Raw genomic sequence first — 71399 nt, 5'->3', positions numbered from 1 at the left:
TTGCATACCATCTCCATGTACATACCAATTTCTTTTGTTGTATCTTATAATTGTTTGTCTTCATCTTCCCTTGCCTTTCTTACATCCCTAGATACTATTTTCATCCCTAAACCTGTTCGAAAGGCATTAGCTCATCCCAGATGGTGTACAACTATTGTTGAGGAGATGACTGCTCTACATGACAATAGTACGTAGACTTTGGTAAATTTGCCCACATGTAAACAAGTTATTGGGTGCAAATAGGTGTTTACTCTTAAATTCAATACTGACGGATCTATTAATCGATTGAAAGTTAGACTTGTTGCCAAAGGATTTGCTCATACCTATGGAGTGGATTATCATGATACATTCTCCTGTTGCTAAACTGGCCTCGGTTAGATTATTTATTTCTCTTGCAGCCATTTTTTATTGGCCTTTGCATCAGTTGGATATCAAGAATGCCTTTCTTCATTGGAGATCTTTAGGAGGAGCAACCACCTGGTTTTGTTGCTCAGGGGGAGTATGGGAAGGTATGTTGTCTAAAGAAATCTCTATATGACTTGAAACGAAGTCCTCGAGCTTGGTTTGAGAAATTTAGTGAGTCTATTACGAAGTTCAGGATGCAGAAAAGAAAGTTAGATCATTTTGTTTTCTTTAGAAAGATTGATAAAGGCATTATCCTATTAGTGATTTATGTGGACGATATCGTTATCACTGAAAGTGATTTATGTGGACGATATCGTTATCACTGAAAGTGATTCTAGTGGAATCCCATCTCTGAAGTCCTTCCTCCACACTCAGTTCCACACCAAAGATTTGGGGATGTTAAAGTATTTCTTGGGAGTTGAGGTGAACAGGAGTAAAAGAAGAATCTTTCTATCTCAAAGAAAGTATGTGCTTGATTTATTATCGAAATCGGTAAGTATTGGAAAATCGAACTATCTTATAGTAACGCGTACTGATATTGCGAATCCGGTAAGTGTTCTGAGCCAGTATATGTCATCTCTAACTATTGATCATTGGAAAGCAGTAGAACAAGTTTTGCACTATCTAAAAAATGCTCCTAGACACGAAATTTTATATAGCAATCATGGTCACACTAGGATCGAATGTTCTTCAAATTCGGATTGAGCAAGGAAGATAGAAGATCTACCTCGGGATACTGTGTGTTTGTTGCCTCCAACTTGGTTTCACGAAAGAGTACGAAACAAAATGTGGTCTCACGATTTGGAGCTGAAGTGGGATATAGAGCAATGGCCAAGTCCGTATGTGAAATTATATGGGTATATCAGCTCCGCAATGAAGGTGGAATTAAAGTCCCAGAACCGGAAAAACTCTAGTGTGAAAATCAAGCTATGTTTCATATTGCTTTAAACCCCGTCTTCCATGAACGAACGAAACACATTGAAATTGATTGTCATTTCATTCGCAAGAAGATACAACAAGGTTTGATCACTACTCGATATGTGAAGACCCGAGAACAAATAAGAGATATCTTCACAAAGTCTATCCATGTAACAAGTTGGGCATGATTAATATCTATGATCCAACTTGAGAGGGAGTGTTACAGATTATTAGGCTAACTTCTAAACTAATATATATTTTATTAAATGTAATATATTTGTTACCTAGTTTAGCTATATTAGTTAGGTAGATATGTAACCCTTTCGAGTGATGAATAATATACACAAATTTCTTTCCCCACTGTCTCTACCGTTTCAACAATTACAATTATCAATTACCCACTATCTCTATCGTTTCAACAATTACAAATATCAATTGCAGGAAGCAAATTAAGTAGACGAATATTTAACATACCACAATTTCTTCAAGCTCCTCCTTGACCTCATCGACACCAGCCACATCAGCAAAAGTTATTGTTTCACCTTGTTCAGGAACTTTTGAATCCCTAGAACCTCTTGACTTACGATTCCTAATTTGACCAGCTGTATGCTGCATACATGCATGATTCAGATCAGAACGAAAATGTCACATAGGAAAAATTATTTTATGAATCCTTTCCACCATGTCTTCTGTGGTCCCTGCCAATGAAAACCACCCACTTCACTCTTTTGCCTCCTTGTCATCATTTTTTTAATGATGAATCTTCACTTTTTCTCCATGTCAACATTGTTATGTGTTGTTACATGGAATTTAAATGTCGGTGAATTAATGATATGTAAAAAAAGGGTGGAGTGGGTGGTTTTCATTGGTAGCGACCATGTATGACATTCATAAAATAATTTCTCACCACATAGACATCTTAGTATTGAGAACGTACAACCAAATCCAAACCTGAGAAAAATTCCCAGGGAACCAATGTAGAAGTCCAGCAAGAACAGCAACATAGAACAAAGCTATCTGCAAAAGAGAGCAAGTCAAAAAGATAAAAGCCCGCCAAAGATGTATACGTAAACATGACATAAAAATAACCAAGTGAATGGGTGTAACTGAAGATATTCTTATCCCAAATTGTAATCAATCTCAATCCCACCAAAAACAACCTTTTACATTCCTGTCACTTCAAAAGGATATAGATTCCCAATAATAGATTCCCATATTGTAACCAATCTCAGTCCCACCAACTACGAGAAGGCAGCTTAGCACAAAAAACTACTACATCAACATAACCATGACAATTCAAACAAGTTACAGTAACTCACTTAATAATACCTAAAAAAAAGCTTCAAAAAAGTAATTAAACTAGTTTCACTCGGATCATATCAACGTACAAAATAACACCACAACCTACCAATGCAGAGTTCAAGAAGCCACCAGATCGTTTATCGGGAGAACCAAACTCCACATCATTTTCCAGCATCTTCTCATATGGAGTCTTAATATCACTAGACCGAGTTGTTGTATATACAATTCTCCTCGTAGGCGCCACACTCCTCAACAAAGACTCCGACTCCTGAAACTTACCAATATCACTCTCTTGAAAACTCACTTCATTCTTCAATTTGAACATTATATGAACCCCATCAACCTCAACCTTTTGGACTTGATTAGCACTAATCTTATTCAAAAAGTCACTGTAAGGAACACTGACAAAGGTCGAGGGAGTCCTAGGCTCGGACCCAGGTAACGGAATCCCGGGGCGGAGCAATCGCATAACCAACATAACAATACCCAACTGTAAAAGAAAAACGCCAATTTCTTGAGCTTGAACTATCGGTTGCCACTGCCACTTCTTCCCTTTGGACCACCAAAGCCCGCTTCTTCCGTTCTTTTCTCCTCTCTGATTGGTCGAACCGCCCGAGTTTGTCGGATTCTGTCTCTGCCTCACTCCCTGCCCTCCTTCGCTTTCATTTGTCTCGCCGGAACTTGACTTCGAATCGTTGTTATCTGTACAATTAGCCAAATTTTTGCTCTCTTTGAACCTTAATTTACCCCTTCCGTAAAGATTTAACCTCTCGCGGTTTCCCGAAACGGCTGCGTTCTTTAGGGTGGAGGTGATAAAATTGGAGAAGAAGTTCGGTTTTTGTTGCAAAACACTAAACCGATTGCTGTTGAAGTTTAATCCATGCAGGTAAAGAAGATTAGAGTAAGAATTTGTGCTGAATTTCCCTTGGATTGTTATCGTCGTCGGTCGTAGAAATTCAATCGATGACATTGCTGGAACCCTAGAAATTTTTTTTTTAAAAATAGGCTAATTTATATGTTACTTATGTTGATTAGTCTCGTTTTTTATCTGCAGAAATTCGTAGAGATAGAAACCAAAACAGAGCCATTGCGAAAGAGAATACTTGGGAGAAACTGAGCCGTTGGATTAAAAAGGAAAAACTGTCACGTTTCAGAGTTGACATTATCAAGAAGAAAGGGGCAAAGATTTCGTGTTTAGAGATTACATAGGGTTTTGTGGAACTTAACACGTGGAATGAGTGGGTTGGACTTTGACCAAGATTGTGCGCAGACCACATGTTTTGTGCTGATTGGTAACCACACGCTTGGCTAAGGTGGGGCATTACCTTGGGATATTTTAGGGTTTTTTTTTCCTCAATACTCAAGCGAGTCATTTATTTATAGCACGTTTAGTTCAAATTGTAAAATTATCTTTAAAAATAAGATTATTATAATGTAATATTATTTAGAAAATATTGTATTATACTATTTGATTTATTTAATAAAAATATAAAATTACAGTATTTTTAAAAAATATATAAAATTACCCTGTTGCATTTTTCTTTTCAGTACTCGTTTATACCGCAATCAAAAGCCTGGAGCCAGCCCTCTCACGCGCCTCTGTCAGGTGGTGGTGGCGTCCTTCAGGAAATTCCGAGTGTGCATCCCTGCTGATAAGTCACTTTTGTATGAAACTGCTGATGCTGAATCAAATATCAGGGGAAACCGTAAGGTCGAGGACACACAAGATCTCAGGTTAGTGCCCAAACATCGATCTCAAACGTCCAATTGGTTATATTCATGTCTAATAAACAGGAAGATATTGTTCATATACCTAAATATTACCTACAAACCTCAAATTAGTTTCAACTTGAGAATTCCAGCATGTATGTAGAATCAGATGTATACTTTACTGCAAAGTGCTTGTTTTCCTCTTGGTTTCCATGTTCATGCTCTAAGGCGGCTACTGTAATCTTTCAGTTTCTTTGACAAAGCAGCTGTGGAAATTGAATCAGACCACATAAATGGTATAGTAAACCCATGGAGATTTTGTACAGTAACTCAAGTGGAGGAGCTAAAAGCTGTCATTCGCTTGCTTCCCCATATGGGCTACCGGGAACATCTTTGCTGTTGTCTACAGTCAGATGAGCAATTTATTTGCGTTGCAATGTGAAAGAATGATAACTCGGCAATTCTACTTTCAAGATCCCACCAGCATCGCTGTCGATATTTGACACCCTCAGTGTGATCTTTGGGGTGCCAATCTATGACAGAATTATCGTCTCGGTGACTAGAAAATGCACTGGTCACAAGAATGGCCTAACTCAGCTTCAGCGGATGGGCATTGGTTTCTTCATATCAATATACGCCATGGTAGTGGCAGCAATTCTGGAACTCAAAAGACTCCGACAAATGAGGAGGCACAATTACTATGAGGTTAAGGAAATGCCGATGACAATCTTTTGGCAAGTTCCACAATATTCTCTCATAGGATGTGCAGGTTTTCACGCTGATTGGACAGTTGGAATTTTTCTACGAGCAAGCACCCGATACCATGAGGAGTTTCTGCTCGGCTCTACAACTCACTACCTTTGCACTCGGTAACTACTTGAGCTCTTTGCTCGTTACTATTGTTACCAGTTTAACTGCAAGGAACGGAAAGCTCGGTTGGATACCAGACAACTTAAATTATGGCCATATTACTTTTTCTGGCTTTTAGCAATGCTGAGTGTGCTGAACTTAGGAGCATGTCTGTTGATTGCGAAATGGTACACATATAAAAAGCCTGTGGGGACTCTTTGTTGATTTTGTACCCATTTTACCTGCTGAAGCAACTGTAAACAATTGTATATATAGCATATAGGTCCCCCACTCCCTTTCCAATTCTCTAAACTTGTTCAAAAAATGCCAGAAGAAAAATAATAAAATCTTTAAGTTATATTGTAATCCTAGTCCCTAGATAACACATTGCATCTATTGAAATTCATATATCTTCTATATTCTCACTCATTAAACCGGCACAAAGTTCGTATGCAGATTTGACTGAAAACATTCTATTCTTATCCCATTTCCAGTCCGGTATATCTTCAATGCCCATATAAATTGGGGGCTTAGTACCCACAATGCTTAATAAAGCAGTGCCATGAAGAAAATGCTGAAAGTTTTCCCACATCCACTCTCCATTAGTTCTAACCATTGATCGAACTGGGGGCACCTTGAGACCCTCATTTTCAGCTGCTCCAATTCTAAGGTTCGTTAAAGGTCCCAAATCCCTTTCCTTGGTCGAAAGCAGCCCTTGCAAAGAATATTATATCAAGACTAAAATTACTAACTACTGGTTGGTCTAACGTGATGAGACGTTAGATTCGTTAAACAACGTCGAACTCAATCTTCAAATAAGATTCACAGATATAAATCCAACACAGTTAACAACCTGAATGCAATAGCAGAAAATCACTAACTCTCATACCCTTTCTCATGAAGCTCCAAAACAACATCATTTCTCATCCTTGGCCACATCTTCATTGCATCCAGCCTGAACTTCTCGTTTTACATCTCCGGTTAATTAACCAAAACTTTATCCGTTTCAAAGATCCCTTTTGGAATGATAGTAACTCTCATCATGCCTCCCTCAGCAACAAAGTCTTCCATTGCATCACCAGGATTCAGTAACTTTTTACCCTCATATAAATGGACTAGCTCTCCTTCTTCCTTTGGTCTAGGCTTCAACGTCCACCACCCCAGTGGGAATGTCTCGTTGTAAAGCCACACCACCCTGAAGAGCGTGTACGTTGACCCTTCACCTTTTGGAAATTAGGTTATTTAAAGTAACCGTCGTCATTTGATGTCATCTAGAGTCCCATTCATATTCTGAGTTCTAACACGAAATAGGCTAGATAATGAAATACATATTACTAGAGAATCTTCGTAAAGTCAGAAATCACATAATATGCTTCCAAGAAAGCAGTTCTTAAAATAGTACAAGTAAAACATCCACCAGTTCCTAGTATTTTCTTACAGAAATTTGGAATGGAACTAGAGCTTGCTAGATTGTTCACCAAACAAGGAATGCCGATCTTCATAAAGTCAGAAATCACATAATATGCTTCCAAGAAAGCAGTTCTTAAAATAGTACAAGTAAAACATCCACCAGTTCCTAGTATTTTCTTACAGAAATTTGGAATGGAACTAGAGCTTGCTAGATTGTTCACCAAACAAGGAATGCCGACCTTCAGCAATTAACTCCCCTGTTGCTTTGTTTCTAATATGAGCAATTGTTCCAGAATAATTTCCTCTTTGTCCTAAAGCCCTTGAGGTAATCTCCAACTCGTCCTGCATATGGCCTCTCAGGGATTAGGATCGTATTAAAAGCAGAATAACCAAGTTCTCTTACAGACAGTAGCTAACGTGAAAGAAAAAAGACCAGAGGGATTATGATCTGCAATGGATCATAATCTTGGAGTGAACCTAACTGAACCGATTATAAAAGTCCAGTAGGATCATAGAGAGATATGCTATCAATTCTCTTTTCAGCTTCAAAACAAGAGGCATGAGATAAATCTAGACCTGCAGATCCTGGCTCAAAACCAGAAAACTCATAAACTCGAATCCAAATCTGACTGAACTTGATTTGACCATGAAAAGCAACAATCTGAAGATGCTTAACCCGAATACAGAAAAGATTTGAAACTCAAGATGATTCAACCCGGAAAACCTAATTGGCAAACCCAATGACCCAAACAGAAAACTGATTAAAGCTGAATTTACCCAATCCAAAATCAACACAATCAGCACAGTTTACAGGCGTATATTGATCCAATCTCACGTTTTCTTTTACAACTTTCAACTAGCATACATTCATATTGATCCAAATTCAGAGAGTGAAAAAATCAATTGACTTAAATTCATATGATCGAATCGGCTGACAGATACAAGCCGAAAAAAAGATCAAGAAATAAGTAACAGCGTTGGATCACATGCTGAAAACATTCAATGCATCCTAAAAAATGATTAGTACTAAATTCAAACCAACTCACTACACTAAAGGAGCTAGAAATGCTTAATGGAACTCATGAAAGAGGCTGGCTTACATCGACCTTAGCGGTTCCCAGAAACGAAATGGACATATCGACCGAAACTTTCATAGGAAGATTTATATCAAAGACCGCTGCCCCACCAACTTCATCGACAATATTCACAATGGCGCCCGTTGCTAAATTCCCATTTTTATCCTACCAAGGTTAATTATTCAACAAAAAAACAAGAAATTAAGCCAGATCTCATATCATTCAAATCCAACATAATTTTAGATAGGGCTTTTTTGGGGGATAACTTACTGTGAGGCGAGGAGGGACTTTAAAAGTGCAGGAGACGAAACCAGGCCCGACCCTGTCGACATTGAGGCCGCTTAAGGCGAACTTATTGTAGAAGCTGCGCTCGTAACCAAGTCGGTGAGGGTGAACAGCGAGTCGTGACACGGTCTCCTCTGCTTCTTTGTCAAGTTTGAGAAATTCTTTGACTTTTTCCATTTTCGACCTCTAGCTGATATCGTGAAAACGGAAAAGCATGGAATTATATAAGACGGTTAAAACTTAAAATATCGTTGCGCAGAAACCGGTAATCCAATTAGGGCTGGGTTGGATTAGACATTGGAGTTCAAACGGATCAGTGTTTGGGCTGTTCTTTTAAGCTTAATTTTTAAACGGTTTATTTTAATTAGATTCGATTTAATTTTTTTTAAAATCTTATATTAATTTTAAATTTTAAATTTTATTTTAATAATATTTTTATATTCTATTAAGTAACTTTAATGATTAAAGATGGTGTTGTTCTCCTCAAAAGTATTAGATTCAAATAATTACGTCTATAAGATATTTGTAGGTTTTCAATAATTAAAGAAAATTATGAACCTATTTCGTAACCATTCTCATAAATAGGGATGGCAAAAAAAACCGAACTCGACGGGAAAAACTGAAAATCGAATTAAACGGGTCGGGTTCGGGGATGATAAACGGGGATGGGAAAAACCGTTTATGCTAAACGGGGACGGGGACGAGTTTGGTAATTCCCGCCCTGATTACCCGATTACCCGGCTTGATACCCGACCCAATACACGGCCCGATAAATATTAAAAATAATTATTATATATATATAGTATTAATAAATTTAATTTAAATTTAAATATATATAATATTTATATATTTAATTTAAATATATATACTCGGCCCGATACCCGTTTAAATAATCGTTTATGCTAAATGGGGATACCCGTTTCCCCGCGGTTTTCCCCGATTAACCGATGAGGATGTCTATTTAAATCCCCGCGATTTTTTAAGCGGGGATGTGTATGGATTTTTTAAACGGGGACGGGAGACCAATACTCGGCCCGAACCCGGCCGTTGCCATCCCTACTCATAAACTTCATAGAAAAGAAATAAACTTGTTATAACCTTTGACATAATTTATATTATTTTTTTGAATATAAATTTAATGTTACGATACAACTTGATATAACTCAAGATTTAAGAAATTAATTAACTTTTCGAAAAACCGAAATCATGATTTACACATTTCACACATGATATCAAAACAAACTAAAATTAAAATTGCATATAAATACAAATACAAACTTAATTTTGATCACACTCATTTAACATCATCAGGAACACACCTGTATCGATCTGAGAAGTCTGATAAGGTAGTCTACTGTTGGGTTTGCCTATCAAGATCTACGACAGTGCTAGATCCTAGGAATCAGAAGAAATTATATCATTGTCTCAAAATAATAAATTATAAACTTTATTTAAACAATTTACGAAAATCTACGAATAACTCTTAAAGTACGCGAATCGTGCGAACATACTGGACGAGAAGCACTGGATCTAGTCGATCCTCAATTAGGGAAAACGAGTAACACCATAAAATATAATCCCAAATTAATTATAAATTCAATACCCAATAAACATGCAAAAATACTAAGAATTCTAAGCATTTTTAGATTAATCAGCTTATTTTGGGGCTTTCAATCAGAATTTGACAAAAGGATCGTAAAATCAAACTCAAGACATCAAAAAATATTAAGAGGGAGGTTTTCGAAAAAAATCCAGTCTGGTCAACGATTTGGGTCAATAGCCAACGATAAACGACTATAGTTAACGGCTCAACTCGACTTAGCTTAGTGCGGCTTGATCAGCTCAGTTAGACTGATTCAGTTCGATTCGATTGAATTGATTCAGACTGGTTCGGTTAGGATGGATTGATTGGGTTTGAGTCGATTGACATTTGAGTTGCAAGATTAGGCCAGATAGATGGGTACGGGTCGAGTCAAGATATTGGTCGGGTTGACTAGATTCTAGAAGCACCCCTTAGGTAGTGGAAGAGCCCCATGTGTAGGGACGGCGCGTGGGGGCACATGCGACTTCGGGGGAGCTAAAATTTTTTGATTTTTTTAAAATATAAAATGAGGTTTTGAGTCACTTTCCAAGCTCAGTTAACAACGGTGAACAATAGAGAGCTTGATTTCGTAACACCGAAAACTCATTTTTCTTCACTGATTCACACATCAATGACTACAATAAATCCAAGATCACTGGTCGACTTAGGACAACACTAGGATCACGATGGTATGAGAAGTGAGATGAACAGAGTCACAATCGGCAACGAAATGACGTTTAAAGTTTCTTGGATGAGAGAGATATATAAGAGGAAATGTGGGGAGAGAGAGTGTGGGGTTTGTTATTTTGGGAAGTCTCAAGAAATGTGAGTGTATTTTAAATTCAACCTATTTGGAAAATGGTCTAATCACGCTCCAAGTTCTTGAATTTTTCCCAATTTACAAATTTGATTCGATTTTAATTAAGATTTCAATTTAATCACTGGAATTAAAATTAGAACTAAATTGGGGTATGACAATTCTCCCCCTTAAAATAATTTTTATCCTTGAAATTTACCTGATTTAAATAGATATGGAAACTGAGCCTCCATCTACTCCAATGTCTCCCAGGTAGCTTCTGCAGGACTACAATTACTCAACTAAACCTTGACCATCGAATACGTCTGTTCTAAATAAATATCTCATCCCAATCCAAAATCTGAGCAAGCTCATCATCATAAGACAAATCATACCTCAACTCTACATCCTCAGACTGAATAATGTGACTCATATCCGGACAATATCGTCTCAGCATAGATACATGGAAAACGTCATGAATACGACTAAGTTGGAATGACAACTCAAGCTGATAAGAAACAGGTCCGACTCTCTTTTGAATATGATATGACCCAATCAATCTCGAGCTCAACTTACCATTGTATCCAAATCTCAACACTTTCTTCCAAGAAGATACCTTAAAAAAACCTATTCCCTAACTTCAAACTCTATATCATTCATCCTCTAGTCAATATAAGATTTATGTCTAAAAACACATTCTTTAGGCAATCACAATTCAACCTGGTAGTGTCCTCAGTCTCTTGGACTAAAGTCATACCCAAAATCTTTCTATCATTCAACTTAGTCCAACATATAGGAGTGCAACACTTCCTTCCATACAATACCTCATACGGTGCCATGCAGACATGGCCGACTATTTTTATCTTTATAATTAGGCTCCTAATTTTTAAATCTTATTTTTTACCTTTAAAATTGATTTTCTAATTTTATCCAATCTCACTTTTTATATTTATAATTGTTCAATCCCTTTTTTTACCATTATAATTAAGGCACCTAATTTTTTAGTCCCACTTTTTAACTTGATAATTGAGGCCCTTAAGTTTTCTCAATCTCACTTTTTATAATTGATGCCCTTAATTTATTAATCCCATATTTTAACTTTATAATTAAGGCCCTTAGGTTTTTTTTCAATCTCGCTTTCTACCTTTACAATTGAGGCCCCTAAGTTTTTTCAATCTTGATTTATACCTTTATAATTGAAGTCCCTAATTTTTTATTCTCACTTTTTTAACTTTATAATTGAGGCCCTTAAGTTTTTTCAATCTCACTTTCTACCTTTATTAATTGAGGCCTCTAATTTTTTCGATCTCAATTTCTACCTTTATAATTAAGGCCTCTATTTTTTCAATTTCATAAAATTTTCCTTTTCTAATCTCTTTCTCCATCTCTCTCGTTATTTCATTTAATTTTGAATTAAATCTAATTATATTTGTCTTTTTTTTACAAATCTTATTTTTCAATTTACCAAATATTCTTTAATCTGAATTTAATGATAACAAAAATATATTATTCTTTATTTTTTTATTTATTATTCAAAATCAAGCTCCATATCATAATTCATACCCACATTCGATTTTTATTCTCTTAGTCTTATTTAAGGTATTTTCTTAACAAAACAATGAAACTAATATTCGAAAAAATTTAATCATTTTTATATGATGTTTAATTAATTGTTTAAAGTAATAAAATATGTTTTTGTTCTATAAGGGTCTATTTTTGTGTTTTTGCTCAGGGCCTGAAAATGTTTGAGATGACTCTGCATGTGGATACTAGCATGATAGTTGTTATTGCAAGAAAACTCAGCCAAAGGCATGAAGTCTTTCCAACTACCACAGAAGTAAATCACACAATCTCTTAGCATATCCCCTAACACATGTATCACTCTCTCAAACTGGCCATTAATTCGGGAATGAAAAGCTATATTAATATTTAGATAGGTACCCAGAGCCTTCTAGAGTCTAAAAGTGAATCTCGAATCTCGATCAGAAATAATAGACAACAGAACATAATGGGGTCTGATGATATCAGAGATATAAAACCTAGCCAACTTATCTAGAGAATAATTAACTCGAACCAGAATAAATTAAGCTATCTTGGTGAGTCTATCTACAACCATTTAGACATAATCCTTTTTAGAATGAGTTAAAGGCAGGTTGATAACAAAGTCCATTGTAATTTGCTCCCACTTCCACTTTTGAATCTTGTTAGGTTGCAACTGACCCGACAGATGTTGATATTCGACTTTAACCTACTGACAAGTCAGACACTTTGTCACATACTCATAAATATCCTTCTTTATACCATCCTAATAATAACGCTCCTTTGAATTTTTATACATCTTATCCCCCACCATGATGCATGGCATAAGGACTATTATAGGTCTCTTGAAGAATAGTCTGTCTCAACTTATCATCATTAGGAATGTAATGACCGTGAAAGCATATAATGCCGTCCTGATCAAAAGTATAATTCGAGCTAAATCTTTGCTCTACCTGCTCAATAATGGAAATCAATGAGCTATCTATAAGCTACTTATACTTAATATCCTCAACTAAGGTCAGCTTAATATGCAACTCCGCCAACAGGCTACCATTATCATACAAACACTTTATAGCTTAAGGCATTGGGCTTGCCCAGATGATATTTTATCCCACAATCATAGTCCTTTAGAAGCTCAAACCAGTGACGTTGTCTTAGATTCAGCTCATTCTAAGTAACCATATACTTCATACTCTTATAGTCGGTATAGATATAATATTTCTCTTTATAAAGATAATGTATCTAGATCATTACAACAAACACCACTACAACAAACTCCATATTATGGGTGGGGCAGTTGCGACTTTAACGGATGGGATGCATAAGCTACAACATTTCTCATCCTGCATTAGAACACATCCCAATCCATAGTTAGAAACATCAATGTATAATAAAAAATCCTTCATAAACTTAGACAAAATCAACATTAGAGCTTGAGTTAGAATAATATTTAATTTCTCAAAACTAAATTGTTGATCTTCATATTAGACAAAATGAGCATCCTTCTTCAACAGGTTTGTCAGAGGAGTTGCAATGTTGGAGAAGCCTTTCACAAAGCGATGGTAATAACCATCTAAGACCAAGAAGCTATGAATATTTAAGATGTTCTTGGGTTCCTTTTAGTTTATAATAGCCTTCACTTTACTCAGATCCACTCGAATACCCTCAGCTAATATAATATGCCCAAAAACTTTACCTTACTAAGTTAGAATTCACACTTTCTCAACTTAGAGTGCAACTTATGATCTCTTAAAATTTATAGAACAATTCTCAAATGCTCGTTGTATTCTGTCTGAGAATATATTAATATATCATCAATGAACATGGCCATAAACTGGTCTAGACAGGGTCAAAACACTCAATTCATTAGATCTATAAAGGCAGTATGGGCATTAGTTACTCGAATGACATCAATAAAAACTCATAATACCCATATCGGATAAGGAAAATAATCTTTAAAATGTTAGAATCTTTCACTTTGAGTTGATAGTAACCAGACCTCAAGTCTATCTTTGAAAAGATAATAGCCCCTCGAAATTGGTCAAACAGATCATCGATCTTAGATAGAAGATACTTGTTTTTAACTGTGAGCTTGTTCAACTTCTAGTAAACAATAGAGATTCCTAATGTCCCATATTTTTTCTTGATAAAAAGAGTTGGAGCTCCACACGGTGAAACATTGGGTCGAATGAAACCCCTATCTAACAACTCTTAGAGTTGGACTTTTAGTTCTTTAAGCTCTTTGGGGACATATCGTAAAAAGACATCGAAATTGGTGTCGAACCAAAATAAACTTTAATCTCTAACTCAACTTCTCTATTCGATGGTAACCATACAACTCTTCAGGAAATATATTGAAAAATTTCCTAACGGTCTAAATTTCCTCTATATCATATCAAGAATCTCTAGTATCTAGAATATTAACGAGAAACACCTTATAACCTTTTTTATAGTTTTTCAGCAGCTAGAGTAGACACAACATTCATCAAAAACCCACGAGACGTTCATCGATCATCACTATTTTCCTATTATCAAGAGTCTTTATAACAGTTCTCTAGGTCTCACAATCTAGATTAACCCGATGTTTACTCAACCAATCATGCCAAGAATCAAATCAAACTCTTTCAAAGGTAACTCTATTAGATCGACTAAACATATCTCCCATGAATCTCTATAGGCACCCTCTATAAATTCAGTCTAATACTATAGACTAACCCATGAGAATCTGAACTGTCATAACACTCTATGTATTCTCAACTGGAATATTAAGACCTCCATATATGGAACACGATATAAAGAAACAAGTAGAACCATTGTCAAATATTACAAAGTATGAAACTAAATAAATATTGACAGTACTTGCAATATCGAAATCTAGCAACATAAACTAAAAAGATTATCTGGCCACATACATGGTTGGATCTCTACTCTGAGAAGGTTGGCCTCTACTAGTAGATCTAGATGTTCTCTCTTGACTTCGACCCTCAACTAGAGTCTGAAATGAACTTTGACTCTGAGCATGTGTCAAAACTAGTGTCTGTATGATAAGAGATGGCTCTGAACACTCTTTCAAGAAATGGTCATCGAAACCACATTTGAAAAAAGTACCCAACTTCTTCCTATACCCTCCAAAGTGACATCTCCCACAGTGCTCGCAAATAAGTAATAACGATAACCCTAAAGAACCGCCATGACTAGAAGCGAGAACAGTCGAAGAAACTGACACTACAGGCCTGGTACTTGTACCGCGTCTCTAAGAAGACTTACCCCTACTTTTTTTACTAGGACGCGTATAATAGTCAACAAAACTAGAAGGTCTCCTAAATCGATCTCGGTCTCTATCTTTCCTAGGCTCCATACCCTCTCGTTCGATCTCCTTAATGGTCTTGGCTATCTCGATCAAAGCATCTAAACTGCCACAACACTGTCAGTATTATCAACAAGAATATTAAGACCTCCAGATACGAAACACGATATATAGGAATAGTTAGAACTATTGTCAAATAATACAAAGTATAAAATTGAATAAATTGTGATAATACATGCAATTACATCATACTCATCATAATCCTATCGATGTCTAGCATCATAAACCAAACAAGTTATCTGGCTTGACTTCGACTCTCAACTAGAGTATGAACTAAACTCTGAGTCTGAGCAGGTGTCTGAACTAGTGTCTGAATGGTAAGAGATGGCTCTAGACATTTTTCAAGAAATGGTCTTCGGAACCACATTTGAAACAAGTACATAACTTCTTCATACACTCACCAAAGTGACATATTCCATAGTGCTCACAAATAGGCAATTGTGGTAACCTGAAAAACCACACTAACTAGAAGCTGAAATTATTAAAGAAACTAAGGCTTTAAGCCTAGTACTCGTAACACATCTCTAAGAAGACACACCACTACTATTTTTTTCTAGGATACGTAGAAGAGTTAATAAAACCATAAGGTCTCCTAAATCGATCTCGGTCTCTATATTTCCTGTGCTCCATCCCACTCGCTCGATCTCTTCAACGATCTTGGATATCTTAATCAGATCATCAAAATTCCTTTCTTGGTGGGTAGTAACCTATCTTCTAAACTCATATTGGATTTATTTCTTGAATTTCAAGCATGTATCCAACTCGGTGTCAGCAAGCCCAATAGCACATCGACTCAATATTATGAACTCAATCTTGTAATCAGTAACAAACATGTCACCCTACTCAAAATTCTGAAACTCCTAACGTCGTTCATGCATGTATCCCTCTCTGATGTATCAACTCCAAAAATACTACTTGAAGAGGTCCCAAGTTAGATAACCCTCTGAAATACTACTAGCAATCGACTTCTACTATCTATAACGCTAATTATTTAGAAAATTGAGTTACCCTTTTAATTTTTGCTCGAGTCTCAGATTCATCTTGTATATAATCTGTTCAGTATTTTTTAACCAATATTCAACATCGGTCGGAGGTCCCCTAGTGGTACCCTCAAATGGGAATACCCTAGCAACCATCAGAGACTTTGATATATCGACAGTAAACATATTCATATAAGATCTAATAGTTCTTTAAAACATGTGAAAGATAGCTTTATTTATGGTGTTATTAGTCATATCAGTATCTTTGTCCTTAACGACGAGGGGGTCTCTCGTAGGTGTAATTGGATCGTCTCGATAAGTCAACAGATCTACACATAGAACAAAAAGTTCCTTAGCTACCATCGTATTATCTATAAAAATAGTAGGTCGAGTTTTTCACCTACGACCACAACCACATCCTCACCTACAATATCGACTAGCGCTCATCTAACTAGTCTACGAGGCTCTACATAAAAGGATTTAAACCTAAGTTAGATTGGTATAAAAATCTCGAATTTATTTAAAACTAGTAAAATAAGGTGACACGATGTTTTAATAAAACAATTTCCTTTTCTCGGTTTATTTTCATAATATTAGAAAATATCTTTTGAAAATATAGTATTTATGATTCATCCACAGTCTGAGTGTTTAAAATAAAAAACTTTGATACTACCAAATGTAACCATCTAGACCCAACCCAGATGTTATGACTAAATCTAGGCAGTCACATATCGTATTCAGAAATCCTTTCATGTTTTAAAACATTATTAAAATCAATAAAAGTGAATAAATACGAATAAAATAGAATATTATGAAAATGGTTACCCTGTAAAATCCATATCGATAAACACGTAAATATACTATCATAAAAAATCACATCAAAATTTGCCCATAACAAAATATGGTAATATATATATAGACAACAATAAAAACTCGTGTCACCAAAATATAACAAAAAGGGCACGTAGATATATACATCGATAATGTAATATCTGAAAGGTTAAAAATGAAAGAGTGAACCAAAAAGCAGTGTGCTCCTTGCGGTATATACAGAAAGAAATACAAATAACATACTTCGGTAAAAATTAATTTTTTAAAACATATTTTAAAAACATGAACACTACCTCCATTCGAGCACCATAATGTATAGGTTCCCCTTGTATCATACAGTCCCATGTACATCTGGTAAGGACCTTATACTTGTAGCATAAGAACATGCGGTAAAGACTTACCATGTGCACAAAGCAGAAGAACTTGTGGTAAGTCTTACAAGTCATAGACTAGGCATGAGATACATCCTCCAACAACTCCTCATGATAATAATAATATGCATATATTTTAAGTAAAAACAACAGTTTAATATCAAAACATGAAAATAGTTCATGGTTTAAAAATCATATTCAGAAAAATACAATAACTAGAGATCATGCAAAAAATATATAGTAAACCAATAGTCTAATCAACGATATAAAATAAATCAGAGATCATGCCATTAAAATATTCAACATCACCAAAAGTTCATAGCAATTTAGACAAATATCTCAAAATAGTAATTTAACACCATCAAGAACACATATGTATCAGTTTGAGACATTTGATATTTACTACTGGATATGTCTATCACGATCTATGATAATGCTAGATCCTATGAATTGAAATAAATTATATCACTATCATAAAATAATAAACTATAACCTTTATTTAAACAATTTATGAAAATCTATGAGTAACTCTTGAAGTAAGCAAATCGTATGGATCTACTAGATGAGAAGTACTAGATATAGTAGATCATCGATTAGGGGAAACATAAGTATCTTCATAAAAATATAATCTCAAATCAGTTATAAATTCAATACCCAATAAACATGCAAAAATATTAAGAATTCTAAGGCATTTTTGGGTTAATAGTATTTCGAGGCTTTTAGGGTCAGAAATTGACAAAACGAAATAGAAAATCGTACTTAGGCTGAAAAACATCAAGAAATAATTTTTTGAAAAAGTTAACGCCCGTCAGTGGTAGTGGTCAATGGTCAATAATGATGGTCAATGGTCAACGGTGATAGTTAACGGTTAATGAGTAGACAATGACTCGATATGACTTAGCTCAATACGACGTGGCTCGGTTCGACTCATTGTGGCTTAGCTAAGCTCGACTCGATTGGATTGGTCTGATTGAACCAATTTATTTTGATACGGCTAGATAGGTTCGATCTGGTTTACCTAGGTTGAGCCAGTTGGGTTTGGATCGATTGTGATTTGGACTACAAGATTAGGTAGAATTGACGAGTACAGGTCAGGTCGACCCGGTTCCAAAAGCATCCCCTAGGTGGTAGAGGAGCCCTACGCGTAGGGGAGCATGCGACATCAGGAGATGTGATATTTTTTTTGAAAATTTAAAATATATATATATATAATAAGATTTTGAGTTACTTACTAAGCTTGATTTACGAAGGTGAATGACAGAGAGCTTGATTTCATAACTCCAGAAACTTATTTTCCTTCACATATTAGGCGTTGACGACTACAATAAATTTGAAACCACTAGTCAATTCGGGATAACACCAGGATCACGATCATATGAGATGAGAGATAAACGGAGCTACGATCGATGATGAAATGACTTTTAAAGTTTTTTGGAGGAAAGAGAGATATAAGAATAAAAGTAGGGAGGAAAAGATTGGGGTTTGCTATTTGAGGAAGTCTCAATAAAGGTGGGAGGCTTTTAAATTCAATATATTTGGAAAATGGTCTAATCACTCTTCAAGTCTTTGAGTTACTCATGATTTACAAATTTTGTTCAAATTTAATCAAAATTTTAATTTAATCCCCAAAATTAAAAAAAATAACCTCTAAATTAAGGTGTGACTATGGTTGGGCGTGGGTTGGGTTTCGGCCAACCCGACCTGACCCAAAAATTTTACATCCTTTAACCGACCTGACCCAAAAATATACACCCTCCACCCAACCCGAACCTGACCCAACTTTTTTAGATAAAATTCGAATCTGATCCGACCCGACCTAAAATAATAAAAAATATTATTTTATTCAATAAAAACAGTGATTTAATTGAAAAAGATAATATATAGAAGTATATTATTGTAATTATTCCTAAATGTATAAGGTAAAATTATTTTTTTTAGGTCGGGTCGGGTGGGTATTTTTCACCCTAAACCAAAATCTGACCCGACCCGAACATCACCTTTATAAAAACCTGACTCGACCCGAGCCTGATTTTCTACAAAAAACCCGACTCAATCGAGTCGTGTCAGAACCCGTCGGGTTCAGGTCACATGCCCATCCCTAGGTGTGAAATTTAGTTTCTTTTGAGATATACTATTGAGATGAGTTTTGTAACACTTTCAGACCGATACAGAGGACCCAATTCAATCCAAAATGCAATATTAGGGCCACCAAAGCGACCTATTCTGAAAATTCGATGAAAAAAATCTTTAACAAATTAAATATGGAAAATCATGAATTAATCTTAATATATATATAAATAAATTCATACATTAAAATAGAATTCGTTAATACATAGTGTAAAAACAAGTTTTAGACAGATACAAAAACAACTTTAACTTACACGCTCCTAATCACAAATGTCGTATTCCACAAACAACTCGGAGGATCTTGCCAACTGATGTTGATAAGAGCACATAAATATTTCCTTTAACATGAAATGGTAAGTGGCAGAATAATCTTTGGGAATGCTCAATAATACAGAACTACCAAATGATGCTAAAGGACAAATATATATAAGTAATACATGAAAATTCTTTAATGATGTCAGTATCTATAGGTTCCAGAGAAGGGTTGAAATTGATCAATAGAACCTTAGAATAACTTTTGGGAAATATCTAGATCGGAAGCTCTCAGACAAAAAAATATCTCAGAGGCTGGGTTGAAGAGTTTAGTGTGTCCCATCAGTACAGAAAAATAAAACATAATTTATTTCAGTAAAATAGACTTTTAAAGAGATGGTAAATTTTAATTTAAAAATCATCAACTAACTATCCTCCATCTGAATGCCATTATGTGTGGGTTCCCTTGAACTATACATCTACCTATATGCCAAGAAGGACCTTATATTGCTAGCATAAAGACCTGTGGTAAGGTCTTAGCCTGAGTATAAAGCAGAGGTGTATGCAGTAAGGTCTTAGCCTGAACATAAAGTAGATGTGCCTACGGTAAGGTCTTAGTAGTAAGAGACTATGCCTAAAATACTTCCTCTAATCATACCCCCAATGATAGTGAAAATAATAGTTTAGTTTACAAAACATTAATTCATGCCAAATTCCAGAATCAAATACATAAATACTGTAACCAGAGATCATGTTGGAAATATACAGAAACCACATATCAGAAGTCAAAGCATATAGTAAAATAGATGTCATACGGTCTGAGTATTAATATCATTTTAATTTTTAAAATATTTCAGACATATAGTTTAAAACAGTACTGTAACACCAGTAGGAACACACTAGAGGGCCCAATTTAGTTCTCGTGAGAACTTGACAATTATAAGAAAAATGAATGATGAACTTCAGATAGAATTCAAACTGAGCTCAGAATTGAGATCTCTATTAAAGGGTTCGATAGCTAACAGATCAAATCAGACATTCAAGAGCTGATACATCGGGTAATTTAGGTTCCAGATACATTAGCAGAGTATTCTGGAACTATGACATCAGGGTTATTCATGATTTTAGATATATCATAAAGGTTCCAATATTCAGGCATGAAAGGCATTTTAGTCTCTTGATTCTTGAAGAAACTTTGGCAAGACGACTTATAAGGATAAATAAAAATTTGTAGTATTCAAGATTTATAATAGCTTTATCGACTCCCAAGTCAAATCGAACTACATAGGTCTCATTATTATGGTATATACCCAGAACTCCGATAGAAACACTTCACGGATGTTGATTTATTAATTCCATTGCACCTTGAAGTTGAAAAATTTATCTTCTTAACTTTCTTACACGGATACCAAGGATATTCAATTGCATTCGTACATCATTTATTTAGTTTTATTCTCGTATTAAATGGGTATTAGAAATAACTGACATATCTAGGTCGTACTACATAAACCTTGTGGCCAATACAACATTTAAAGCTTAATCGATATTTCCATAACTTATCCAAAGTATTTCACTTAATCCAAGTCATGAGGGTATTTATTCATTTCAGAACTCGATGGTATTTTGGTTATTTTAAAGCTCGGGGGTATTTTGTAACAACCCGAAACACATATTAGTAGTTTGGGTCAACCCGAGACCCAAAGTTTGAGCTAAATGGACCCTAAAGTATAGTGGACCAAGTTTATTGTTTTTGGGCTTGAGTTAGGGCCCAAGAGTTTTGGTGGTTAGTTATATGTATTGTGTAAATTAGAAATTTTATGGATTAAAAGTGTAGTTTACCTATGGTTAATTTTGAAAGGTGAAAACCCTCTCATATATTTTGTTTTTATGTGAACCAATCCCCTTTATCTTCTTACCAAATACTATTATTCTTTCTTCCATCTTCCATTCCAAGTGAGAGTTGAAGCATGTCAAGTCCAGTGTGGTGAAAGTAAGGTGAGAATGTCAATCTTCATCCTCCAAGCTTTGTTTTAAGTTCCATTTCATTAGTTTTATGCATAGAACCAAAAATGGGTATTGAGAGGTTTGTCGGAATCTATGGATTCTAGCTAAGTTTTGAGTTATAGGGAGTTTGTTAATCAGTTTATGCTCAAATTCACTTTTAATGGACTTTGAATTATATTTGAAAACTTTGAATAAATTCAACCAAGCCCAAAAACATTTTTCCTTAATTTGTTATATCAAAATATTATAAAACATGGTTCAACAAAGTTTGTTTAGGTGTTATTCAACCCCTGGATGGATTGGTAATCCATTTTCTCATTTTATTTAGTGAATGAGATAGGATAAAGCTCAAGAGTTAAAGGAAAAGAAAAGTTGAAAATTGAGTGAGTTGAGAAAGTTTCTAGCCATCCAAGGAGCAAGATAATACATTTACAACTCTTCTATACTCTTAGTGAGTTATTAGAAGTTCAAGATAGTTTAAAGTTTGAGTTGAGCATGATAAGCATTTTCATGGTGAAATTTTTGTTTTAGAGTTATAAATGTGTTTAAAGCCTCTATTATGACCCTTGTTGATCAAATAAAACTTTAAGCATGTTTGGGCACCTCAATAAGGTCTTTGGGATTGAAAAATAGAGTTTTTCGTGCTTGTTTTATGACTTCTTTAGGTAGAGTATCGATACTATAGGGATAATATCGATACTTGTTTTTGGTTTCTGGGTAAAATCGTGTTTTCTAGGTAGGAATATCGAAACTCTTTTAAGAGTTTCGAAACTTTGGGTCATAGTTTTGAAACTCCCATAAAGTATTGAAACTGAGCAGTCCATAATGCTTAAAAGTATCGATAATGATATAAAGTATCGAAACTTTTGTAGGAGTATCGATACTCTTGGGCTAGTATCGATACTTTAAGTCTGTTTTGGGCAAACATGTCAGTTTTTAAGGGAATTAGACTTGAGGTACCCAAACTCTTCATTATATAATCAAATAAGACTACAAGTGAGAATATTAATTATATTAATATTACACTTAGAAACAAGATCAATTAGGATGACATAAAAATAGCTTTGGATGATACTCGGGAAACGATCATGACATCCAAGTTCCTTTAGAAAATGCCAACATTATCGAAAGTATAGATTCAGTCCAAATATATCCTTAGGTAGTGAATGAGGCACTTAAATCTAACTAGCTTGGCCGCAAAGTCCGACACTCAAGGAGTAGGCTAGTCGAGGGGGTTGACCGATGCAGAGATTCTGGGCAACCAACCTCGGTAGACTAGAGGGGTTTGTGAGCTCCGAGATGCAAAACCCTTAGCCGCACCACAGTATCTACCATAGAGTAGATAATGCAATATACGAGTATACTCACTATTGCAGTTATTAGTTAGCTTGAGCATGACATGAACACTTTTAGTATGACTTAGTTGTTAGTGTGACACTAGGCTAGTTAGTTCAATATTTGGAATTTGTTTCTTTACGCAGGTTAGTCAAGGAGCAGTCCGAGGAGTTTTTAACAACATTGACCCAGACCCATATAGTGTAGAGTACGTCTCAGGTTCATCTTTAGAGGGCATAAATAATTGTAAACCTCAATTTGTATATTTTTGTATGAGTCATAACTCATTTTAAACTATGGTCTGTATGATTTAAATATTATTTTGGGATTTTCTAATGAAAACTATTTATTTAAATTATGGTTGATTTATTTTTAGCATGAGTGGTTACAAATGTTCATTTTAAAATGAAAAAAAAAATGGTTAAACACTCTAGTGGTTCCGTATAACATTTTGATTGGTCGATTGTATGTCGTACTGATTTAAGGTGTTACATATTTGGTGTATTTATGTCATTTTTAATAAATTCAGTCATATAGAGTGCTTTCGAAAAAAAATACTTTTCAGGAGTTGTTCAGAAATAAGAAATTTAGATCGTAACTTCTAAGAAGTTAAAAAGTTACTGTCAGAAATTTCCCAGACAAATAATGAGTTTTACAAGTAAATCGGTAGTCCTATCAGATCAAAACTTAATTCTTAGGTTAAGTCCACCATTAGAGAAAATCCATGTCCTTTTTAAACCTTGAGGGAGTGTTAAACTGCTTCTAAATTGGTTATTCTGTTTTAGCTTTTTCTAGAAGCTGAGTTAGCTAATTTGGCAGGCTTATATAAGTTGGGCCTCTTGTATTCTTGTACTCACAGTAATACAAATACCTTTGTTCATCTTTTTCATTCCTTCATTATATGATTGATTGTTCTTTGGTTTATTGATAAATGAGATACTCAAACTTCTTAAAAAATTATTGTAATAACTATTTTTACATTTAATATGACCATTTAATCAATGGTTTCTATCATTGACTATTATAATATTGATGTGACGATACACAATATTAACATAATGATCTACTATGATTAGTGACATGGTAAAAAATTAATCAAAAAAATATTAAGATGAAATCATCACTTTAATGCAGTAACATTTAATGTTACACAATGCACGCATGATATATTATGTATATATAACATGTAAGGAAAAAACAGAAATATCATATAAAATATAAAGATGAAATCATCAAATGATTTCATTGGATAAATGTAGTGGTATTTTGTACGAATCAAATTATCTTAACAATTGAAGAAATAATTGTTATTCTTAGAAGTTTCAAATTTGAGCTCCAACGATAGTAGTGAAGGTGATTTGAATCAAAATTTTAGTGTGTTAATTATTTTAATATGTTTAAGCTAATATCGACTTATATATATACATATTAACTAGTATAAGATAATTAATATTTTAAATCAAAATTTGTTTTCTATAGATATAAACCCTTACATTTTGGCGGGAATCAAGAGCATCAAGCCCCGCCAGTTGAACCTTAGAATTCCGCTTTTCTATAAACACCCAATAGTATTCTCGCTTTATCACTAAAAACCCTAGCTAGCCATTATCTCTCCCAAAAGTAGCAAAAAAAACCCTCCAAAATGCTGGAGCTCAGGCTAGTTCAAGGTTCGCTTCTAAAGAAAGTCTTGGAAGCGATTAAGGACTTGGTCAACGATGCCAACTTCGACTGTTCGGCGACGGGATTTTCATTGCAGGCCATGGACTCCAGTCACGTGGCTCTGGTGGCTCTCTTGCTGAGATCGGAAGGGTTCGAACACTATCGTTGCGATAGGAACATCTCCATGGGAATGAATCTCGGTAACATGTCCAAGATGCTTAAATGCGCCGGAAATGATGATATCATCACAATCAAGGCTGACGATGGTGGTGATACTGTTACTTTCATGTTTGAGAGCCCCAGTAAGTTATTTACTTTTCTGGATACTTTGCTCATGTTTCTTTGAGTTGGGTTTTGAGGTTATTTGGATTTATCTTTTTGCGTCCAGGGATACGGGATCATTGCGAATTTGTGTTTTTGAGTGTTTAATTGCGGTTTTATCCTATTTAACGATTATGTTTGGAAAAGAATCCATGTCTTTGATTGCTGGAAAATGATGGAAAACTATAGGGAGCTATGTAAACTGTGAAAATATTGTTTATTTTCAGTAGTTATGGTAATTGGTAATTTCTTTCTTTCTTTACGGGTTATGGAAGATAAACAAAAGATTAGAATGTTTATATACCACTTGTCCTAATTCGAAAGCAAGATGGATATTCTTTGTGCTTGTTCAATTGTAATAACATTAGACGTTCCCCAATTTTTTGTGTCAAAAGACTTGCCAATGTTTTTTTTTATGTAGTGTTGAACTGACATTTTGAGTACATTTCTTTATGCATGTGCTAATGGATTAAAGCTCAAGATAAGATATCGGATTTTGAGATGAAGCTAATGGATATCGATAGTGAACACCTTGGAATCCCAGAAGCAGAGTACCATGCTATTGTTAGGATGCCTTCGGCTGAATTTGCAAGGATTTGTAAGGATCTTGCAAGCATTGGTGATACCGGTACTAAAATATTTTTGCATTTTAAGAATTTATAATTTATGGATCCATTGGTATCCCCTTTTATATTTTTAATTGATTGGAGATGTTAATTCTCTCTGATGTTGTTGCAGTTGTCATCTCTGTTACTAAGGAAGGTGTCAAGTTTTCCACAAGGGGCGACATCGGAACTGCAAATATTGTTCTTAGGCAAAATACCACTGTAGATAAAGTATTTCCTTTGGCCTTGGTCCATTGTGTTCGTTCCTTTTTTCCCCCTGCAAGTATTGTAATTTGATGACATCTTGTTGATTTCTGGATGGAAAAATTGCAGCCGGAAGAAGCAACAATTATAGAGATGAATGAGCCAGTATCATTGACATTTGCATTGAGGTACATGAATTCATTCACGAAGGCAACTCCATTGTCGAGCACAGTGACAATCAGCTTGTCTTCGGAGCTGCCGGTTGTGGTCGAGTATAAGATAGCTGAGATGGGTTATATCAGGTTCTACTTGGCACCCAAAATTGAAGAAGACGAGGAGGAGACTAAGCCACAAGTTTAACTTGATTTTGGCATTGAACTTGTTGTGTTTGATCGTCATTGATGTTTATTGAGGGTTTCAACATGTAGCCTAGCATTTAGATGGATGATAACATTTCTCTTATGTGCTTGGATTTTCTCATGCGTGTTATAAATTACGTGTTCCCTTTATTATTTATCCTTGTTCCATCTGAGCTTTGTGGATGATATGGCTTTGAATAGCTGGATTGCAGAAAGGATAATATCCAGTTAACATTGAGGTCCTAAGGGTGTGGTTATAATATGGACAATACCGACATTGGTGCCTCCCATTTTAATCAATGGAAATGGAAAATGTCAAAATTTCATTCTCGTGGAAGAGAAAACGCCCCTTTTCAGCAGTTGGCTTTTGGGCTCGTCCTGCCGTTGCACCAATGTACATCAATAGTCGAGACTTGGGATGGCAACGGATTGGATTTGGACCAAATCTAGCTAGATCTAGATTCAAATTTATTTTCACATCTTGGATCTAGACTCGTCCTGGATCCATAGGTTTAAAAATTTGGAACCTAGATCCATATTTAATGGATCTCACGGATCTAGGTTCAAAATGGGTTTTTAAAAAAATGATCATTCGACTTATTTTTTAATGCAATAAATCTGTTATTAATTAATTTCACATTATATCTCTAATGGAATAAATATTAATTTTAATACAACTAATAATATAATAAAAAACGATAAACTAAAGTCTCAAAAAACTAAAGTCTCAATACAACTCCAGATTCGGTCTGGTCCAAAATTTTAAGATTCAACCTTATAAAACGAATATGACTCTACGGATTCGGGTTGAGTCCAAAATCTATTGCCATCCCTAGTCAAGACATGAAACAATGGTCCGCCCTTCAGCCATGTTATAAGAATTAAACAACATTTGTACATGTATCAATCAACGTGTGCCTATAAGTTATATATATATATATATCATTTTTTTAATAAATTGATATCTGAACAGATAAGAAAATATGAAATGCACAATATTAGAATCAAAGCTTAGAACCTAACATATTTAGTAGAAGGTGTGATGTATAACCACAAAAGCATTAGAGGTACACATTTTGATTCGCCGTAGTAAAGATATAGCTTAATGGCAACTCGTTACATATAGAGCGCAAATAAGTTAAAAGTTTTAAGTTACCGTGCATATACAAATGGTTTGACCAATTTCATCATGCTACCACAAAAGCACTGGATGAACCTGTGAAATGCTGAATTGATCCCAGAAGCCGTTTCGCAGTTCCGAAATGCCTTATTCTGTAAACTCCTAGCGAGGCAGATGGAGGAATTGTTCATTCAATGGTTGCTTGACTTCGGGAGCTTAGCTTCCAAGGTCTTGACCATTTAAACCGAAGGCAGAAATCATCATCGTCGTAAGTTGGCACCCATGTGTCTTTCCCTCGGGGTATCTCAACGAGGGCAAATGTACCTTCTGTCATGAGATCGTTCCTGGGGAAAGCTGACCAGAAGACAACAGTCACTGTGCTACCTCTCTTGAAAGTTGAGTTAGCGAACATCAGAGCTGACGTCCCCGAAATTTGCACCAGGAGGAGTAGAGTCCATTACGACAGGGGGAAGAAAACCTAGTTAATTCTCTAGAAGATTGGGAGGATGCAGGCCTGGTTCAACAGGTTGGCCTTTGATAAGAGAACTTGCGAGCTTCTGGAACTCCTTCCCTAAGAAACAAGAACTTGTAAAAGAACTAGACAAATAACAAATACGAGATTAGAAATTCCGAACACAAACGAAATCGCAGTCACTATTCCGGAAATTCACATGTTTTCTATAGCCAATAAATGTTAACATTTGGGAAATTATCCATGAAAGTACCACTGATTTGGCACTGACCTCATATCTCTGAACTTGGTACTCCTCGAACGTAGTAATATCCTGTGAATATGTATTAGTCAACCCAGCTATAGTGACACGAATATTACTACCGAATTCTCCATGACCACTGCTTGTAAGCACGGTTTTTACAGCATCAAGAAGACGCCTTCCAGACATTGTCGTAAATTCTGCTTGAAATAAAATGGTGAGAATTCATCCTTATAATTGCACATAGTAAAGAAAAGGAACACAGTGCTCAAAAGGTAACATCAAGAAATGGTAGTAAATATTCAATTCGAAATGAAAAGTGATGATAGAGAAGGAGAAAAACTACTACCTCCAGGTACACTGAGAATGACTAGCTGCGCAATCCGAAGAATCTGTATTGGAAGTATTGAAGGCTGCCAAGATTACGAATGAAGCAAACGCGTCATCAGTGAACTTATGGAAAAAGAACTGCAAGCATTGTTTTAGACATAACAGAAGACACCAGAGAAGTCTATAAGTCAAATGATTCAAAAATACTTCATCAGGCGTTTAAGTAAAGCTCGTGTTATGGCATATCGCTTTCACGTTACGAAGACTTGGTTGGACATATGCCCCCTGAGATATTGTTGCAACTTACCGACCAATCATATGGCTACTTCATTTCACCAGTATCTAGCAAGATGGGCTTTGGATGCTGACAATCAACTTGTTTTTTATCTGGAGTTTTAAGAAAGTCGCGCACGAGCCTCCAGAAAAGGTTTCCCTGACATAACATTCCAACAACATTAATCGTACATAGTAGGAAAACATTAGGCCTGGAAAAACTAAAAGCTGCACTTATATTTCATGCATTCTTAGATCACCTTGTCATCTCCCTGCTTAAAATCAAATGCCAGAGGGCCATCAGTTGTTCCTGCTGCAAAAGCAAATCCCATTGCAGCAGGACATGTTTTAACTACCTCGGAACCACCTCCTGCTTTAGGTATTGTAACCTCAAGCTGGGAAAAGTCTAGAAATGTATGGCGATAGTCGACCTTTCCTTTTAATTGCTCAGATGCTTTGTTAAACAGATCCACAGCTTTATTGAATTGTCTCTCTCCAATAATACGAGTACTCTCAAATTCATCAGGATAACTGCCATATAAAACGCAAAATGCAATTTTAGATCTCAGCCACAACATATATGGCATGACATAAGCGAGCATAGCAGGCAGAGGTATAGTACCCCGGTCCTCTGCCATAGCATAGTTCATTCTTTCCACCACAGGTACTATGATTGAAGTCACAAGGAAGACCAGTGTCGGTACAAAATGCTCCAAGTACATTGGGACTAACATCACCACAATTTGTTTGGCAAATGCAGACACAAATCCTGGTTTATCAGCCTGTCTAAGAGCATTCCTGACACGTCTAGCAGTGCTTGATGTCTTGGTTGCAGGCCTACCAGGAGAAGACTGGAAAGACGCAGCAGGCTCCAGCAACTCATGGTCTACATCAGAAAGACATTAAAGAAATATTACACAGACCCAGCCAGCACATCAAGGAGTTCGAGCTACAAGTTATGGATCTGATAAATAATCTTTCAAGTCAATGCAGAGTTATCGAAACTGAAAGCTAAAAACTTACGATTATGATGACTGCTGGAAATGATGTCCGAGACTCTTCGAGGTATTCCATCAGTATTCAGTTCATTCCTTTTACTACTGTACTTCTCAAACCAATCTTCCATAAATCGTGCTGCTGCACCCTTGTTATCCCCACTGATCAATGAGTTTGTGCGGCTCATTGATGTTCCATGAGTCGCAAACCAGTTGAAGCTACCCACTGGTCATCTACAAACTTTAGAAGGGTCATTTCTTTATCATCATTGTATTTATATTTGCTGCGCTCTGATGCAGGGTTAATGAGATAGGCACTCAGACTACGGTTTACTCCAGCATCCAATAGCTCTCCTGTTGACAAGCAATAATTTTTAAGTATAACCGAATGCATACACCTCTAATATACAGAACAGGGTGGAATTCACATGAAGATAAAACCAAACAATTTCAGAAAACTTCAAGCTGAGAACATATGTTGCCAGAATCAATAAACTGCATATTTCATGTTCCTTACCCTTGTTCACAAAAATAGATCCAGGTTGGAGATTTTCGTGAGCTTGTACAATACTTTTCTCGATGCCATCTACGAGGACATCAAATGACCGACAAACAAAGCCAAGGGATGTAACGATGTACACCACATATTGGAGATAACCACCAGGACCCACATGGGTATGAATACCGCTGATAGCAACATTCAGTTCAGTATATAGGTTCCCATATCTGCAGGTATAAGCAGCAGCTAAATTAGGGTAGACAAGACAAGAGTTAAAATATCAACACCAAATACTTATCAAACTAACAAGCGTTTGAACAAGTATCCCATTTCATCTATTTCAAAGGCTTTGACGTCTTTGGTTCAGTGTTACTTAAGTTAATGCAACATTTTTTTCTAAAAATGAAAAAACAAAAGTCAGACAATAATATTATATCTTAATTTCAAAGATCATGATGAATGAGTTTTAAACTCGAATATGTTCCGCTTTCGTGATGCATATGGTACTTGCTTCAAAGAGATAATAGCATAAACTTCAATCAGGATAGCAGTTTTATATGGTTAAATGTAATCTCCCTCTCGTGGACCAAGCTGTCCGGTAGTCTACTTTTAATGGTGTACCCACAAGTTTCCCAATATTAACTAAGATACCCTCATCGGAATATTTGATAGGCAGGCCTGGGATATGTATCCAGACTACGGTGGACGCAATATTTGCCTTCTCTACCGTAAATTTTGGTCTCAACATTTGAACAGTTCGATAATGATCCATAATTTTCTGTTAACACTTTGATCCTATCATTTGAGTTTTGAAATTTAACGGCGTTAAAGCCTTTACCCATGTCGATACAATCGAATGAACTTTTTAGCTTTCACATAGATGTGATTTTTTAAATTCAGATTTTGTAAGCGGTGGTTTTGCCTAGCAGTTTAATGAGTAATGCTCCTCTATGGTTTCCTAATCTTTTCTTTCAATTCTTCATTGATTTTGATTGTAGAGATGCATCATCTTCAATCTTCTCTTCTTTGTCCGATTCAAGATCTTCTTCCTCACATCTTGTCGAGTTGTTAAACATACCTGTTAGGTTCGATCGATAAACAAAAAATCACCAAGAAGGAGTGCATTGACCTTTAAGAATCATTGGTGTGAAAACAATAAAAGATAAGAATTAGACATAAGATTTATAATGGTTCAACTTTCTCTATCAAAGTCTACATCGACTACTTTAGCTCCACATGAAGGATTTCAACAAATTCACTAATTTGTTCTTTCTTTTTCTTGGACAAAGAGTAACCTTTACAACTCTAGTTTTTCTTAGGCTCAACTAAAACCTCTCCCCTTTTAGAAAGAATAATTGCTAAACAAGAATACCTCACAAGGTAGGTGTTTACAAAGATTTAAACTTACCAAAATAATAATAGAAGATACAATTAAGCTCTATACACTTATGTACAAGAGAAAAATGAAGGAAATAAGAATGAAAACCATTTTCTCTTGATCTTTAAGCTTGGATAGGTGCAATAACCTTCTTCAAGTGTCATTGAAGTGTATACACTTATGTACAAGAGAAAAATGAAGGAAATAAGAATGTAAACTCTTTTCTCTTGATCTTTAAGCTTGGATAGGTGCAATAACCTTCTTCAAGTGTCATTGAAGTGTTTTTATTGTGTGGAATGAGTTGCTAACCGTTTATTACCGTTGAGGATGAGTTATAGTTGTTGGAAGCTTTAAAAACATGCAATAAAGGCCACATGCACATGCAATTTTGAAACTTTAAAGAAAATTACAAAACCTTGTGAAAATATTGAAACTTTTAAACACACGACCACGACCCGACCCGATACGAGACGAGACGGACGGCGGCGGCGGCGCGCGAGAGTCTCCCTTGTTCTCTATCACTCAACAAGGAAGTGGGAAAGCCAAGCCTTAAATACCATTCCCAATAGTGTTTCCAATACTATGTGGGATTGAGCATTACCAACACTTGTTTCCAATACAATGTGATTATTCAGGAAACAATTAACAATCATGCACCTTAAAATAACTGAATCAGCAACCAATTGCATTAGTATTATACGATTAAATATGTCATAATTAAAAGTCAATCTACAATCAATCGCGATTATTGCAATTTTAAGCAAAACATTCAAAAATAATATCACTATTTAAGGCTCAATCCCACATAGTATTGGGAACAAGTGTTGGTAATGCTCAATCCCACATAGTATTGGAAACACTATTGGGAATGGTATTTAAGACTTGGCTTTCCCACTTCCTTGTTGAGTGATAGAGAACAAGGGAAACTCTCGCGCGCCGCCGCCGTCCATCTCGTCTCGGGTCGGGTCGGGTCGTGGTCGTGGTCGTTGTCGTTGTCGTGGTAATACGTGTCTTCGACATGTCCGCGTGAATACTATCTTTTTAGAGAAAATTCTTAAGAAACAAATGCAATACCGTCGTTGCGATTTTGGACTATCGCAACGAACTTGGAATAAATCGCAACGCAAACTTGGAATATCGCAACGAATTTGGAATAAATCGCAATGCGAACTTCGACGATCGCAACGAACTTGGAATAAATCGCAATGCGATAGTCGAAGTTCGCGTTGCGAATCTGGAAACTGATTTGCGATACCGGAGATCGCGTTGCGAATTATCGATCGCATTGCGATTTAGTTGGTCATTTTGGCAAATCCAAAAAAAGTTGGTTAAAATCGTATATTATAAGACATTTTTGGTCACTGAGGTTATTTTCTCTATATTATAAGGTGTGCTTAGTTTGAGTAATTTTAAATTATCCTTAGTAATGTAATACTATATAGGCAAAACGTTTTAGTACCTAAAGAACTTTTCGCTAAAATTAAGTGCATAACGTTTATTCGGAGTACTTTTAAGTGCCTAGACTGTAACGGTCGTTAAATTTAACGTTAAGTGACATGCGTTAAGCCTTGGTAATTTAAGAATTTATTTTTAAAAAAATTAAAAATAAAATTAGATTTTATTTATTAAAAACAACCCCGTGAAGCTGCAGACCCCTTCCTTCCCCCTTTCCCCTTCCATGGTCATCGGCCGACTAGTCGTGACCGTCACCGCCACCATCGTTAGCATCAACGTCGACCCCCGATCTGTGACACTATAAATCGGTACGACACACAATCGATCGATTAGAATGCCACACAGAACCACCAGAGTTTAACCCAATTTTTTTTTCTTAATTTCTTAATTAAAAACGACCATTTTAAAATCATTTCAAATAAAAAAATTCATGCATCAAGTATAAATAAAGTTTTACATCAAGGAGCTCTCAAAATAGATATATAAAAAATATACAGACCAACTTTACAAATAAATTTACGACTTGAATATACAAGTAGGGTCTATAAATATACATGCCCTATAAAGAAATAACTCGAGACGTACTCTTCTCTAAACTCGGTCTTGATCTCTTTTGCTTAAATGGCTCCTCAAATGCTCCTCCTACTGATCTGTGTAAGGAAGCAAATTACAAACACTTAGTTCACTTGCCTAGTGTCATACTAACAACTAAATTATACTAAAAGTGTTCATCAAATGCTCAAGTTATCAAGTATAATGCAATAGTGAGTATATTTATATACTCACTCTCTACTCTATGGTAGACATCATTGTGCGGCTGAGGCTTCTACATCTCGAAGCTCACGCACCCCTCTAGTCTATCAAGGATGAGGCCTGTAATCTCTACATCGGACACAACTCCCTCGACTAACCCACCCCTCGAGAGTGTTGGGCCTCGACTTTAGTTAGTTAATTTTAAGTGCCATGTGCACTACCTAAGGATATCCGGATTGATTCTATTTCTCGATACTAGTATCATTTACGAAAGTAACCCGGGTGTCCTGATCGTTTCCCAAGTATTTAGTCAAGGCTAGTTTTATGTCGCCCTACTTTATCTCGTTTCTAATTGTAAGTAATAATTATTCTTGTTCTCACTTGTAGTCTTATTTGAGAGGAATTATAGAGTTATTGGGAAACCTCATTCCTTCTTAAAGTCTCTTAAAATAATAATCCCAAAAATGCTTTATGGTTCGATGCTAACCTTTCAATATCGATATCGCCTCTTTTAGTATTGATACTCCTCTCAAGGTATCGATACTCTACTGGTAATTCTTATTGAAATAAAATAAGAAGTATCAATACTCCTATGGGGAGTATCGATAATCTACCCTTGGTATCGATACTCCCTAGAGTACAGATACCAAAATTGTACACTGGAAAAATAGTTTTGATACCCACATGACAAGTCTTGAAAATGAACCCTTAGTATCAATACTCTCCTAAAATTATCTTATTTTTGCCTTTCATAAGAATAATATCGGTATTATTCTTCCAATATCGATACTCACCCTCGGAAATGCCCTATTTGAGCACGAATTGGACACTTAGACTAACCTAGAATGTTATTTTGAGGTTCATAGTCATTATTAATGTTTTATGTGATAAAAAAGGGTCATAAATAAGACTTGAAAACATGTTAAAACTCTAAAACATAGAATCTACCATGAAAATACTCAACATGCTTCAAACTCAACTCTAAAGCTAGAATGCATTTCTAAGGACCACAAATGGTATGAAGGACTTGTAAATGAGTTACCTTGTTTCTTTTACTGCTAAAATATTTTTCAAATCAACCAAGGTTCATTTTTTCTTTACCTCTAGCCTTGGAGCTCTCGCCCATTTCTTTCACTAATCAAATGCAAGAAAAATGTATTACTAACTTATTTAGGAGTTTGGATTGGTGTTAAGAACACTCTAAATAACTTAAATCCACTAAAAACGAGCTTGGACCACTTGATTCCCTTAAACCTCCCTAAAACCCATTTTATGAAACCAAAACCAAAACGTGAGATATGGGGTTTAAATTAAAGCTTGAAGGGTAGGGATTAATATTCTTACCTTGGTTAAACCAAACTAAACTTAAAATCCTTAAAGCTTCTACCTTTTTGCCTTTAACTTGATAGAAAAAGAAGAGAGAAAAGATAGAGAAAAGATGAAGAAAAAGGAAGAGTGTTTAATAAGTTTAGGGGAGTGGATCATGTGAGAATCATATAAAATAAGATATTTTCATTCTTTGATTCCAGTAATAGGTAAATTGCACTTCTAGTTCCTCTTTTTTCATCTCATATTGCAATCATCACTATTCCCAGACTCTTGGGCTCAACTCAATTTGATCCAATCTATTCTAATAGGTCTTTTAGGCTCGATTTATGAATCTCGGGTTGACTTGAACTACTAACCCAAGATTCGGGCGTTACACGATCAAACCTCCGTTGGCCTTTCATCGTAAGCTGCTACCGTTGGCCATGGAAAAACTTCAAAGGTTCATAGAATTTTAAGCCATTGTCGTTATTATTATAGATTTCAATAGATTTCGACGTTCATAAGCAATTTTGTCACCGCCATTCGAACCACTGTGTAATTCTGCTCAAAACATATCCTCACCGTCGCTCCATCGGTGCTTCTCCGGCGTTCCATCGTGGATATTAAGATTTTAAAGTTTTAAGAATTTGTATGTTAGGGATTTTAGAAATTTTTGGGGGATTTGAGTGACAGTAATGGCAAAGATTGATCGATGGGTGGCCGACAACGGGTGGGTGACCGTTCAATGATGACGATAGTGATCAGAGATGGCGGGTGATAGTTGGTAACGGGGTTGAAATGAGATATTTTAATTTTTTTAGATTTTTTTAGAATTTCATTAAATTTTGGGGTTCTATTGTAAATAAATTAAGTTTTTTTTATTAAAAATAATATTTTTATCATTAAAAAAATAAAAATATCACGGTAGGCACCTAAAAGTGTAACCGAGAAAACGTTAGACATTAATTTTTAACAAAAAATTGTTTAAGCACCAAATTTTTTTTCAAGATAAAATTTGGTCACTTATTTTTATATTGAGCCTACCATAAATGATTTACTTCTATTAAAAAAGATAAATGAGATTACTTCGTTTAGTTTTTCAAAATATATGACTAGAGGGTGATGCTATTACCTATAATTACCAAATAAAATAACCTTATAAAGATAACTACAATTTTCAAACACAATTACAAAATATAAAAGAATAAAAACATTAGATAAATATGTATAAAAATGATTAAAAATTCATTAATTGAAAACTATATGTTTAATAATTGAAGTATTTCGTAATTTTTTATTCCTTGGATGAAATCGGAAAAGAAAATGAGTTTACTAGTTTATCTCCCTCTTCTTACATTACATAAGAGAACAAAGGACATTCATTTTTTTTGTTAGCCTATGATGTCTCCCAATTTTTAAATTTTAAAAAGTCACTTTTTAACTCCGCTTGTAGTCGTTGCTTTTTCCGTCCGTTACCGTCAACAGCCTCGTAGACTGTGAAAATTATCACCATCAACAAAAGAATGAAGGTGCAATTATGGGTTTAGTCCCTATAGTATACTAAGGTTTAAATGTTCTTCCTTTTGTTTTACTTTAATTTAATATAATTCGATTTTATACTAGTTTTTAATATAGGAGAGGCCAATTAAATTCGGTATTAAATATCTTAAGAAGACATGTAAAATTAGTTATTAGCTGAAATTATTTATTTGATTTTCAAGTGTCTTAAACTATTCGATAAAATATTAGTAAAACATCAATGCCATTACTACAATAAAAAATAATTTAACATAAAATAAAAGGATCAAATTATATCAAATCAATATATTAATAGCTAATAAACTTAGAAAAGAAGAAGATAGAAATAGCTAATCAAAAAAGGAAAGAGAACTTTCAAAATAAAATAGAGGGAATAAAGGTGCTATTATATTAAAAATCCTATAAATTATTTTTTTGAACACTAACCCGTAGCAGATTAGTTAAAAAAATCCTCCAAACTGTCGTGTAGGATAACTTCGCGTTATGCAAAAGATGATGTTAGATCACATGTTTTACGAAACACGAGTTTCATATATTTATTATAACATTTATCCAATATTAAATATAAAACGCGAGGTCCATCAAACACGTTTTATAGGACACGATATATTTTTACGTGAGCAGTTTGAGGTTATTTTTTTAACAATTCTACTAAGGCTTACTATTAAAAAAATAATTTATAGGGTTTTTTTATACAATAATGTCGGGACTAAATAGGTAAAAATTTCAGAAGCCATTTGGTACGACAATCTTGAGATTCTGATGGATAAGGCTACTGATTTTTTTGACGATCTCTTTGCTTCGGTTGATTCTCCTACGAGCACCTACCCATTCACGGGTTACTTCCCCCCATCTCCGAAGTTGATTACATTCTCCTAAATTCCAAGATTACAAATGATGAAATCAAGAATGTCGTATTTTACATAGCTCCTTTCAAAGCTCTCGGAATAGATGGTTTACATGCCCATTTTTTTAAAAAAAATTGGGACATCGTTGGATAGTCAATTTGCTCTATGGTTTATTTGGTTTTCAATGGATGTTCTCTTGATCTAAATCTTAACCAAATGATTCTGACTCTGATTCTGAAGAGCCCTAGTCCATCATCTTTTGTCGATTTTCGACCTATAAGCCTATGTTCGGTTCTCTATAAGACCATTACCAAGATAATAGTTAATCGATTGTAGCACGTTCTCCGTTATCTCATTGGTCCGCATCATACGAGCTTTTTCAAATCTCGAAGCATCTCTGAAAAAATTATTATCAACAAGGAAATTATTCACTCTATGCAAGCCAAGAAGGGCAAAACTGGTTGGATAACCACTAAGGTAGACCTGACGAAGGATTTTAATCGTCTCTGGTGGAATTTCTTTGAAGAAACTCTTTATGGTACAAGTATTCCTGGGTCCTTTATTCAGATTATCATGCATTGCCCAACTTCATCCTCCATGCAGGTTTAGTGGAATGGTTCTCTAAGTCGCTCTTTTCGGCCTAAAAATGGATTACGACAAGGAGACCCCTTATTATTGTATCTCTTCATATTAACTATGGAACAACTGAGCCATCACATTAACCGCGTTGTTGCCTCCGAAAATTGGTCGACTTTTCAACTTGTCGTGGAGTTACTCGTGTGTCCCATCTCTTTTTCGTAGATGATTTAATTATCCATGTCAAAGCTAATATCGAACATACAACAACAACAACAACAAAACCCAATTCCCATATGCAATGGGGTAAGGGGGAGGTAGGGTAGTAGGCTGCCCCCAACGCCAGGTTGAGAGTAGCTTCCGTGGAAGACCTCCGGCAGTCAGAAATTAAAATAGATAAAATGCAATGCATGTATAAATAAATACATAAATACATAGTTGAACAGTATTCATATGCAATCATTAATATCATTAATATCATATGCGCGTCTGTACTGGGCAGATATCCCTGTAAAAAAAAAAAATCCCAGCGAAAAAATCTCTGTATATAGACAGAAACGTAAGACCCGACTAAATTTAAAAGTGGAGAGAATGATACACAGAAGTCAAACGATAGCAAGCCCAGTTCTAAGCCTTCATAAATACCAATAACATAAACGAATAAAAAATAGAAGTCATGGAAATTACTACAAAGGCATTAAAAGAAGACAGAGATGATACACCCTAGAGATGTGACCCACACTACTCGACTATCCTAGTCTTAAGTCTCCATACTTTCCTATCAGATGTCATGTCCTCGGTAAGGGCTAAATCAATCAAATCAGATCTCAAGCAGTCTTCCCACTTCCGCCTTGGTCGTCCTCTCCTTCTGGCACCGTCGACTGTAATCGACTCTACCCTCCTGACCGCATCAGACGGTAGTCGCCTAAGGACATGCCCAAACCACCGTAGTCTTCCTTCCCTCAATTTTTCGGAAACAGCACCACCCCCAAGGACATCCTAATAGCAGAGTTTGTTGTCATATCCCACAGAGTCCTACCGCATGTCCATCGAAACATTCTCATTTCTGCGGTCTCTATCCTCCTTACATGATCCTTCTTGGTTGCCCAACATTCTGATCCATACAACATCGCTGGTCTTATTGTCATTCTATAAAATTTTCCCTTAAGTTTTAGAGGCACCTTCTTGTCACACAAAACTCCAGTAGCGGCCCTCCACTTTAGCCATCCCGCCTTTATACGGTGTGTAACGTCATCATCTACCCCATCTTATGTATTATAGACCCTAGGTACTTGAAACAATCCTTTGAGGGAGAACGTGTCCTTCTATGCATCTTCTACATCTTCTTCGTTTGGTCCCTACTGAAGTTTGAACATAAATACTCTGTCTTATCAATATTGATCCTTAGACCTTTTTCTTCCAAAGCAGTCTTCCAGGTAGTCAGTCTACTATTCAACTCAGATTTTTTTTCAGCAACTAGGACAATGTCGTCAGCGAAAAGCATACACCATGGACCGTCTGGTGTCGCACAATAGATGTCGTCCATAATCAAGGCGAAGATGTAAGGGCTAAGAGCCGACCCTTTGGAGTCCGATTTCCACCGGAATGCCTCGGTGTCGCCAACTGTAGTCCTGACGATGTAGTAGATCTACAATACATATCACGAATCGCCCGGATATAAATAGTTGGGATCCGTCTCGTTTCCAAAGTCTTCCAGATCGTATCGCGGGGAACGCTATCATAAGCCTTCTTAAGGTCAATGAACGCCATGTGAAGATCTCTAGACTTTTCCCTATATTTCTCCATAAGTCGTCGAAGTAGATGAATCGCCTCTGTGGTAGACCTGCCTGGCATAAAGCCAAATTGGTTTTCCGAAACCCTAGTAACTTGTCTCAACCTAACCTCTATCACCCTTTCCCATAGCTTCATGGTATGGCTGAGTAGTTTAATACCTCTGTAGTTACCACAACGTTGGGGACTCCTTTATTCTTATAGATTGGTATCACCGTGACTCTCTCCACTCCTCTGGCATCTTGGCATTCTCTAAAATAATATTAAAGATGTTGGTCAACCACTTAACTCCCTCTTCTCCTAGGGCCAACCACACAGTGTTAGGAATTTGATCAGGACCGACAGCTTTGTCCCTTCCCATCTTTCTAAGAGCCATTTTGACTTCCTCAAACCCAATCCTACTTGTAGGGCAGTCATTGGCCGAAGTGATGGTCGGATGACCATCAACGGTACTTTCTCTACAGGGAGAGGCACCGTCATTAATAAGCCAAAGAAGTAATTACCCCAACCTCTTAATATCATGATCTTTCGCTATAAGAACACCATGTTGTCCTTAATAAATCTAATGCTACCTAGATCCTTTTTCCTATTCTCCCTAGATTTTGCAAGCCTGAAGATGTCGTTTTGTCCTTCCTTGGTGTCTAATCTCTTGTACATTTCCTCGTATGCCTTATCCTTTGCTATAGCCACTGTTTTCTTGGCTTCCCGCTTTGCCTCCTTGTATCTTTGTTTAGCTCTCAACCTTTCTTCGTCATTGCACTGTAGAAACTCCTTGAAGCAAGTTTGCTTTGTCTTCACCTTAGTTTGGACTTCGTCGTTCCACCACCACGATTCTTATGTTCCTTGGCCTTCCCTGTCGATAACCCCAGGGTGTTTTTGCCCACCTCTCTGATGGAATTTGCCATATTTTTCCATAACAAATCTGCATTATTTGAGTTTGTAATTCCAAAACCTGTATTAGACAAAACCTTACTCCTAAAGGCATCAACTGTCGCTCCATGTAACTTCTTCCAAAGGATCATAGGTTTACCCAGTTAGCCTCCTATGAGTGTTCCGCCGTGCGGTACGCGAACACCAAACCAACAATTTGTGTTGCGATGCACATGCCTCTTCAGGGGACACCTTACGTCAATGCAAGCCCATCGATCCGATTTCGAACCAGGATGTAGTCGATTTGGGTACAATGTCCCCCGCTATGAAACTAATCAAGTTCGCATCTCTCTTATTAAATAAGGAGTTAGTGACTACCAAATCGTGAGCAGTAGCAAATTCAAAGCGTACGCCCGTCATCGTTCCTGCTACCATACGAAACCCCCCATGAACACGTCATACCCATCGGTTTGTACTACCTATATGGCCATTGAAGTCTCCCCCTATAAAAACTCTTTGGTCCTCCGAATGCTCCTAAGTACATCATCTAACTGATCCCAGAAGCAACGTTTCTCCCCCTCCCTAGGCCACATGTGGGGCGTACACTGAAAGGACATTCACCACTTCCCTCTTCTATAATAACCTTAATCATCATGATCCTATCCCGTATCTACACAACTTCAACTACATTTTCCTTGAGCCTAGAGGAAACCATACACCCCATTTCTAGCGTTATCTATGCCTGAATACCACAACTTGTACCCATTACACTCTGGCGCGAGCCCCTTTCCACCTAGTCTCCTGAATACATGCAAAATCTATTTTTCTATTATTAAGTGCGTCGGTCAGCTCCAGAAGCCTAGCATTTAATGTGCCTACATTCAACGAGCAAACTCTAAGTCTAATCTCCTTGTCACCACTCTGTCGAGCCCTCCCCCTATACGCCCCATGGGCTCTAAAAGAAGGACATGACCTCAAGAAATCATCTATAGTCGAAGCTATGAGAAACTGTGAAAAAATGAATCCAAGGAAGACAGAAGATGCACCAATAAAACGCTAGAGAATTGAGGGGTACTAAAAAGCCTAGTTGGTTACTAAGTAGGATTTTAATTTATTGCTAGTAAATTTATTAACAATTTTAAGATATTGTGTAATGGGGAAATAAAAATAAGTAAGTTTATTAACAATTATAAGGTAACTTGCGTAAACAGATGTACGGACGTCAATGGATTGAGAAACGAATATCAGAAAATATTTGAACAGTCGATGCAAAGTTACTCTAGAAATGAAAAATAGGAAGCCAGTCGATGCAAAGTTATCTAGCGGCCACAAAAAATCTAGTCAAAACCAGCTAAAGCAAAAGCAGAGAACAGTAAAACTAATCACAATTTGAGATGGTTTTAACGCCAAACTGATGATCAAACCAAAAATAAATGCAAATATAGTACAGTAGAGAAGAAGAAGAAGCTCACCATGTGAAGAACTTGAAAGGAAAGTGAATAAAAACAAGAATTTTGGGAAAGATGGAAACTTTAAGGAAATGAGGGGTCGAAGAAGGTAAGACAATCCTATTTTTTCCCCTTTTTCCCCCGAGGTTTATACGTGATTTTAGAATTTGTTGAATTTGAAAACAAGTGAACAACAAAACAGAAACCATATCGTTAAATGATATTTACAGAAATTAGAAAAGAATGAGAAATGGGATACCGGTCTAGATCTCTCGCTACGCTAATGCTTGCTTGAGGAGTGATGTTGATTTCCTGATTGGTGAGGGACAATGAAATGGAAGTACAGAAGCAGTAAAAATTGCGTAACCGTTCCAGGAACAGACTTAGCAGAAGATTCTAAAATTTGTTAATTTCTCAAATCTCAAAGAAAAATAACCAACTTTTCAAGGGATAAGGAACACAAAATCATGCAATTTTGACAAGTCATGACTCTAATATCGACCATGCTTAAGTTATTTAAAATGTGCTCAATATTTTTGGTATCCATTATTGCCATGTCGTTAACAAACAAAAAACAAAGTTCTTTTTCTCTGACTGTTGCTATCCACGCTATTAGCACTCGACCCGGGTTCCAGTCGGTCACTGATCTCGGGGTCTATTTAGGAGTACTTGTTCGTCACAGGGGAGCCAAAAGTGACATCTACAATTTTGTTGAATTTTTTTTGAAGAAGCTTGACTGCTGGTAATCTCGTACGCTTTCTCTCGCTGGTCGTATTAGATAAGTCTACTATTTTTCAGTATTCCGACCTATCTCATGCAAACTTACTGACTCTGCTATATGTGATAAAATTGAGGCTATAATTCGTCGATTTATTTGGGGCTCAAGCCCGAGATCCTACTGTCTCTCCTTAGTCATTTGGGATAAACTTTGCCAACCTTATTCCTATGGAGGAATGAGTTTAAGGAATATCAGACATCAAAATATTGTTTTTTAATGAAGATTTGCAATTCTTTAGTCCAAACGCCGACTAAGCTTTGGACCACCATTATTCGAGAAAAGTATTGTATGATCGAACCTTGTTCGCCCTCTATATAGCGGCCAAACTACTCTTTTTTTACGTTCTATCGTGAATGTTTGGCCCTTCTTTTATGAGAGATTGGCTTGGTGCATCGGTGATAGCAAAACTATTAATTTCTGGTCGGATATTTGGGTTCCCAAGTTGGGACAAATTATCCATTGGGTGAATCTGAACATTACGGTTGACATAACTTTAAAGCTGAAGGATTTCTGTGATGCTGAGAATTGTTGGGATTGGAATCTGCTCAATCACCTCCTTGCTTGCGAGGCCATTCCTCTATTACAAAGTACAATTTCTTCTAATTGCGCTCATGGCTCGGAAAATTGCTATTGGAATGAAGAAAATAATCACACGTTCTCTGTCAAGAGCGCCTATAAGTCCCTTGCGAAAACTAATTGGTCAACAATGAACCCGATATGGAAACAGATTTAGAAACTTGATGTTCCTAAGCGTGTTAGATGTTTTTTATGGCTTGCTATCCTGGATAGACATCTTACAAATGAAATTTGTTTCAAACGAGGCCTCAATAATGATTCTTCTTGTCACCTTTGCTCTAATCTGAATGAATCCCTACTGCACATCCTCTGAGATTGTTCGATGGTTTGTAACATCTGGAATTGGCTCCTCCAAGACAACACTCATGTTGATTTCTTTAATTTCGCTCTTGTGGATTGGCTCGAGATTAGTCTCCATACAGAAAGTTTGTTTCCTCCCCATGTTGTCCCTTGGAACACTTTCTTCTCCTCCATCATTTGGCAAGCATGGAAAGGGATAAATGAGGCTACTTTTCGGGGGTCTATCTCTGATCATCACAGCTTGTTCCACTGTGGGCTTGTCAATACGCAGCAGCAAAATCTCCGATCTTGGCACCCCCTTCTGTCTGAACTGTCCAAGTCCAATGGAAACCTCCTCCTTAAAATTGGGTCTGCCTTAGTTCTGATGCTGTAGTTTCACACCGATCTGGTTTGGCTTCCATTGGCGGGGTTTTTCGTGACCACAGTGGATCTTTCCTTCTAGCGTTCGATAAAATTATAGGTCAGTCATCCGTCCTCCAAGCTGAGCTATGGGGTGTCTTCAAAGGTCTCTCTCTTGCCTAGTCAAATGCATTCGAACGTGTTCTCGTTCAAATGGATAATAAAAATGCTCACAACTTTATTAAGAATGTCACGCGCAACAGTCCATATTCCCTGGTTCGTGCCATTGATAAGCTTTGCCATTGAGCATGGTTTATCGAATTCGCTGTGATTAACCGAGAAACAAATTATGTAGTTGATTTCATTGCCAAGCATGACGTTCATCCTGATGGTGTTCTTGCAGTCCTCGACTCTCCACTGGATCAACTTGCTGGTATCATGGCTAGAGATTTTCTCAAACCTCTTTATAATCATGTAAATAAGTAATTTTTTGGCTTAGGCCTCATTATCATTAAAAAAGGTAAAAAATTAAATTTCAAATTTCATTAGACTAGTGGCTCTAAAATCGGAATTAGACAAAATAAGTAAAATAATTGAAATTAAATAAACCTTATCTCATTAATAGTATAAATAAGGGTAAAATACATGCTTATTCACTAAATTTTACTAAACTTTACTCTCTCTTATTTCACTAATTGTACTTTCAATTTTTTCAATTTTCTCACTGAACTTTAGACATTGAACTTTTTTTGTCACTCGACTATTTACTCAGTAATGGGGTGCTTACGTGGCTTATTTTAATAATAAAACATGTCACATTTTTACTCACTGAACTTTACACTCTCTCCTATTTCACTCACATTACTTTTTTTTTTTTTTTCAATTTTAGTTTAACGCCGCTAGAAATTTAACGGTCGAATGACAAAAAAGTTCAATGTCTAAAGTTTATTGAACAAATTGAAAAATTGAAAGTATAGTGAGTGAAATAAGAGAGAGTAAAATTTAATGAGTAAGCGTGTAATTTACCCATAAATTAATTAGGGCTTATATATAAAAACCTGGCTCTCCCCTCAATCATTTACATCCTGCAACTCTCATTTCTTCATCCTCTTTAAATCTTTAATTGTTTGTTTCTCTTCTCTCCATAAGCAAAAAATGCGTGAGATCCTTCACATTCAAGGTGGCCAGTGCGGCAACCAAATAGGAGCCAAGTTCTGGGAAGTTGTTTGCGCGGAGCACGGCATAGATCCAACTGGTCGCTACCGAGGAGAGTTAGATCTTCAACTCGAGAGAATCAATGTCTACTACAATGAAGCCAGTTGTGGTAGGTTCGTCCCTCGTGCCGTCCTCATGGATCTCGAGCCCGGTACCATGGACAGCATCAGATCTGGTCCTGTCGGTCAGATCTTCCGACCCGACAACTTCGTTTTCGGTCAGTCCGGCGCCGGAAACAACTGGGCTAAAGGCCATTACACTGAAGGTGCCGAGTTAATCGACTCCGTCCTTGATGTTGTTCGTAAGGAGGCTGAGAATTGCGACTGTCTGCAAGGTAAATTAAAGATCTGGTGTACAGCTTGTTTATTGTTCAACTTATTGTGTAATGATTGGTGTTATATGGGCTTTTCGTTTTTTTTTTGGTTCTCTGTAGGGTTTCAGGTCTGTCATTCTTTGGGAGGAGGAACTGGATCTGGAATGGGAACACTCTTGATATCGAAAATAAGAGAAGAATACCCAGATAGGATGATGTTGACTTTCTCTGTTTTCCCATCTCCTAAGGTCTCTGATACTGTCGTGGAGCCTTACAATGCTACTTTGTCAGTTCATCAGTTGGTTGAAAACGCCGATGAGTGTATGGTTCTCGACAATGAGGCCTTGTATGACATTTGTTTCAGGACACTTAAGCTCACTACTCCCAGCTGTAAGTTTTCCCCTGATTTTGCTCTTAGTTTCTGATCTGGGTTTTTGCTATGATGTTTTTGTGAATAACAATAGATTCGTGCTATGCCTTCTAATTGAAATTTGAGCTCGTAGTAATATCTGTTTATATAGCTTGGGGATCTTCGAAATTCATAAATTTCTTGTTGTTCCGAGTCATTTTATATCTGTTTGTTTGGCTCCACGCTATGCCTTTTATTTGGAATTTTAGTACTGTGTATTCGATGGAAAAGTTGAGATAGATATAACTAAGATCTGTTTATTAGCTTGGGAGATCTTTCAATTTCTAACATTGTGTTGCTTTCTCCTTGATCTTTGACAGTTGGTGATCTGAATCATTTGATATCTACAACAATGTCTGGAGTTACATGCTGCTTGCGATTCCCTGGTCAGCTCAACTCTGATCTCAGGAAACTTGCTGTTAATCTCATCCCATTTCCCCGACTTCACTTCTTTATGGTTGGTTTCGCACCACTCACTTCAAGAGGCTCTCAACAGTACCGAGCCCTGACAGTTCCCGAGCTAACTCAGCAAATGTGGGATGCGAAGAACATGATGTGTGCTGCTGATCCACGACATGGTCGATACTTGACTGCATCGGCCATGTTCCGTGGCAAAATGAGCACTAAGGAAGTGGATGAGCAAATGTTGAATGTTCAGAACAAGAACTCATCATACTTCGTTGAGTGGATTCCTAACAATGTGAAGTCAACAGTTTGTGACATCCCACCCACAGGCCTCAAGATGGCGTCGACATTTATTGGCAATTCAACATCCATTCAGGAGATGTTTAGGCGTGTGAGTGAGCAATTTACAGCTATGTTTAGGAGGAAGGCCTTTTTGCACTGGTATACAGGAGAAGGCATGGATGAGATGGAGTTCACCGAGGCTGAGAGCAACATGAATGATCTCGTCTCTGAGTATCAGCAGTACCAAGATGCTACAGCCGATGAAGATGAGTACGAGGAAGAGGAACCAGAATATGAGGAATAGTTAAAAAGGAAACTTGTTGCCATTTAGGAAATTCAACTCTCAATTTCCTTGGATCCCTTGGTAGTCGTCATTACCTTAGTTCTACATTTTCAATACCTTGCTTGCTCTTTCAGCAAAGTATGCTCAGTTTATCTTATGTACCCCTATACCTTTTTAAGTTTCTAAGTCCATCTTTCAGTTGCATTTGTTCTATCTTTCTTGATAATTTACTCACATGGATCTTATATCTATAATGAATTGATTAAAAGCCAAACTTCATTCTGGAAAAAGGAAATGCGAACCCAGGTTTGCCCATGCATGCTAGGTTCCAACTAAAGAGTAAATATTCCATTAACCTTTGCTTATGATTCAATTGACCAAACGTTTTGGAAAACCATATCATGATAGAACTGCAAAAGTATTGGAAATGAATTTAAAAACCATACCATGTTTAACAAGAGGGTTCCAGTAAGCAATTAAAGGTTTCGGAAAACAAGTTCATACTAATCTTGATTGAACTGCAAAATAATTTGCCAAGATTAGAGGTCAATTTTATGCCCCCCTTCTAGTTCGAAGTTTAAGTCTGATATGATGTGGATGTAGCAAAGATTCTGTTTGTCTTTTACAAATCATCTGGGCTATAATTGAACTCTGCTGAAGTATCTCAGTTGTTTTCAAAAACACAAGTGCCTTGATAGCTTGGTTCTATTTGATCATGGGGCATATGCAATGTCCTAAACCTTGGTAGAAGAAAAGGGTAAATCCTGAATTCATTTCCTCGTGTGATGATAATTGATAACTCAGAAGAATAGATAAGATTTCTGCATTTAATGGTATTTGGCATTTGATTAGATTTTCTCAATCCACCATTACCTGTTACACAACGGTTGAGTTTATGTTTACTGATGCTTAATGCTGGTTCGACGGCTGCAGATGCTCCGAAAAAGATAAGCGGATTTCACAAGCGCTGCGGAAATACCACAGCTGTCAAAACCAGGAGAAATAACTCCGAACTCAATGAGACCAAAAAATGCCCCAAAGCCTGAAGTTCAAGTAGCTTGATGCATTACTTGAAATTTCACTGGCAAAAAAATGGGAAATTTCTTTTGTGAAAAAAATGTAAACCGAATGGAGATTGTATAGGCAAATCCTACAATTCTTGTTTCAAAGTACATCAGATATCAAGGATAGGCAACTCTAGTTTGTCTAGGAAATAAAGATAGTTAATCCTACAATGCATAACGGGTGCAAAGCTTCAATTCGAATAATAAAATGAAGTAATTCAGATCAAGCTAAAGATATCTCGAGCACACAATAATATTAAGATGAGAGATATACTAATTTCATTCACTATCTTCTGAATCACTACTATCTTCTTCCTTTGAATCGATTTTCATGGCCTTGACAGCATTGCTTGCTTTATAATCTTCAACAGCCTTGTCAAAAGTGCTCCTTACATGCCTGCACATCAGCATCAGATCTTGACATGCATCTTTCAACACCTCACTTGCTGGATCACCTGCAAAATTTCATTAAAACAACAATTTTCACAACCAAAATTGCATCTTAACCAACTGAAAAAACTAAAAGAACTTGAACCCAACAACAATGTCGTTGCTCCATATAACATACTGATATCCAGAAATCTTAAAGCAGGAAAATGAATGGAGAAATTGTGAAAACAGTCGATGAACAATGATCCATTGAACCTTGACAGAAGGGTGTAGGATTGAGTTACCAGTTGTCTGAACTCTGATATTAACTCGAGCTTGTGATGGATGAGGTATACTGTACCCAGAAAATGTGACCCTTGGGCTGCACAATTAAAATTATAGCTTCCACTTTCAACATAATCGCTCAAAACAAAGAAAACCCACCATTAATCAAGCAAAAACAACTACAAAAAATTAAACAGAGTTGATGGAACTGACTCTTGATTCAAGGTGAACCTAACAGAGTTAGCTAGTGTATGATCCTCATCAGTCAACGAAAAAGTTGCAGCACTATTATCACTGAAAGACCCGTGTTCCATTGTTTCCTTTATCCAGATTCCAAATCACCCAGAATTTTTCTATCTATAATATCTGCAGAAGAAGAAGGAGAAATAACAATAAAAAAGAAGAAATTTAACCCAAATATTCATGGCGGAAACACATCAAAGGAGGGAAACTAAAGGAAAAGGAGAAACACAGAATCTGACTCACCTCACTATTTTGCCTGCAAAACCCTACGAACTTTAACAATAGTTGTGAAAGTTATACGAGGAACCAAGAGAATTGATCAAATTACAGCTTTAGCGGTTTAGCCCTTGATTTACATTACCAGTCAGTTTTCAACGGGTCAAGGTACCTGTTAAGTCCCTTTAATATGGAGGCTATATCAATTTAGTCAATATACTGTTAAATGCATACGTTTGGCCACTCTCTATTATAGAGATTACTTTATATTAGTCCCTTCATTATAGAAACTGGTCCAGATTAGTCTCTCTATTTAAATTTAGATTAGTTCTTTTATTTTTAAATAAAGTAATCCATTCTTTATACTAATTAAAAGAACCAAATAATATCATTTTTTACAGAGTTAATATTTATTATATCTAAAAAATGTTGATGTATGTTTATATAAATTAATATTTTCATTTTATGATTTTATAAATGAAATATTTTATTTGAAGTTGAAATATGAAAAAATAAACTTAATGTCATATTTAAATAATTAATAAAAATAAATATATAAAAAATTAACCTTATTTATTTTTTATTAGTGCAAATATTTGACTCATTTCAAAGAAGAGTGACTAATTTGAATCAGTCTCTATAATAGAGGGACTGGATTGACCCTTATAAGTGGGCAAGTTAACACATTCCCTAAGTAGAGGGAGCCAACAGGTTATTTTCACCAGTTTCCAGTAGCACATCATATTTGCGGTGTAGAGGGACCCCTAAAACCCTAATTCTAATACAATCAACGAACACTACAAGGTTTTGTTCTGCCACTTCCTTGTTTACGGCGGTTCCTTAAACCCTAACAAAAACAAAGCTTTTCTCCGATCACAGTAAAACCTCGTTAGTACAATTTTACAAAGTCCTCTATTTTCCTATATTGTTATAATATTTTCCCTTGATATTTCTGGTTAGATTTAGGTATATCTTTGCTTGTTTCTCAGGGGTTCAATGGCTGCCAACGTCCCAGCTGGAATAGACAAAGAGCAGGTTAACTGTTACTACCTTTCCTCCCCTTAGTTCATAGACAATGCTTTGCATCAATTACTGGAGAAAAACTTGATCTTTTAAATTGATTGATTTGGCCTTTTTGTTTTATTGAGTTTGGAGTGTTCAATAATCTTGGGTGTGTGTATAGTTTCGATGCATTAAGGTTTTTATTATGAACTAACTGTGAATGGTTCTTTGAGATTTGATTCGTTTTGGGTTTTGGTTATTGCAATTATATTTGTCTGTGTCTTTTACCATTTATGAGATCTTGGTGATCTGAAGTTCGTGTTTTGAACACTTTGCAGGCGTTTGGCATGGCAGAAACAGAGATGGAATACAGGGTAGAACTCTTTAACAGGTAAGAGAGAAATGCCCAAAAGTTAATGCCCATGTTTAATTATACCTGTCACTATTACGACTTGAATTCTAAAACCTGATCGGATTAATCCGAAACTCAAACCCAAATTAATTTGATTTTATGAGTTAAAATTAAGAACTTGAATCCGCCCAACCCAAATTTGAATTGACTGAACCTAACCTGATCAAATCTGAAATGACTCGAATAAGTAGCTCAAGATGATCCAACCCTAAAACTCAAGACTCAAATCTGAATGACCTGTGTACCCAAAACAGTCCGAGCCTAGAATCGACCTTACCTGAAATGGTCAAAATCTTAAACATAAATTGACCCTATTTGCTCAATCTTATCTGCCTGGATAATAAAATTTCCTAGTTCAGAATTTGATGGTGGACCTCTGTGGCCTTGCTTTCTTCTTTCTTACAGATAGTCTGACGGTATTTCTCATTACTCTGTAATGTTTTATTGCCAATACTTGATTATCTGAGTTTAGAGCACTTTTATGATTTTCTTTCAGGCTTGCACAAACCTGTTTCAACAAATGCGTTGACAAAAGGTATGAGAAGTCTGAGCACTGCGTTTCATATTATTTCGTTCAACCTATTTAATCGGTTTACACATGGTATACGGTTTATCTTATCCCCTAAAGAAATGATGTCAATGATAACATGTTTCTGCTTTAGGTACAAGGAGGCCGAGCTAAACATGGGGGAAAACAGTTGCATTGATCGCTGTGTTTCGAAGTATTGGCAGGTAAAGATTGGGTTTCAAGTTATCCATAAATGTTCTAGTTTGTGTTTTATTGAAGTTTTAAGCACGAATTATGCTAGTTTTGTTATCGCTTTGGCTCTAACCTACTAGATTATGAATTATAAAGAACATTCTGTTGTGACTATGGATTCTCTTCAGAGAGTTGTATAATTCAGCTGGCTTGTTGAATTGAAATCATGCTTGATTCAGATGTTTCGGTATGGATTTGTTTGATCTTTGTATCTATTTCTTAGTTCGATGGCTGACATTTGGTTCTTGTACGCCAATGCTTTGTAGGTGAATAGCATGATTGGCCAGATGCTCAGTGCTGGAGGTCGGCCTCCGATGTAACACGGTCATCTTCTTGTTATGTTAAAGAAAAGAATGGCTCGCCCTGCAATTGACATTGATAAATTTATCTGTACTTGGAACTACCACTGCTCTTTTGAGAAACAACACATGCCAAGCTTGCTTGTTAGTGCAAATAATCTCGGTTACATTGCACTAATCTTTAACCAATCAAGAGTTCTCAGTGCTTATTAATGTTAGATTGATGAAAAACTTGATCGCTACAATACTTTAAGAATTTAGATAAAATATTATGAAATTTATGAACAATTTAAAATTTATGTCGATTGATTTTTTAATTTAAGAAATGGGAGGATGAAAAACCATTTTGTTCATTGGACAACTTGAATAATGAAGATATATAATAGCAGCAGCTCAATTATATGTTTTTTTTATTAGTATGGAGGTGTAAAGTAGTATATGTTTATAATTCTTTTTTAGTCCTTGACAACATTCTATATATATAATTATTCGAACTCAAGATCTCTAGAAAGAAAGGATAATTTCGTGCAACGAAAGCTATTCAATAGATGGGAGGGGTGTGACTAGGGATGTGCAAGGGTCGGGTTTCGGCCAATCCGATCCGACCTAAATTTTTTACATTCTTCACCCGACTCGAAAAATATATATTCTCCACCAACATGATTTTATTGTAATTATTCTTAAATATATAAAGTAAAATTATATTTTTTCCGGATCGATTATTTTCACCCTAAATCTGAATCTATCCGAACTCCAATTTTTTAAAAAAACCCAACCCGATCGGGTCGGAATCCTTCGGGTTCGGATCCCATGCCCATCCTTAGGTGTGACCCCTATCCCCATCTATATATTTTTTTTTACTTTTGATTTATATAATATTTAATTTTTTTTCTCTGCAAACAGATTAACATAGGTGTTTCTGGGTAGCATTTGGCATTGAAGAAAACAAAAGTGAATGATAAAAGTAAAGTTTAGCCATCGAATGATGAATTTCAAGACTTCTTGGCATCCACTACTCAAGATTTTAGCAGAAAAAGAAGGACGCTCCAGTTTTGATGGTGAAAGTAACTAAGAATAGCTTGTAATGGAACAAGTGGCATCCTCAATATGGAGAAAAGAATGTACCAAGTTAAGAAATTAGTTAGTAATTGATGACTCTTGATCGATTAGCAGTAACAAGTTTGATGCTTTAAAATAAAATTTTGATTTATGTTTCACGTAGACACTTAAACACTGTGAATGAATGATAAAAGTTAGTCAAGGACGAAGCGTTAAACTAGAGGATAACCCAAAAAAAAAAAGTTTAGACATCGAATTGATGAATTTTATTCTTTTAGGTATCAAAATATTTGAAGAGATATAGTGTTAACAAGGTGTTGGAGACGATGATACTCCTTGAAAATTTTAAAATTTTCATGTGGTTTAAAAATTTTGTTATCCTATATTTATAATTTTAAAATCTTAAACTTTTAATATAACTTCTTAAAAGTTCAATTACCGATATAAAATCAAGTTCTGATTACATTTATAGATTCCTCTACATCACAAAAATTTGAGATTTAATGTATTATTTTAATTCACATAATTTAATCCCTCTATTTGAACTATTAAACTCTTTAAAACATGAATTTATTATTGGTTAAACATCGTTAATAAGAAAGCCACCATCAACGGGTTGAAGTTCATGTGTTGGGAGCAAAGCACACATAGCAAAATCATAATCCCTTGATCATATACACGCTTACACTGATGGAAAATTTTGCTCATACTACATCAGGCATCGCTTCTTCTGTCGAAAGTTAACCAAAATACGACGACCCGAAGCTCTAGGGGAACCTGTCCCTGGCTTTTACAAACTAGCCTTGTTCACTAATTTTTCACTGGTGATGGATATTTCACTGACCATTGCCTAACCAACAAGCAGAAATACATATGATCTATAATTATACCTTTACACTTAATTACATGATCATCCGTTGTGTGGGATTCTTCTAGACCCTTCCGACCGGGGAAACAGGAGGATATGAGACATACCTAGCAGGGGGACCTGCTTCAATTGGATTAGGTTCATTTGTTCTGTCATTTACCATGGTTTTCCCTAAAGTTCTTTCTTTATTAGAACGAACTGATTCCGAAAGCTCACAGTGATGTCCACTGTCCCAAACAGCAATACAAATTGAAAACGCTTGCATAAGAGAAAGTGATGAATTGAACTCGACTGAATAGATACCATCACTGAAAGGGGCCAAGCTGAAGAACGGCTTCTTGTCATGTGCTCCTCCCTGTTGTATGATTAAAACAAAGAAAGAATTCAGTTTACATTCTCTATTATTATATAGTGGACATTTTAGATTGATTAGCAGAAGATCTAGAATCAAACCTGAAAGAAGAGTTCAAATTGATTAGACGTAGAACCCTTCAACGAACTAGGTTGCTGGTTGTATTGGCTCTTATTAGACAGAATCCTAAGTTTGCAACCCATATCCCAACCACCACAATCGCATGCTCCACCTGATTTCCATCGTTGGATCAATGAAGAAGGTTCACCTTTATTTGGCAAGCTATGTACACCACTTGGAAGTATGACTGTAGCAGTAATGTCTCGAACACCCACAAAAGAACCCCTTTTCCCCGAATTGAGTTCAAGCCCTACCTCCGGCAGACATGTTTTCAAAGTGGCATCAGGCATGCTGTGACGCTTATCAATCAAATACCCATCTCTGATTGAGTTTCTGTTGTTACTTTTTGGGATCTTAACAACAATAGCCGACTGCTCATCATTTGGCTGGACAACAGATGCTTGTGAATTTGTCTGTTTTACATCAAAGGTAAGTAGAACAAATTCCCTAGTGCTAAATTGATCCACATAGTTTCGCCTGGGCAAATGAGAAAGTTCAGAACCAGAAACCTTCATCTGGGCAACAACTTTAGGGGCATAATCCTGACCTTTTCCTTTGGCTCCTTGATTTATCCACGTACCATTCTTTTTCCTGACTTCTTGAACGGCAAAAAATGTGTAAATGGATTCATAACCACCCTTACCTTTGGAACTTAACATCTTTATTGTAGCTGCATGCATATTACTCTCATTATCAACAGCAAATGTTAATAGAGGCAACCCATTCGTAACTTGAACTCTGAGAAGAGCTTGAGCTGCTGAAGATCCATTTTTTCTGTTTGGTGCTGGAACATTTACATTGATTGTGCAATGACTGATTGTATTTGATTTTGCTTTCACTGACTGCACAGTCACGGATGAGTGTCCTGTTTGTTCTGATGACTTACAGGCACCTTCTCTTATGATTGAGTCCTGTAGTTGATTGGTAAAACTGCGACAGTTAACTGCCTTTGGTTTCAGAAGAGGGTCTAATAATCTTCTCAAAGGGCTGGACCTGGCTCTGCTTTTAGCATTGAGTGTATCACCACAAGAAGTGTCAACACCAGAAGCGACAAGATTCTCTGGCTTGGTTTTGGCATAACTACATGTCGAGCTCATCTGAGGTATAGAAGAATCCTCTTTGAGGCTGGAACTTTTGCCTGTCTTACCGATGCTGAAGCTAAGATGTCGGAAAGGAAAAGTGCTTCGAACGTTTTCAGATGTAACCTTGTGTAATGTTGGGTCCAATCCTTTGCAAGCCTCATTTCCAGCAGAAGCTACTTTTGTTGCATTTAACTTTTTCTCCTCTAGGTTTCTGCTTCTGGAAGAACTAACTTCTACCTTTTCTGCACGAGGTACGGATTGAGATCTCCCTGATGTAAGGCCATTATTATTTGCAACTAACAAACCCTTGCTGCTGTCAAGTTCACTGGGCAATGGGCCTGAATGATAGAAACTAGAACTAAGCTCTGCACGGTGAGCCTCTTTAAATGTTTCCGTGAAGGTTCTCTGCTGCTTAGGTTCTGTTTCCTTTTTGCTAGACTTAGTTGTTAATCCAGAAAGGTTAGTTGCTCCTGAATGATTTGTTTTGGGCAAATCTCTTGGCAAAAGGACAACCGTGTTTCTTTTTTCAGTGACGTCTTGGTTAGCCCCTTTTGGAACAACTTCTTGAAACATCTCAGCTTTTTTCATAATTTCCCCACGCCGGTTCTTCATTTTCACCTGCTTAAATGATGCCAAGCTATCTTTTACCCCACTAGGCAAGGTTCCACTTTCTGAATCAGTCTTTGGGAGCATTTCTCTTCTCTTGAACTGTTCTGGATTGATTTGTGGATTATTTTGGCAAAAGTATTTATCTTCTCTTATGAATTTTTCTTCAACAACGAAGGTGCTTCTTCGGGTAGTCTTGAGATCTTGAAACTTTCTAATTCTTTCCCTAAGGGGTTTGACAGAAGGCAAATGCCCTTTTATGGGAATGGGAGTCAGATGAGATTGCGGTGAAGGATGCCGTAACCTTTGACGAGCAGAAGAGAAACTGTGACTTGTGCTCAAATGTGCTGATGATTCATCTGCTGATAATGATGATGTGCTGCTGCTGGAAAGTGAAGAAATACTACTATGTGAAATCTGTTTATGGCTACCCTGCCATTTTTCAAGACTCCCCCACTCAAGGACCCCAACATTTAAAACTTTTTCTTGGGGATTTTTTGATCCTTAAATGTGACATGTACTTCACAAGCTCTTCTTTGTCATTAGCCTTGAAATCAGTATGTTGTTTTTTATCCTTACAAGAAGATTTAGGTGAAACCTCTTTTCCATCTTTAGTATTTTCTTGATGAAGATCAGCATATGACAAATTAGGCCTTTCAAGTTTAAACCTGCCATGCATACTTGCCCTCTGGCTTGCTTGGGGCAACATGGTCTTCACAAAAGTTCCGAAGGATTAACCTCTTGAATTCTGTCCGAGCTCTAAATTGCATTCCATGGACTGTATAGGTATTAGTAACTCCAGATCCTTTCTAGCAGCACAGTTTCGACTCAATTCACATTCATTCATGCAACTCTGTGGATAAGAACAAACAGTCAAACATTATATAACGATATTGTAAAACCAGATCAAATTGAAAACAAAAACCAGTATATCACATGCACAGTGACATAAGGCTTTCGAAGCAAACGAGATAGGAAGGATCAGTAACTAGAGCAACCAAGAGGACATAAAACCCCTAAAGCAACAAGCATGGATTCTCTTAACACTGATATAATTGTGGGATATCACCCACAATCAGCAATCTTTATCACGCCAAGTATTTTCAGCTAGTTTTACCCTTTAATAGCTAAACATTACTCGAGAAAAAGGTCAAAACTAAAGGCTTAACCTATTTTTGAAGTATCGTTATAACATTAAAATATACCATCCTAAACATGCCCTAACACTTGACCGTTAACGTTGAAAGTACTATAGAAAGTAGAGCAGCAAATGCCTAAATCCAAAGATTGCAACGAACCAGTTAAGCCATAAAACTTATTTCACAAGTAAAATCTCCCAACTCAGTAAGCACAAGGATTCCATCAAATTTGTTTCCTTCTGCATAAATCAACCACATATTGCCATGATTCCTAACTAAACAATTAAAATCAATGCACTTTTTCAATATTTTCCAGACTAAAAAATAATTCAGAACTAACAGAGCTCAAATCACTTTTAAAACTAACAGATTTACCGCGAAATAGATATACAGCGAACACTTTCTTGTAAAGAAATCTTATCAAAAGTGAACGAAATTCAAAAGTTTGGCGAGTTCAAGGTTGACAAATCGATAAATAGGGATGAAGACGAATTTGAAATTGAAACCGGATAGTCTTGATGTGTATTTTGAAAAGAATCGGGAGCGAGTGGTCTACAAGGGATAAAAAACATAAAGGGATTGAGAGTAATTATTCAGATAAGCTACAAATGAAGGGTTATCGCCGATCAGCTTAAATTTACTGGAAACGACAAGATCGACCTCAGCTTATTCAAACCAACAGGCAATCATTTTATTATCAAACTTAAGAACTAAAAATCCCGTATATTTCACCAAATCAAATAGATGCATTTTTTTAAAGAAAAATAATGTTTTCATCAAACAAAATATTCACTTCACTTTATCTCTTTTCTCTTTTGGAAATCCAAGTTTCAAACAGTGTCCAATGTTTATTATAATTATTATATTAAACAAAAAAGGGAAAAAGTGAAAGAAATAAATGTGCTTGTTAACTTGAACACTCAACAGCACTAAAAAAATTCCCGGGAACCAAGCAAAACTTACCGGTCTGAGTACTGGAAATGCAGAACGGGACCGCCGTCAGTAACGGAAAAAGCGAACGCCAAGGGGAAGAAACGCCACGTTTCTGCCGCGCATTGGACATTGAAAAAAGAAGCAGCTTAACCGAAGAATATCTGAGGCGAAAAACGAGAGACAAAACGCCCAAAACAATGACGAACCTCCTCGTAAAAGAAATAAAACCTTCAGCCTTTTTGAAACAAAAGAAAATTACTTTAAAAAAAAAACCCAAAGCTGAACGTCGCAGCCGAGGAGTGTTTTATTATATACTTGGTTTTTAATGGCTCAGGGCGAAGACTAAAAAGACGGGTCAAATTGAGAGGAGAGTTTGGAGGGGATAGTCTATTGCACTTGTTTAATGTGAAAAAATAAGTTTTTGATCGTACGGTTGGAAACAGAAGATTTAAGAGGAGAGAGTAACTGAAGTGGTTCCATACGATCAGAAATATGCGAGACCGGAAGGTTGTGTTCGGATGGTCCCGACATTAGAAAGCTGATTAATGAAAGTGATGGGACCACCCTTGGATTAGATCTACAATGTGTGATCGTGTCCATTATTGATAGATTGTCTGATGGAGTTTTGATCACCGAAAGTTCTTCGGACTTCATCATTTTAAATTCTGCTCATTTTCACTCGTGTTTGAAACCAGACCAAGAAGAGGCATCCGTTGTTATGAAACTAGCATCAACATTGACCTTAACAGCATGGTCTAAAGGAGCTCGCCACTGGGAGTCTGAATATACTAAGGGATGGTGAGGACGATGAGAGAGAGTCTCAATTTCACCCATATAACTCCGAATGAAGGTAACAACATCATCTACTCTTTAAAAAAATATATCTCATAAAGCATTTTGTTCCTTGCATACCATATAGCCCAAATAGTAATAGCAATTTCATTGTGTCGATTCCTGCTATGCGTGTAGAATAGCCAGCCATTTGACCCAATCATTAAACTCCAGTAACTGCACATTCCTTGACCAGTGAAAACTCAAAGAGGTAAACACATTAGTAGCAAAAAAACAATCTCTACTAACATGTTTAGGATCCTCAATTACGTGTCTACAACGAGGACAAAGGGATTAGGAGCTACCCGTTTAATGGAAAGGTTCAGCATTGTGGGAATAAAATGATGGCAGAATTTCCATAAAAGGATTTTGATCTTCGCTGGACAAGAAAGACCCACAATTTTTTTGTAGAAATATCCCGCGTAGGAGTTTTGAGCCATTGGTTGAATTAGCATTTGGTGTCCGTTTCTAACCGAGTAAATGCCAGACTGTTCTTCACTCCACACCAATACATCATCTTGTGAAGACATCGAAAATGGAATGTCTAAGATGGCCTGGGCTATATTCGGGGGGAACATAGTCTCTATAAGAGAAACATTCCAAGTCCGTGTTGATTGTCGCATCAGATTGGCCACAAGGTTAATGTCATCGACCCGAGAGGAGGATAAAACTTGAGGTGGAAATCATGGCAGCAAAAAATCGTTCCATAATGAAATGGACAAACCATTTCCAACATTCCAGCAGCGACCTTTATGCAAGAGCCCCCTAGAGCTCCAAATGCTCCTCCAAGTAAGAGACGAGTTAGATCCCAGCAGTGCTTTATCAAAGGAAGAGCTGGGGTAATACTTCGCACGCAAAACTCGTGCCATAAGAGTGCCATAAGAGAGCCCGGGTCAATGAGCAAACACCACCCTTATCTGGCTAAGAGAGCAATATTAAACTTTTCAAGACCCCGAAAACCTATTCCACCATTTTCCTTAGGAATGCATAATGCTTTCCAAGTGCATTAATGGATTCCTTTCCGACTCGTTGAGTGTTGCCACCGAAACTTCGCAAAAATAGATTCCAACTATGCACAAAAAGAGTTCGAGAGAAGAAAGCTAGACATGTTACATCACAGACTTGATAAAGACTTCCTTGCCACCCATCGAAAGAGAACGTGCGCTCCAGTTATGCACATGTTTAAGGCATTGCTCCAACAATCCTTTGAAAGTCCTTTTTCTATTACGCCCTACAATAGCAGGAAATCCTAAATACCTCTCCATATTCATTGTTCCATTTACATCTAGAATTTTTGCAAGTGCAACTCGAACCCCCGCACTAACATTACTTATCAAAATTGATAAATTGACCTGAGCATGCCGAATTAAGTTCCAATGAAGCCTTCAAATTTCTTGAACCTGTTTTTGATTCTTCATTGAAAATAATGATACCATCTGCGAACAACAAATGAGTGATGAGAGGGGCACCACACGCTATCCGAATACCTTTTAAAGATGATTGTTGAGCAACAATATGAAGAGTAGAAGATGTAATACCCCACAATTTTGACAAGTGACTAAAATGTAAATTTTGAAAGTTTGACGACCAAAGTAAAAACATAGGAAAAGTTTAAAGACCAAAGTGATAATTTTTCCAAAAAAAATATAGATTTTTTTTTATAGAATTCAGATTTTGATAAGGAGATTTTGTAAAAACCTATAAAGAGATAAATTCCGGTAAAATATACAGATAACTAGATTGAATCAAAAAATTAGGAAAAAAAATTGAGGATGATGGGGAAAAAGTTAGAAACATTATTGCTATATTTTAGAATGGTGAAAGTTGACATGGATCCATGGTATTTAGATGGATTTTTTATGTTAAATTGAAATTGTTAATTATGGTGACTAGTTTGTAATTTTTGAAAATTACAAGCGTAAATTGAAAAAGTATGAAATAGTTTGTTCATGTTTAACTTTGAAAATGATAAAAGAAAGATGACATTAAATGAATTTTATATTTATTTAAAGATTTTTTATCAAGTGTGCATGAGATAATTCATGACTACAAATTGTCTTATTCTCCTTATATGTTACCGTGAGCCATAGAAAGAAAAAAAAGAGGCAGAGGGGGGTTTTGGGGGGGGGGGGTCCCCTCTCAATACATAGAATTGGTACGTCACTTTGTAATTAATGAAGGCCTTTGCTTATAAATTATAATATGGAGAAAATGAAAGCTATAGCTGAATATTTGTTTTCTACTGACTTTACTTTGTGGGAATGCTAATTGTAATTATAACTTCATGAGACTAGTTCTGTGGTTATTGTGGGGTTTAGAGAGGGGTGAAAGTTTCTGAAAGCTCGAGTAAGGTTTTGCGATTATGTGGTTACACTCTCATTGAAAAAGAAGGAAACCGATAGTAATTGTGAATTTCATTTCCGGGAGAATTTTGAATTGGTGCTATCTAAAAAGTCTCTGTGCCTTATGTTTCGAAGATGTAATCTTGTTGGGAGTTGTGGCACGTTAAAATATTTGTTGAAATAAATTTGAAACATGTATAAGTTAAAGGAGTACTCAATTATAAATTTGGAGAACTTGTGAATTAAAACAGAAATCGAGTATAAGATGGTGTATGAAGTTTAAGTGAATTACAGTGATAAATAATTAGGGGAACTTGAAAGGTTAGATTGGAATTTGATTAAAATTTTAAGGACCTTTTTGTATTACTCAAGAAATTGAAGAAATTAATATGTAAAAAATAGAAGTTAGTGTACTTTACTGAAAATTTTAGTTAATTAAAGAAATTTGGAATTTGGGTCAATATGGAAAATTATGTAAGATAGAGGTCCAAGTAGCAAGTTTTGGGAAAGTTGGTAGTGAAATGATAAGTATGTAAAGTTAATGCATTAGATTGAAAATAATGTAAAAATAATTGATATGGATTCAAACTGAATATTAAGGAAGTAATTTGGATATTTTTGAAATATTGGAATTATAATTAAAAGAAAATTTTATTGGTGACTAAATGTGAAATGTTGAAAGGTTAGGTGAACTGTTGCGAGAAATAAATTATTTAAGTGACTAAGAAGGTTAATTTGATAGAGTTAAAGTTAATTTTTGATTTAGTAAAAGAAATTAGTATCAAGTATACATTAATAGAGTTTTTAGAATATTTATATGAACATGAGTTATTAAGTTAATTTAAAGTATTAATATATGTTAAACTAATATATGAAGTTGATAATTATTTTATAAATATTTTATATTAAAAAATTTATAAGATTTAGATAAAATCCCACTTAATAAATTATGATAGTCAATGATGCACGAGGTGGAATGATTGTTGAATACTATACAAATCACTCAATGAGACTCATGTACCTTTGTGGTGCATGAGGTGAAATGATAATTGAATACTATACAAATCACTCAATGAGACTCATGTATCTTTGTGGTGCATGGGGTGGAGTGATAATTGAATATTGTACTTATCACTCAATGAGACTTGTGTACCTTTATGGTGCATAAGGTGAAGTGACTATATGATACATGTTTATATGGGACCTATGGTGCAATTTTATAAGGCACTTTCGAGTGTAAATATATCTACGAGTTTCTTTTAAGTACATACAAGTGTATACCTAATGAGACTCGGGTATCATACATTCTCATTATTATGTATTGGGCTATAAAATGAAATTAAACAATAGTACATTAAATGGTACAATATATGAAACAATACAATATAAGATATAGAATAGTATAAGAGAAAGGAACAAGGCAGAAAAGAGAAACAATATGAGAAAAGAAACAATATAGGAAGAAATAAATAGTACTGGTTTGATGTTTGATTTAACACGAAACAGTTATAGACAAAAAGTTGTATTATAAATTAATCCGTATATGAAATGAGTTGGACAAATCTTAATTAAATGGATTTATATTTTATAGTTATACGATGTTTGGTTAAGTTGCATATTATCGTTATGTGATTTAATAGGTATGAGTTAAATAGGTTGAACGCGAAAGTAACTTTTATGATTAACAATAGTTTCTTTATACATATGTCAGATTGGAACGCAGAAGATATAATAAATAAAATATGGAATGTTCTCGTAGTACCTTATAAAGAAGAAAGTGGCAATTGTCATAGTATAATAAATTTATATTAATTAGCATTTCTCATAGTTATATAATAGATGTTTACTCCAAATTGTATATAACTAAGGTTAAAAGATAATTATTTATCTTAACAAGTTGATATATAGGACGCAGAGTTATGATACTAGTCGTCGTCAGTGGGTGGTCGTATGGGGTAGATAAAAACCAAAGTAGACCTTTTATTAAATAAATTGATTACATACATTTCAGATATTCATATATGAATACGAGAGTTATATTAAAATGCGTAATAAAGTAATATGGAAAATATATAATAAAAAGAGACGTAAATATAACAAGATAATAATAATACATTATGTTGTAAAGGTTAATCGATTAAATATTTGAATTAGGCAGTTGATGGTAATATGAAATAGTATTAAACTGCTTAGCGATTGTGCGAAATCAGATATAAATTGAAAAGTTAAAATATATCATTACAATTTATGCGATTAATTAATATGATAATAAATGTTAAATTAGGAGATCTTAAAAGAAATAAAATTTTACCGACTTTGAACAAAAAATATTATATAGAAGCTTTGTGACATCTTTAACTTGTATTTGGGTACGAATGTTGTCAGAATGCGAGTTAAGGGTGTTATAGAAGAAAGTTCTTTGCTACAAATTAAAAAGAGGTAAGGACCAATTGGATCACCTTGGAGTAAGCTCCTTGTCGGTTGAAATCTCTCACCTACAAAACCATTGAGCACCACTGAGTATGAGACCGAAGAAAAGAAACTTCATAAGAGAATGGACCCAAATAGGATCGAAGCCCATCTTGTAACACCTCTATCCCGTATACATCCCTATATACTAATTAGAGATGTCACATCAACATATAAAACATATATTGTTCGAAATTCAATAAAATTTTTGTTTTGTTTTAAAAAATCAATTATTGAAATCGACCATTATAATTAAAAACACTATAATAATAAATCTCATTGAAAACTGTAATATAAAATTTTTCTATACGAAATTAAAATACTATTCATATATAATTTATAAAATATTGCTTACCATATTTAATATTACTATATTTTAATAATATTAATTTTTTATTTTCTTTTAACAAAATCATATTTAAAACATATATCAGAGCGGTTAAAACACTTATATTATAAATACCACTATTTAAATAAAATATCGAAATAGATGTCCTTATTGATTCGGAGGATAACTTGATTTCCGGAGGTGATGTTGATTTGCTCTCTACTAAGCAACCTTTTCTTTTTCTTTCCCTACGTGTAAACCGATCACACCCTAAGTATTTATTTAGTGAGACGTTAAGAAAATTAAAATAAAACCAAACAATATACAAAACATCGTGTAAAGAAAATAAGTATAGAAAAACTCATCAAAATAATATTAAAACACATAAAATTAAAATATTCAAGAATAGTTCACATGTAATCATATAAAAGCAAATCGAATATTAGATAAAACTCTTGTGAATTTCTGACTTATATAAATTATACTGTTTATATTAAAATCACATAAACTCGTATTATATTGTACTTTTTATTATTTAAGTTATAGCCCAATGTATTATAAACGAGAATCTAATGTATGTGAGTCTCATCGAGTGCGCGCGTTATATGAACTTTAAAAGTGCCTCGTAGATCTAGTATTACACTCGAAAGTGCCTCGTAGTATTACACTCGAAAGTGCCATATAAATATATATCACACAGTCACTCCGCTGCCATTTGTACCTCACACTCTCAATATATACATGTTGGGCATTTTATCATAATTAAATAGCATTCACTTGTAATGAATGAATTCATTTGAACATATGAATAAAATAAAATATAGAAAACCATGAAATTCATATTCAAAAGCATATAAACATAGTGTAATGAAATTATATAAAAATATAATATTTAAATACTTTTAAAAAATATTTATTTTAAATAACCGAGGTCGACTCATCGTAAGTCTTCCTCTCAATATAAATATATAAAATAAGTTAAACGCACTCACCTTTTTGCCTCACTAGTAAATTTTAGTGTCGATTTTGTTTTCACTCCGGCTCTTTACTTTTTTGTTTGCTTCTCGATTTGATTTCGGTTGCGATCATGATCTATCCGATAATAAATTATTCGACAAAAATAATTCAAAATATATGTTAGTATCTAACATATTAAATATGCATTCACCTAAATTCAAAACATAAGAATTACATATTCAATACAACTTCCCTTAATTAAAATCCATTCTCATTTCAAACTTCCCTTGAATAACTTTCATAATTTATCATTTAGCCCACAAAAAGCATTTATTTCTTTTTAATCCCTACATTTGAAAAATCTCCCAAGTTAATCCCTTGATGATCATTTTCATTATATCCACCATTCTTCCACTAATTTCAACTTTGTACCTCAACTTTATACTTTTACCATTTTATCACTAATCTTTTCCCAAGCCTTCAAATTGATCCTTAATCTCATACAATTTTCCAATTTAACCCCAATTCAACATTCTAATAAAATTTACAGTATAGAACTTCAATTTTCAGAAGCTTACATCTTAATCCTTTAACTTCCCAAACCATGCAAAATGGTCCCTAACAACTCAACCAATATCCTATTTATCCAAACCATCATTTCAAGAATACCAAACCATTCTAATACTCAATCTAATACAAAGAACATTTTTATAAAATTTTTCTAATTAATCCCCATTATGGTCAAAATTTTCAAAATAGTCCCATATTGGTTTCTAATTTGCATTCCAATCATTCTCAATCAATAATTAAACCTCCATAATTCATTTCCATTCCAATCATTCTCAATCAATAATATATCAAAATAAGCTAAATTCAATATTTCTCCATCAAACCCCAAAATGGCCAAAAATCACAAATATATCCCTTTAATTGATTTTCATCCAATTTCATGCTTGGATAAGATTCCATGACAAAACCTTAATCGAACCTTATTTCATTGAATTTACATCTTTCCTTCATCCACCATAAATACTCATTTTCACATTTCAACATGAAACAATGCAATACTTATACCAATCTGTAGAGAATTTAGTGTAGATAATTTTCTTATTTCACAACTTAGTCCTAAAACTCAGTAAAATGGATCAAAAATGAAAAAACAAAATTTCTCTCATTTTGGCTATGGAGTTTTGTCCAGCAGCTGAAGAAGAAGAGAAAATACAAGAATTTCATGCAAAAATATCTACTCGTTTTACCTTAAAAGCCCATTTAAAATGAATTAAAAATTCATTTTGGCCCAAAAGTCAAAATTACCATTAATGAATCCTAAAATTTACCACATGCCATTCTTTTATGAGAAAATAACCTCAGTGACCAAAAATGCCTTATAATATACGATTTTAACCGACTTTTTTTGGATTTGCCAAAATGACCAACAAAATCGCAATGCGAAATAAAAATCGCAACGTGATCTCCAGAATCGCAAATCAGTTCCCAGAATCGCAATGCGATTATGAAGAATCGCAATGCGATAGTACAAATTCGCATTGCGATTTTCCATAATCGCAACGCGAACATATAAATCGCAACGCGATTCTGACTATCGCAACGAGTATCCGTAAAATCACAATGTGTATCCGTAAATCGCAACAACAATACGTAAAATCGCAACGACAATACGTAAATCGCAACGCGTATCTGTAAATCGCAACGAGAATACGTAAATCGCAATGCGTATCCGTAAATCGCAATGCGAATACGTAAATCGCAATGCGAATCTGTAAATCGCAACGAGATTCTGACTATCGCAATACTGAATTTCAAATTCGAACTCGATTTCTGAATTCGCAACAGGTTTTAATTTCGCAACACAAATGTTTTGGGTATATAACTACGCAGCAGCAACAACTCATAACCTAAATCCCTAAATCACAACTCATTCCATCTCCATCTATCACTCTCTCCGGCGACATCCGTTCCTATATCCAACGACATCCTTCCCCATCCGGCAACAGGTTTTAGTTTCGCAGCTCATTTATTTAGTAAATTAATTTACAATAATGAAATCATCTAATGTTGATCATGTTTGGATAGATTTGTGTTTTGGAGGGTCATGGGAGAATGTTCAAGGTGTTTTACAATATATGCCTTTACCCATGAATCTTCAACTAAAACTATCATTAAAAAAGTTAACTTATGAAACTCTAATGTTACGTGTTGCAAATAAATTGAATTTAGAGCCCTTAAGTGGATTTAGGCTATCTTATCAGAGAAAAGGTAAAGTTTATTTGTTAACCGACAATAAAGATATTGAACGATTCATTGCTTACATTAGTGTTTCGCAAGATGATGTTACATTGTATGTTGTTGAACTTAGAAGTAGTGAAGTTGGGTCAGTAGCGGGTAGTAATCAACTAAGTTTTTCAACCCCAGTTTATGGTGCTCAAAATTTAATGGTTCCACCCCAATTTCATCACCAAGCAAATTTTGTTTCACCACATTTCCAATACCAAACACAATCTCAAAACCCACAACCTTTCCCTAATCCAAGTCCCAATCAACTTTCAGCACCAGATTCCGGTTTTCGTATTAACCAGTTAGACGATGATGAGCCAACAGAAAAAATTATGAGTACTAGTCGGTATTCGAAATTTGATCTTGGTCAATACCCGGACTTTGATCTTGGTCAATACTCGGATTTTGATGGTGTTTCAGAAGAAGAAACAGACCCTGCGTGTAATGATTTTGATATTGATCAATACCCGAATTTTGATGATGAAACAGCTGCTGCCGAGGAAGATGTTGTTGATGATAATGAGGAGGAAGTTACGACTGTGAATGAACATGTTGAACATCCATTCTGTAATTCATATAACCCTGAAAGAAGAAGAAGAAGAAGAAATCTAAGAAAAAAAGTCCCCGAAAAAATGCCACGGGAGTATAACTGGAATATGACAAAATTACTTCAGATACCAGAAGAAGAATTGGTAAAAATAGCAGTTGATTGTTACACAAAAATTATTCGTATCAAGAAAGATGATTGTTTTGATACAAAGGAAGACTTGAAGATAGCTTTGTATACGAAATGTGTGGAAGATGGCTATCAACTAAAAGTTAACAAATCAAGCAAAGATCGTTTCGAAACAAGGTGTATGATTGACAAAAACTGTACGTGGCGTATGATTGCAAAGAGGATAAAAGATTGCGAAATGTTTCAAGTTAGGACTTTTATTGATAAACATACATGTTCAAGAACCCAAGTTTTTCCTCACCATAGACAGGCAAACAAAAAGATGTTGGGTGGTTTTCTGGCTGAGTTAATGTTTTTGAATGGTAGGGTATATCGGGGACATGAAATTATGACTGACATGAATGCTCGGTTCAAGATTAGTATCTCATATTCTCAAGCTTGGAGAGCCAAATGTTATGCCTTGGAATATTTGAGGGGGTCGCCAGAAGCATCGTTTGCCCAACTACCAGCTTATTGTCACAATTTAAAGTTGAAAAATCCTGGTTCGGTAACTCATATCAAAACAGATAGAGATGGACGCTTTGAGTTACTGTTTATCGCCATTGGTGCTGCGGTTAGTAAATCAATATAATTTTGTTGACTAATTTTTGTTAGTTACATGCATTTCACATTTAAATGATTATATTTCTTGTGTATATGATTTTGTAGATTCGTTCGTTTATTAATTGCATGCGCCCAGTTATTATAGTTGACGGAGCACATTTAAAAGGTCGATACCTTGGAGTAAACTTATTAGCAGTAGCCATGGATGCTAACAATGGGATACTGCCAATAGCTTACGGGGTTGGCAAATTTGAAACCTCTGATTCATGGACATGGTTTATGGGGCATCTTAGGGATTGCATAGGTCCTATTAGCAATCTGACAATCATATCCGATAGGGCAAACTCAATTGACAACGCTGTTAGAAGGTGTTTCCCATATGCTTTTCATGGACTTTGTGGTGTTCATTTGTATAGAAATCTAAAATTAAGGTCTGCTGGTATAAAAAATCACAAATGGACATACTGGAAGGCTGTAAAAGCTTATCGGGAAGTGGATTTTAATAAGCATATAAACTGTTTAAGACGTGTTTTGCCTCAGTGTGCTCAAACACTAGAAGATGTCGGGTTTGAAAGATGATAAAGAGTACATCAACTTGGAGCAAGATATGGTTTCATGATGTCTAATAGTGCAGAATCAATCAACGCTCTAAGTCGTCATTCCCGGAAATTACCCATTACTATGTTAATGAAGTTTTTTCGAGCCTCTATTCAACAGTGGTACTACAAGAAAAGAAACCATGCATATATTATTTCTTTAAATTCGTAACTTATCATATATTTTACTAAGTATTATTTATTTAAATTTACAGGAACATTGGAACATCGTGTTACACCATGGACAGAAAAAAAGATAACAAAACGTGTTGTGAAGTCAACGTCATGGAGAGTTGAACCATGTTCAAACACTTTGTTTGAAGTACTGGAAAATAACTTAAATGGGCTTGTCGATCTAAATGCAAAGACGTGTAGTTGTATGAAATGGCAAACATCTGGTTATCCGTGTGGCCATGTTACAAAAGTTTCTCTTCATCTAAACCAAGATGATTCAAGCGCATACGCTATGGATTGCTACACTACAGAAGTATATCGACAGACTTATGGCGAGATTGTCTACCCTATTCCACATCCTTCTGAGTGGGACATACCAGATGACTTACAAACAGTTTTGCCACCAGCCATAGACAGAAGGCTACCTGGCCGACCAAAAAGTCACGATCGTATACCGTCTAAGGGTGAAGAGAAGAAGAGATCGACATGTAATCGGTGCTAGGAAAGTGGTCATACAAGGTTGACATATGGATCACCAGTGCCATCACAATCATCTTTTCCTCTACCAAAATATGGATCCTCATCAAAATCCAAAGCTCATATGGTGTCAAGCAAAAGGCAATCAAAATCGCAATCATCTTTAAAATCCCAATCACAACCGGCTTCACCTTTTGGGACTGTTAACTTAGGTGATTTTTAAATGCAAACGTTGTATTATGTGGATTTTATGTGTGAACTTTTAACATTTTCAGTTAGGCATGTATTAGTAACTTGAGTTTGAAAATTGTTATGATATGTTCAGTTGTTATCACTTATTAGGCATTCATTTGACTATCGCAACACGGAAATGACGTTCGTAATCATCTTAATGTCTATCGCAACGCGGAAATTACTATCACAACGAGAGAATCGCAATGCGAAATGAAAATCGCAACGCGAAAATGACTATCGCAATGCGAAATAAAAATCGCAACGAGAGAATCGCAATGCGAAATAAAAATCGCAACGAGGGAATCGCAATGCGAAATGAAAATCGCAACGCGAATTTAGTTTCGCGTTGCGATTTTAGTTTCGCATTGTGATTTTGTCGTTGCAATTTTAATTTCGCATTGCGATTCTCTCGTTGCGATTTTCATTTCGCATTGCGATAGTCATTTTTGCCTTCAACATAATGCATATTGAAATCAACAAAATCAATCATTATATTTCAATCAATTAAACAAGCACAAATCAGAATTATGTTCACATCAATTAAACAAATCAACTTTTACAAATCATCTTTTACAAATCAATTAAACAATAAAAAAATAAGCAATAATTCTTATTTCCTCATCTACTATTGAATCAACTTTTGTAGCCATACATCATTTTCACGCAGCTCACTTCTGAGATTAACCTGCAGAAACCAAACATTTGCTCAAACAACACTTTCTACACATCTAAAACCTACAAACAGCAAATTATTGAATTCTAGGTACTTAACCAAACATTTTCAAACCAAAAGCCTATAAACTTACCTATTGTTTATAGAAACTTTCATAACACGGATGCAGGTAGGCAGCGTCTCGCATATATCGCTCTAGCCATAAAATGCCGAAACCACAAGCCTACTGCACCTCTATCTCTATCGGTAGGAGGTAGAAAATGTGTACTTCCTGTCGTCAAACGCTCCAAGCAAATGCATACGAGAGGACCACAATCCTCTCTGGCTTCCTTCGTTTGTTGTGGTGCGGTCTCGTCTCTGCTAACTGTAATATTGAGCTTCTTTGGCTTCTTGTTTCCAGAACGAGTCCAATAATTTATCGCATCCAAGAATTTAGCCAAATGAGAGCTCCATCCCTTAATAATATCTCTTAAATCAGCCAATGATATGTAATTTATCATGATGTCATATACTATTGCCTTAAGGGATGGAAGCTGAAGATCGACGAGAAGCCAATGTTTACTTTCCAAAATAGGGATAAACACCTGCAATCATAAGTAATAATTCATTCATTTGTGCACTTATTTATGAATACCTTTAAACTCAATCTAAAATAAATACTAACCTTATCGACCTCCCACCATGCAGGATAAAGTTTAGCTTGTCCATTACCCAACGTAAATGATTCATCTCGTTGATTCTTCAAGTGAACGACGTTAAAAGACGTCGGCATAATTGTATATCGTGTATTTTTTTTATTTTTCTTAAGTTTCCTAATTATTAGAAGACGTGACACCTACGCATCAATATGTT

At 35.6% G+C, this 71399-nt stretch overlaps 6 protein-coding genes, 1 long non-coding RNA gene and 3 pseudogenes across 9 annotated transcripts; 4 read left to right on the top strand and 6 right to left on the bottom strand.

Annotated features, from left to right (window-relative positions):
• Positions 1-3641, bottom strand: part of LOC120167890 — a 13849-nt pseudogene extending 10208 nt beyond the window's left edge.
• Positions 3642-4156: 515 nt separating this feature from the next.
• Positions 4157-5509, top strand: LOC120168026 (annotated as a pseudogene).
• Positions 5510-6786: 1277 nt separating this feature from the next.
• LOC120167889 (acyl-coenzyme A thioesterase 13-like) lies at positions 6787-8180 on the bottom strand. Its single transcript, XM_039176775.1, has 3 exons — positions 7941-8180; positions 7695-7835; positions 6787-6936 (listed from the first exon to the last, which is right to left on the bottom strand). Exons 1-3 carry the CDS (start codon positions 8130-8132, stop codon positions 6793-6795), a joined length of 477 nt encoding a protein of 158 aa, XP_039032706.1. The 5' UTR covers positions 8133-8180; the 3' UTR covers positions 6787-6792.
• A 16601-nt stretch (positions 8181-24781) lies between these two features.
• LOC120167898 (proliferating cell nuclear antigen) lies at positions 24782-26393 on the top strand. Its single transcript, XM_039176783.1, has 4 exons — positions 24782-25100; positions 25595-25747; positions 25858-25955; positions 26058-26393. Exons 1-4 carry the CDS (start codon positions 24782-24784, stop codon positions 26286-26288), a joined length of 801 nt encoding a protein of 266 aa, XP_039032714.1. The 3' UTR covers positions 26289-26393.
• A 2581-nt stretch (positions 26394-28974) lies between these two features.
• Positions 28975-30497, bottom strand: LOC120168025 (annotated as a pseudogene).
• Positions 30498-33559: 3062 nt separating this feature from the next.
• On the bottom strand, positions 33560-50190 carry LOC120167914. The gene is made up of 3 exons (XR_005520084.1): positions 50062-50190; positions 43614-43620; positions 33560-33572 (listed from the first exon to the last, which is right to left on the bottom strand). It is a non-coding gene; the product is annotated as an uncharacterized LOC120167914 (long non-coding RNA).
• On the top strand, positions 39232-67548 carry LOC120167911 (tubulin beta-8 chain-like). Of its 2 annotated transcripts, XM_039176792.1 has the most exons (6): positions 39232-39242; positions 45326-45725; positions 45825-46094; positions 46434-47103; positions 58346-58353; positions 67535-67548. In XM_039176792.1, coding segments are annotated over exons 2-5 (1335 nt in total). In that variant the 5' UTR covers positions 39232-39242; positions 45326-45331; the 3' UTR covers positions 58347-58353; positions 67535-67548. The 2 variants fall into 2 exon arrangements, with proteins under 2 accessions (XP_039032723.1, XP_039032724.1); XM_039176793.1 differs by lacking the exons at positions 58346-58353; positions 67535-67548 and having other exon boundaries at positions 46434-47294.
• Positions 48412-49366, bottom strand: LOC120167912 (DNA-directed RNA polymerases I and III subunit RPAC2-like). The gene is made up of 4 exons (XM_039176794.1): positions 49288-49366; positions 49015-49167; positions 48822-48898; positions 48412-48602 (listed from the first exon to the last, which is right to left on the bottom strand). Exons 2-4 carry the CDS (start codon positions 49113-49115, stop codon positions 48427-48429), a joined length of 354 nt encoding a protein of 117 aa, XP_039032725.1. The 5' UTR covers positions 49116-49167; positions 49288-49366; the 3' UTR covers positions 48412-48426.
• Positions 50047-51780, top strand: LOC120167913 (mitochondrial import inner membrane translocase subunit TIM10-like). Of its 2 annotated transcripts, none has more exons than XM_039176795.1 (6): positions 50047-50160; positions 50250-50295; positions 50601-50653; positions 51171-51209; positions 51337-51406; positions 51701-51780. In XM_039176795.1, the coding sequence occupies exons 2-6, from the start codon at positions 50257-50259 to the stop codon at positions 51752-51754; spliced, it is 255 nt and encodes an 84-aa protein (XP_039032726.1). In that variant the 5' UTR covers positions 50047-50160; positions 50250-50256; the 3' UTR covers positions 51755-51780. The 2 variants fall into 2 exon arrangements, with proteins under 2 accessions (XP_039032726.1, XP_039032727.1); XM_039176796.1 differs by having other exon boundaries at positions 50078-50138.
• LOC120167910 lies at positions 53440-56319 on the bottom strand. Its single transcript, XM_039176791.1, has 2 exons — positions 54114-56319; positions 53440-54015 (listed from the first exon to the last, which is right to left on the bottom strand). Exons 1-2 carry the CDS (start codon positions 55905-55907, stop codon positions 53725-53727), a joined length of 2085 nt encoding a protein of 694 aa, XP_039032722.1. The 5' UTR covers positions 55908-56319; the 3' UTR covers positions 53440-53724.
• Positions 67549-71399: the final 3851 nt, after the last annotated feature.

The sequence above is a fragment of the Hibiscus syriacus genome, unplaced genomic scaffold (genome assembly GCF_006381635.1).
Source record: "Hibiscus syriacus cultivar Baekdansim isolate YM2019G1 unplaced genomic scaffold, ASM638163v2 tig00111708_pilon, whole genome shotgun sequence".
NCBI lineage: Eukaryota > Viridiplantae > Streptophyta > Magnoliopsida > Malvales > Malvaceae > Hibiscus > Hibiscus syriacus.
The sequence above is the reverse complement of the archived record's forward strand: the minus strand, read 5'-3'. Positions and strand labels throughout refer to the sequence as shown.

Excerpts from the sequence above, each read along its gene's own strand:
- LOC120167913 (XM_039176795.1), top strand. The coding sequence starts at position 50,257 with ATGGCTGCCAACGTCCCAGCTGGAATAGACAAAGAGCAG. Across the intron at positions 50,654-51,170 it reads AGGGTAGAACTCTTTAACAG|GCTTGCACAAACCTGTTTCA; the intron begins GTAAGAGAGAAA and ends ATTTTCTTTCAG. Across the intron at positions 51,407-51,700 it reads GTGTTTCGAAGTATTGGCAG|GTGAATAGCATGATTGGCCA; the intron begins GTAAAGATTGGG and ends AATGCTTTGTAG.
- LOC120167889 (XM_039176775.1), bottom strand. The coding sequence starts at position 8,132 with ATGGAAAAAGTCAAAGAATTTCTCAAACTTGACAAAGAAGCAGAGGAG. Across the intron at positions 7,836-7,940 it reads AAGTCCCTCCTCGCCTCACA|GATAAAAATGGGAATTTAGC; the intron begins GTAAGTTATCCC and ends TAACCTTGGTAG. Across the intron at positions 6,937-7,694 it reads TGGGAACCGCTAAGGTCGAT|GACGAGTTGGAGATTACCTC; the intron begins GTAAGCCAGCCT and ends GGCCATATGCAG.
- LOC120167910 (XM_039176791.1), bottom strand. The coding sequence starts at position 55,907 with ATGCTCCCAAAGACTGATTCAGAAAGTGGAACCTTGCCTAGTGGGGTA. Across the intron at positions 54,016-54,113 it reads AATTTGAACTCTTCTTTCAG|GGAGGAGCACATGACAAGAA; the intron begins GTTTGATTCTAG and ends ATCATACAACAG.
- LOC120167898 (XM_039176783.1), top strand. The coding sequence starts at position 24,782 with ATGCTGGAGCTCAGGCTAGTTCAAGGTTCGCTTCTAAAGAAAGTCTTG. Across the intron at positions 25,101-25,594 it reads TTTCATGTTTGAGAGCCCCA|CTCAAGATAAGATATCGGAT; the intron begins GTAAGTTATTTA and ends AATGGATTAAAG. Across the intron at positions 25,956-26,057 it reads AAAATACCACTGTAGATAAA|CCGGAAGAAGCAACAATTAT; the intron begins GTATTTCCTTTG and ends GAAAAATTGCAG.
- LOC120167912 (XM_039176794.1), bottom strand. The coding sequence starts at position 49,115 with ATGGAACACGGGTCTTTCAGTGATAATAGTGCTGCAACTTTTTCGTTG. Across the intron at positions 48,899-49,014 it reads AGGTTCACCTTGAATCAAGA|CCCAAGGGTCACATTTTCTG; the intron begins GTCAGTTCCATC and ends TTAATTGTGCAG. Across the intron at positions 48,603-48,821 it reads TATCAGAGTTCAGACAACTG|GTGATCCAGCAAGTGAGGTG; the intron begins GTAACTCAATCC and ends GAAATTTTGCAG.
- LOC120167911 (XM_039176792.1), top strand. The coding sequence starts at position 45,332 with ATGCGTGAGATCCTTCACATTCAAGGTGGCCAGTGCGGCAACCAAATA. Across the intron at positions 45,726-45,824 it reads GAATTGCGACTGTCTGCAAG|GGTTTCAGGTCTGTCATTCT; the intron begins GTAAATTAAAGA and ends GGTTCTCTGTAG. Across the intron at positions 46,095-46,433 it reads TAAGCTCACTACTCCCAGCT|TTGGTGATCTGAATCATTTG; the intron begins GTAAGTTTTCCC and ends GATCTTTGACAG.